The sequence below is a fragment of the Nomascus leucogenys genome, chromosome 8 (assembly GCF_006542625.1).
Source record: "Nomascus leucogenys isolate Asia chromosome 8, Asia_NLE_v1, whole genome shotgun sequence".
In the NCBI taxonomy this organism is placed as follows: Eukaryota; Metazoa; Chordata; class Mammalia; order Primates; family Hylobatidae; genus Nomascus; species Nomascus leucogenys.
In genome coordinates, this window is record NC_044388.1 from 80358141 (window position 1) to 80428734 (window position 70594).

General features: G+C 47.3%; 3 protein-coding genes and 1 long non-coding RNA gene across 4 annotated transcripts in view; 3 read left to right on the plus strand and 1 right to left on the minus strand.

The window, feature by feature from the left end:
• Window positions 1-9472: 9472 nt before the first annotated feature.
• Window positions 9473-15800, plus strand: LOC100606217 (protein FAM205A-like). The gene is made up of 4 exons (XM_012509123.2): window positions 9473-9731; window positions 10357-10402; window positions 10929-10989; window positions 12023-15800. The coding sequence occupies exons 1-4, from the start codon at window positions 9588-9590 to the stop codon at window positions 15633-15635; spliced, it is 3864 nt and encodes a 1287-aa protein (XP_012364577.2). The 5' UTR covers window positions 9473-9587; the 3' UTR covers window positions 15636-15800.
• A 13322-nt stretch (window positions 15801-29122) lies between these two features.
• On the plus strand, window positions 29123-30249 carry CCL21 (C-C motif chemokine ligand 21). The gene is made up of 4 exons (XM_003263384.2): window positions 29123-29253; window positions 29356-29476; window positions 29571-29753; window positions 29827-30249. The coding sequence occupies exons 1-4, from the start codon at window positions 29187-29189 to the stop codon at window positions 29858-29860; spliced, it is 405 nt and encodes a 134-aa protein (XP_003263432.2). The 5' UTR covers window positions 29123-29186; the 3' UTR covers window positions 29861-30249.
• Window positions 30250-46244: 15995 nt separating this feature from the next.
• On the plus strand, window positions 46245-47964 carry CCL19 (C-C motif chemokine ligand 19). Its single transcript, XM_030816462.1, has 4 exons — window positions 46245-46456; window positions 47194-47326; window positions 47500-47593; window positions 47684-47964. Exons 1-4 carry the CDS (start codon window positions 46408-46410, stop codon window positions 47702-47704), a joined length of 297 nt encoding a protein of 98 aa, XP_030672322.1. The 5' UTR covers window positions 46245-46407; the 3' UTR covers window positions 47705-47964.
• Window positions 47965-67095: 19131 nt separating this feature from the next.
• Window positions 67096-70594, minus strand: part of LOC115836368 — a 4827-nt gene continuing 1328 nt past the window's right edge. Inside the window, exons 2-3 of the long non-coding RNA XR_004031399.1 lie at window positions 67820-67914; window positions 67096-67237 (exon numbers count right to left, since the gene is read on the minus strand). This is a non-coding gene — a long non-coding RNA (uncharacterized LOC115836368). The remainder of the gene's footprint in view (window positions 67238-67819; window positions 67915-70594) is intronic.

The following is a 70594-nucleotide window of genomic DNA, read 5'->3' on the forward strand; positions in this document are numbered from 1 at the left end:
AAAAAATGTTAAGGGCAGCCAGAGAGAAAGGTCGGGTTACCCACAAAGGGAAGCCCATCAGACTAACAGCTGATCTCTCAGCAGAAACTCTACAAGCCAGAAGAGAGTGGGGGCCGATATTCAACATTCTTAAAGAAAAGAATTTTCCACCCAGAATTTCCTATCCCGCCAAACTAAGCTTCATAAGTGAAGGAGAAATAAAATACTTTACAGACAAGCAAATGCTGAGTGATTTTGTCACCACCAGGCCTGCCCTAAAAGAGCTCCTGAAGGAAGCACTAAACATGGAAAGGAACAACCGGTACCAGCCACTGCAAAAACACGCCAAATTGTAAAGACCATCGAGGCTAGGAAGAAACTATAGCAACCAACAAGCAAAATAACCAACTAACATCATAATGACAGGATCAGATTCATACATAACAATATTAACGTTTAATGTAAATGGGCTAAATGCTCCAATCAAAAGACACAGACTGGCAAACTGGATAAGCAGTCAGGACCCATCAGTGTGCTGTATTCAGGAAACCCATCTCACGTGCAGAGACACACATAGACTCAAAATAAAGGGATGGAGGAAGATCTATCAAGCAACTGGAAAACAAAAAAAGGCAGGGGTTGCAATCTTAGTCTCTGATAAAATAGACTTTAAACCAACAAAGATCAAAAGAGACAAAGAAGGCCATTACATAATGGTAAAGGGATCAATTCAACAAGAAGAGCTAACTATCCTAAATATATATGCACCCAACACAGGAGCACCCAGATTCATAAAGCAAGTCCTCAGTGACCTACAAAGGGACTTAAACTCCCACACAATAATAATGGGAGATTAACACCCCACTGTCAACATTAGACAGATCAACGAGACAGAAAGTTAACAAGGATATCCAGGAATTGAACTCAGCTCTACATAAAGTGGACCTAATAGACATCTACAGAACTCTCCACCCCAAGTCAACAGAATATACATTTTTTTCAGCACCACACCACACCTATTCCAAAATTGACCACATAGTTGGAAGTAAAGCTCTCCTCAGCAAATGTAAAAGAACAGAAATTATAACAAACTGTCTTTCAGACCACAGTGCAATCAAACTAGAACTCAGGATTAAGAAACTCACTCAAAACCGCTCAACTACATGGAAACTGAACAACCTGCTCCTGAATGACTATTGGGTACATAATGAAATGAAGGCAGAAATAAAGATGTTCTTTGAAACCAACGAGAACAAAGACACAACATACCAGAATCTCTGGGACACGTTCAAAGCAGTGTGTAGAGGGAAATTTATAGCACTAAATGCCCACAAGAGAAAGCAGGAAAGATCCAAAATTGACACCCTAACATCACAATTAAAAGAACTAGAAAAGCAAGAGCAAACACATTCAAAAGCTAGCAGAAGGCTAGAAATAACTAAAATCAGAGCAGAACTGAAGGAAATAGAGACACAAAAAACCCTTCAAAAAATTAATGAATCCAGGAGCTGGTTTTTTGAAAAGATCAACAAAATTGATGGACTGCTAGCAAGACTAATAAAGAAGAAAAGAGAGAAGAATCAAATAGATGCAATAAAAAACGAAAAAAGGGATATCACCACCGATCCCACAGAAATACAATCTACCATCAGAGAATACTACAAACACCTCTATGCAAATAAACTAGAAAATCTAGAAGAAATGGATAAATTCCTCGACAAATACACCCTCCCAAGACTAAACCAGGAAGAAGTTGAATCTCTGAATAGACCAATAACAGGTTCTGAAATTGTGGCAACAATCAATAGCTTACCAACCAAAAAGAGTCCAGGACCTGATGGATTCACAGCTGAATTCTACCAGAGGTACAAGGAGGAACTGGTACCATTCCTTCTGAAACTATTCCAATCCATAGAAAAAGAGGGAATCCTCCCTAACACATTTTACGAAGCCAGCATCGTCCTGATACCAAAGCCTGGCAGAGACATAACCGAAAAAGAGAATTTGAGACCAATATCCTTGATGAACATTGATGCAAAAACCCTCAATAAAATACTGGCAAACCGAATCCAGCAGCACATCAAAAAGCTTATCCACCATAATCAAGTGGGCTTCATCCCTGGGATGCAAGGCTTGTTCAACATACGCAAATCAATAAATGTAATCCAGCATATAAACAGAACCAAAGACAAAACCACATGATTATCTCAATAGATGCAGAAAAGGCCTTTGACAAAATTCAACAACCCTTCATGCTAAAAACTCTCAATAAATTAGGTATTGATGGGACGTATCTCAAAATAATAAGAGCTATCTATGACAAACCCACAGCCAATATCATACTGAATGGGCAAAAACTGGAAGCATTCCCTCTGAAAACTGGCACAAGACAGGGATGCCCTCTCTCACCGCTCCTATTCAACATAGTGCTGGAAGTTCTGGCCAGAGCAATCAGGCAGGAGAAGGAAATAAAGGGTATTCAATTAGGAAAAGAGGAAGTCAAATTGTCCCTGTTTGCAGATGACATGATTGTATATCTAGAAAACCCCATTGTCTCAGCCCAAAACCTCCTTAAGCTGATTAGCAACTTCAGCAAAGTCTCAGGATACAAAATTAATGTACAAAAATCACAAGCATTCTTGTACACCAATCACAGACAAACAGAGAGCCAAATCATGAGTGAACTCCCATTCACAATTGCTTCAAAGAGAATAAAATACCTAGGAATCCAACTTACAAGGGATGTGAAGGACCTCTTCAAGGAGAACTACAAACCACTGCTCAATGAAATAAAAGAGGATACAAACAAATGGAAGAACATTCCATGCTCATGGGTTGGAAGAATCAATATCGTGAAAATGGCCATACTGCCCAAGGTAATTTATAGATTCAATGCCATCCCCACCAAGCTACCAATGACTTTCTTCACAGAATTGGAAAAAACTACTTTAAAGTTCATATGGAACCAAAAAAGAGCCCGCATCGCCAAGTCAATCCTAAGCCAAAAGAACAAAGCTGGAGGCATCACGCTACCTGACTTTAAACTATACTACAAGGCTACAGTAACCAAAACAGCATGGTACTGGTACCACAACAGAGACATAGATCAATGGAACAGAACAGAGCCCTCAGAAATGATGCCACATATCTACAACTATCTGATCTTTGACAAACCTGACAAAAACAAGAAATGGGGAAAGGATTCCCTATTTAATAAATGGTGCTGGGAAAACTGGCTAGCCATATGTAGAAAGCTGAAACTGGATCCCTTCCTTACACCTTATACAAAAATTAATTCAAGATGGATTAAAGACTTATATGTTAGACCTAAAACCATTAAAATCCTACAAGAAAACCTAGGCAATACCATTCAGGACATAGGCGTGGGCAAGGACTTCATGTCTAAAACACCAAAAGCAATGGCAACAAAAGGCAAAATTGACAAATGGGATCTCATTAAACTAAAGAGCTTCTGCACAGCAAAAGAAACTACCATCAGAGTGAACAGGCAACCTACAGAATGGGAGAAAATTTTTGCAACCTACTCATCTGACAAAGGGCTAATATCCAGAATCTACAATGAACTCAAACAAATTTACAAGAAAAAAATAAACAACCCCATCAAAAAGTGGGCAAAGGACATGAACAGACACTTCTCAAAAGAAGACATTTATGCAGCCAAAAAACACATGAAGAAATGCTCATCATCACTGGCCATCAGAGAAATGCAAATCAAAACCACAGTGAGATACCATCTCACACCAGTTAGAATGGCCATCATTAAAAAATCAGGAAACAACAGGTGCTGGAGAGGATGTGGAGAAATAGGAACACTTTTACACTGTTGGTGGGACTGTAAACTAGTTCAACCATTGTGGAAGTCAGTGTGGCGATTCCTCAGGGATCTATAACTAGAAATACCATTTGACCCAGCCATCCCATTACTGGGTATATACCCAAAGGACTATAAATCATGCTGCTATAAAGACACATGCACACGTATGTTTATTGCGGCACTATTCACAATAGCAAAGAGTTGGAACCAACCCAAATGTCCAACAACAATAGACTGGATTAAGAAAATGTGGCACATATACACCATGGAATACTATGCAGCCATAAAAAATGATGAGTTCGTGTCCTTTGTAGGGACATGGATGAAACTGGAAAACATCATTCTCAGTAAACTATCGCAAGGACAAAAAACCAAACACCGCATGTTCTCACTCATAGGTGGGAATTGAACAATGAGAACTCATGGACACAGGAAGGGGAACATCACACTCCGGGGACTGTTGTGGGGTGGGGGGAGGGGGGAGGGACAGCATTAGGAGATACACCTAATGCTAAATGACGAGTTAATGGGTGCAGGAAATCAACATGGCACATGGATACATATGTAACAAACCTGCACATTGTGCACATGTACCCTAAAACCCTAAAGTATAATTAAAAAAAAAAAAAAAAAAGAAAGCTGGACATCTGGGCTGGGTGCGGTGGCTCATGCTTGTAATTCCAGCACTTTGGGAGGCCGAGGTGGGCAAATCACAAGTTCAGGAGTTCAAGACCTGCCTGGCCAATATGGTGAAACCCCATCTCTACTAAAAATACAAAAAATTAGCTGGGCATAGTGGCGGGCGCCTGTAATCCCAGCTACTTGGGAGGCTGAGGCAGGAGAATCGCTTGAACCCAGGATGTGGAGGTTGCAGTGAGCTGAGATCACACCATTGCACTCCAGCCCTGCAACAAAGTGAGACTCCGTCTTAAAAAAAAAAAAAAAGGAAAAAAGAAAGCTGGACATCTATTGTGAGAGTAAAGACTGAGTTAAATCATTTTTATGAAAATGATCACCCCTTTCCTTCTGCTAGGACTTTAGTATGGGAGATGGATTCTAGTCAGGAGCTGAGCTGTGTTTGGGTTTTGTTCTTGCTATGTTAATGTCAGTGCGTAACAGGCTCCAGGTTTCTCTAATATTACTCTGTGTTTATGGTTGAGGCTGGTTTGCCAGAGGTTTGCTCAATGTCGTCCTCCATGCTCTTGATGGTATGTCAGCAGTAGACTGCAGTTATTACTTAATGCTTATTAGCCTGGTTGGTCAGGGTGGGGAGATTCTGTTTTTCTGATTCAGCTTCAGTTTTAGACAGGCACTGTGCCCCTGAGTCTCAGGGCAGGGCCTTCTCCCTGATCCTATGCCACCCCCAGCTGGAATACTTCGGATGGTCTGGGGCCTACAAAGTTAGAGGATTTTTTTCTTTTCCCTTTTTCCAGCTGCAATGGGTCTTCACCTATATGTGACTTATGGCCTAACGACAGGACTTACTGCTTTTCATCTAGCAACTTAAGGCTTTTGTTTCCATAGGGAAGAGAAGGGAGAAGAATCTGGGAAGGGCTTGGTGCCTTTCCCCTCAGCAGCTGGTCTTCCTTTTCCCCAGGCCTGTACCATGAGTGATATTTTTTCAGGACTCTCACACTACCCCCAGTCTTTCTTGTGAATACACACTAAGGTTCGTGGAAAGGACCCTGCAAGTGAGTGTGAATTCACCCTGTACTTGTAAGTCCCAGCATTTCTGTATTCTCATGCTGGGCTACAGTTGGCCTTTAGCAGTTCATTAAAACTTTTATCTGGATTCTTACAACCTTGACGGGAGGGGAGTGGGGGAGTCGGCTCCAAATAAGCAAGTGCACCTGTGCTACATCTCCATCAAGATGTCTTTCCTTAGATTAAGGTTGAGTTGACCTAGAACTTCAGCTTGCTGACAAATTCAAGAAAAGTTGTGAATTTACAGAGTGTCTTGTGATTTCTTTTGTTGTAAGAGTGAAAGTAATGCTACTTCCAACTTTCCTTTCTCAGGAATCCAGAAGCCTGAGAAACCCTATTTTGTAGTTGAATCTCTGTTAGATGTACCTCAATGTAATTCTTAACTAATACAGGTTCTAACTTCATTCATTTATCAAAAATAATGAAACCATGAGTACCTGAAGAATTGGAACTTTTTTATAACTTTAGGAAGAGAAAAACCTTTCTAAGTGTGACTTAATACACAGAAGCCATGGCCGGACAGTGTTATTTGGTAGAACAAAAAAACTTTAAAGAAATATCCAGGGATATAGGATTGAAAATAAGTCATGTTATAGTTTTACCAAAGAAGACTGTACAAACATTAAAGAAAATTATATACAGAAGATATATTCATAATAATTAAAAGTAAAAGGGAAAACAGTATCTAGCATGTTTCCATTTATGAAGAAAATATATCAATTTATTTATGCTTCCCATGCTAAATTAATTCTGAAAGATACACGAATATTGAGGAAACTCTCCAGGAAATTGGTCTGGGGGCAAAGATTTCTTTGTGGAGCAATACCCCATAAGCACAGACAGCCAAAGCAGCAAAAGTGGACAAATGGGATCACATCAAGTTAAAAAACTTCTGCACAGCAAAGGAAACAATCAACAAAGTGAAGAGACAACCCCAGAATGGGAGAAAATATATTTACAAACTATTCATCTGGACAAGGGATTAATAACCAGAACATATAAGGAGCTCAAACAACTCATTAGAAAAAAAAATCTAATAATCCTACTGAAAAATGGACAAAAGATCTGAAAAGACATTTCTCAAAAGAAGACATACCTCAAAAGAAGACATACAAATTGCAAACAGGTCTGTGAAAAGGTGCTCAACGTCAGTGATCATCAGAGAAATGCAAATCACAACTACACTGAGATATCATCTCACCCGTTAAAATGGCTTTTATCCAAAAGACAGGCAATAATGAATGCTGGCAAGGATGTGGAGAAAAAGAGAACCCTTGTACACTGATGGTGGCAATGTAAATTAATACAGCTACTATGGAGACCAGTATGGAGGTTCCCCAAAAAAACTAAACATAGGCTCACACCTGTAATCCCAACACTTTAGGAGGCTGAGGTGGGAGGATCACCTGAGCCTACGAGTTCAAGACCAACCCAGGCAATAAAGTGAGACCTCGTCTCTACAAAAAAAAAATCCAAAAATTAGCTGAGTGCGGTGGTGCATGTCCATGGTCCCAGCTACCTGGGAAGCTGAGGCAGGAGGATTGCTTGAGTCCAGGAGGTTGAGGCTCCAGTGAGCCATGATCACGCCACTGCACCCCAGCCTGGGTAGCAGAGCAAAAACCTGTCAAAAAAAAAAAAAAAGAAAACCTAAAAATACAACTACTATATAATCCAGCAATACCACTGCTAGGCATATAACCAATAACCAAAAGAAAGGAAATCAGTATATTGAAGAGATATCTGCACTCCTATGTTTACACAATAGCCAAGATTTGGAAGCAAACTAAATGTCCATCAAGAGACGAATGGATAAAGAAAATGTGGTACATATACACAATGGAGTGCTACTCAGCCATAAAAAAGAATGAGATCCCGTCATTTGCAACAACCTGGATGGAACTGAAGAACTTTACATTAAGTGAAATAAGCCAGGCATGACAAAATAATTTTGCATGTTCTCACTCATTTGTGGGAGCTAAAAATTAAAACAATTGAACTCATAGAGATAGAAAATAGAATCATGGTTACCAGAGGCTGGGAAAGGTAGTGGGGTGAGGAGTGGGGGTTAGAGTGGGAGAAGGACAGATGGTTAATGTATACAGAAAATATAATTAGATAGAATAAATAAGACCTAGTATTTGATAGCGCAACAGGGTGGTTACAGTCAACAATAATTTATTGTACATTTTCAAATAACTGGAAGTATAATTGGAATGTTTGTAACACAAAGAAACGATAAATGCTTGAGGTGATGGATATCCCATTTACCCTGTGATTATTATGCATTGTATGCCTGTATCAAAATATCTCACGTACCCCATAAATATATACACCTACTATGTACCCATACAAAATAAAAATAAAACATTTTTTAAAAGAGAGATACATGAGGAAGAAAGATAGGAGGAGACAGGGATGAGAAAGAGACAGCTATACACCTCTTCTGCCTTTTAAATTTTGTGCCATGTATAAGTATGCTTACTTTAAAAAAAAAATAGTCTTACGGATTGAAATAAAATAGATACAAAGGCCCTCCCTCCATCAAGAGGCCTCTATCCTGATCCTCCAATCTTTCTCACAATTGCTCTCCAGTCCACCCTTCTATATTCTGCTAGAGATACACTGCATTTCTTACTGCCAAATGAACTCCATGGCCCATTCCCTAGTTTCAGCGTGAGCCGGTGAGTTTTTCTCCCACCGGGAAGAGTCATTTCACCCACAGCCTGCACTGCTAAACAACTTCAACTACCCAGGAGCCCTCTCTGATGACCATGATCCTCACTATGATTTCTCTTTTCTGAAATGGAATGTTTGTGGCCAGAGCCTTACAAATGAGTATATAAGTCTATTTGTCCTGATTGTTGGCTCTTGCTTTGGATGAATTTGTCTTGTCTTTGAAACTACATTTTTAAGTATCTTGAAAGCAGAAAGCCAATGCGGCTCAAATGTCTTTGTATCCTCAGCACTCCCCAGCTTAGGGCTGAGCACATATTGGATGCTTGCCACATCTGCTGGGTGGACTGGATACTGAGGAAGGACTGAAGCCTCTTCGGAGATCTTGAGCCCAAAGGTTTCTTGGCCTGAGACCACCATTGCCAGAGCAAGACTCTCAAGGAAATTCAGGAATACTGAGGTATTGGTGGCATATCACAATATCTACAAAAGCTAGGCAGGTAAATCAATAGTCTGGCTATGGAAGTAATGGGTCCTGAAGCTGAATTGGAAAACACATGCCCTGCCTAAAAATTTACAAAATCCAGATTTGAGAAAAATAAACAAACCAAAAAACATCCTCAGGCAAACAGCATACATCCAACCATGAACAGCAACTAGTCACTTGTGACCCACAGTCAGAAGTGGCCGCTAACCTATCTCTGCAGGCATTCATCTCCCTGAGCATGAATGTGCCTCCATGGAAGGTAGCATTTACAATCTCTCCTAACCCATCTGCAAGCTTGAGGCCACACAGACCGGATATGTACGACTACCTTGGCCTCTCCCTACCACCCTACCACATCAGCCATAGTCCCCTTCCTGCACCTCTGTTACCAATCACCCATTGCCTGAAACATCAAAGATCTCCATTTCCAAGCCATAACAAGACTCCGCCCTCCCTAAATTCATGTGTGTTTCTCAGGTATATTTCTAAAACTAGTGGGAGAGTTAGTGGAGGTTCCTCCGGCCTAACCACCCCTTCTCATGAGGTGACCCCTGTGCCAAAGCACTCAGTTTTCTGAGGACAGGTGACCATACAGTTGTGACGGAGAGAGCCGAGACATCAGGCTGGTATAGGGAGTGGAAAGTGAAGACAGACTAGGAAATAGACACTGCTTGTGGCACCTTCAGTCCCAGGCTCACAACACCCTCATCTACAGATTGAATCACCACATGAGCTTCCCTATTACATGTGCCTTATGACACAGGAGGGCTTTGTGATGCAGTCTGGTGGCCTAGTTCCATCCTCTGTGAGGTGGACATGACAAGGCCTAGCACTGGGAGTCATTAGGCACCAGAACCCTGAATGCCGAGATAGAGGGATCGCTGATCTCAGGCTAATGAGGTTTAGACCATGTTGAGCCCTACTTTTGTTCCGTGGGATGTTGGATATCCCTTATACATCTATGGCTCCATCTTCATCATTATTCTAATTATCTGGCAAGTGAAAAGGAGCCACCATAAATTGAGTCCGGAGCCTAAAAGGAGCTGCTGCCGGGTAGGGCTATGATCCTAACTGAACTAATTAAGCCTCAGATAAGAAGCTTATAAGTTCTTATCGTGCCCCCTTATAATCCCCACCCCAGAATTTTTATAGCATACCTTCAGTTCCCTTTGTGTAATACTTTTCTTCTCAGAGACTATAATTCCTTACCAGGCCCTTCCCGCAACATACTCTGATTGAAAAGCCAAGAACCTATTTGGCTTGGGTTGAGAACTAGATAATATGAAGTCTATCTTGCTGGATCTCGGGAGATCTCTGAATATGGGGGATTTTTCTGGTTGGCGGGCTTCGTAAGCAGAAGTCCTTTGGTTGTTAGAACCATTTACCCTTTTGTCTGTTCTGCTTTTCCTCCTGTATCATCCTCAGCACCCAGCAGGACTTATCTGGGAATCAGATGGGAGGTATAGAACTTGGAAAAGCCTCCAAGTGAATCCGAAATAAGCAGAGAAGGAAAATGGGGTAAAAAGGTGGAATAGGCAAAGGAAATCCAGGACAGTGTATAAAATACAGATAGATATATAGAAAGGGAGTGGAAAATGTATGTAAGTTTTGTCTCATTTTGGACATGAGAAAGAAAATGGTGTCCTAGCTTCACATTCTAATGTTTTTGTCTTCTAAGTGTCACCATAAAGTCAGGCAAAGAGCTAGAGGTGCAGCATCAACAGGTAAAGTCCCAATCTCTCCTGTGACTCCCTTCCACTGCGGGTGTTTCCCATGAATCCTGTCCCTCTGTGACCTCTGGAGCCAAAAGCCAGGTTCTCTGCCACTGAAGACTCCAGTTCCCCAGACTGAAACTTCCATGGGTGGGAAATCATAACTTGAGAATGTTCCAAAATCCTGTACCTCAATGCCCTGGAAATGAAGAATTAAGAAAGTAGAGCAGATGTTCTTAATTGTATAACTTACTAGTTTTATGACCCTGTGGAAGTCATTTCATCTCTCATTCTTATCCACAAAATGAGCAAAACACTGACAATCCTGCCTCACTCACACTGTGGTTGTAAAAATCAAGTGAAATTAGATATGGGACACTGTGTTATAGTGATGCTGTACTCAGACATGCCTTGGAGTACGGACTTTTCAGGATTGTAGTCTTTTCCTGATGAGAGTCAAAGGCCTTACTACTCAGCTTCCTACAGGATGCCTATGAAATTATCCCATGCCATATAACACTGTCTCCCCGTTCCTCAGCTAGGAGATGTTCCCGGAAAGAAGCTGAGAAGGCACAGAAGCTGCTCTCCATCATTAAAAGGTGATCTATCCCTCTTTGCACTCTTTCAGCAACCAGACTGGCCTATGATGATTTCTTGGCTTGGCCTGGGGCAGGACTAAGGAGAAAGATAATGGCTGGGAGGGAGACATACACAGTGGAAGCAGGGACACTGGTTGAGAGGGTTGCCAGGGAAGAGTGGGGTTCACATGTCTCAGGAGAGATGAGCCACCCAGTTCAGCTCTGTGCTAGGATAACAGCAGTTCTACGATTCAGGATTTTACTAGTGCATAATTCATAAAACATATTACATGGAGCTGCACTCAGCCATGAGATAAGTTACCCAGTTAAGAGAATGGGTTTTGAATAAAGAAGTCATCCTTGTCTTATTCTCTTCATACTCTTTCAAGGGAATAAAGCCATAGCTTTTCAAGGGAAAATACCTGACTCTGGCTAGACTCTGCTGACATGGCCTCCTCCGGTTCTGTCTTCAGTGAGGCCAGTACTTGGGACACTCCTTAGACAGGAGTCTATTATATTATCCTCTCCTTAAGAGCTCTAGAGAACAGGACTGGTTCCCGAGAGATGCTGGGTATAATATTAGGGGTACCAAATACTCCAGAATGCAGAAGTCCCACAAGGACCTCATTTTCTACAGCTTGGAAGTACTGAATACAGGCTTTGGATTTCTTAGCCTCAAATGAGACTGGTCTGGGTTCTAACTGGTGATGTTCCTGGTGATGCCCCATCAGCTAACCACCTGGCTCCGTTCTCCTAGTTCAGCTTTTCAACAAGGTCAACAGAGAACTGACCCCAGCTCCCAGCCCTCTCTGAGGGCCATGCCCTCCCATGGGTTGTCTGAAGCCTTGCCCAACAAGCTCCAGACCATCAGCCCAGCCCACCACACCTTGCCAAATGGCATTTTCTTAGCAAGGAAGGCAGACAGGTAGACAACAAGATGGTATAGGCCCCAGGGTTTTCAGGACTGGGAAAGGAGAGTGCCAACTCCAGCCCACACTCTTCCAAGAAGGCAGATGTCACTCCATCATTAATTTTGCCATGTTTCCCTTCCCAGCCAGGGCTGGCTTCCTCCAGAGGGAAGTGTGCGGCGAATCCTGTGTGCAGATCCCTGCTGCCAAATCTGCAATTCTGTGGCTCTGGAGATTCAGCAATTGCTGGCGGGTGAGAACAACCAGATCTCCCTGACTTTATCGGGGCCATTGCAGGGCTCCTCTTGCCTAGAGACGCTGTCTATGTCCAGTATGTCTTTAGATCAGAGTGTGGAATTTCATTCCTGGCACACCAGAGAGCTTTCACCGGCATCTGTAACCCCAACACCGTCACAATTAATGGATCAGAAATCTTTAACCCAGTCAACTGCCCAGTCAACATATACACACGGCATACGAGATCACTGGGCTGATCACCTCCGCCTAGGGCCGGAATTTCAAGTGCCAGATATGCTCACGGGCCCAAACACAATGGCTTCTTCAAGGCTTGAGAAGCTAAGGGCTCCACTGAACCAGGAGGAGATGATGCAGAGCAACCCCAGCTCTGTCCAGGGAAACCAAGGCCAGCATCACTTGAATTCCCAGGTCTCCTTGCTGTCCCTGAACCCAGAAACCCTGAACCTGATGCATCCGATGGCCTCGCATATGGTCCTCCCTGCCCACCTGCCATTTCACTGTCCTGAAGTGATGAGGCTTCTTGACGTACATGTTAAAAAATGGATGCATTTCCAGAGGTGGGGGCTGCCCAGACGTGTGGAGGAGTCCCTGAGGCAGCTTATGCCAAACCCACCATTGTACCACCAACCTGGAAATGACCAGCCAGTTTCTTTCAAACTGAATAATACTTCTCAGGTCTCTCTTCATAGATTTGAGACCATTTCCCTCCAGACCTGGTGTTCATGTGTGGCTGGCCAGCCCACCCAGACCTTCTGGGTTTCTGAATGGTCCATTATGAACCCAGAACAAAGACACCACTGTCAGCAAAGTCCAAACCCTATGGCTCTAGCCTTGCGCTCTCCAGCCCTTAAAGCCCTAAGTGGCCCCCATCCACTGTCTGGGGGACAAGATAATGAGTCAGGGAGTGATCTCCAGCAGAAATACAGCCAGCAATTCTGTGGGCTCCCTTCTCTGCACAGTGAGTCCCTGGTTGCCACTTTCATGAGATCTCAAGGCCGCCCCAAGAAAGAAAAAGTGCCCAAGCCCTCCTTGAAGGATCCTTTTCTCTTCAATGAGCTCTCCTTCCCCCAGCTGCTCCCTGAAACTTCACTCCAGTCAGCCCCACCCTCTTCCCCACTTTCCCCAAATTGGGTGTCTCCATCTGAACATCAACGAGCTCAGATCAATGTCCCATTTCTGACTCTGGCCGAGTATGAAGCCTTGGAGTGGCACCTGCTACAGAGGCAACTCCAGCTTCAGTGGGGCTGGCCAGCTGCCCTCCAGAGGTCTCAGCACACCCAGTGCCTCATGCAGCATGAGCCCTGTGGCAAAGCTCAGCCTCCTGAGACCATGACAGCTTCCCAGCCAGGGAAGTCCATCTCAGTGCTTACCAGGGAACCACTCTTCTTCCCGGAGCATGCCCGGAAGCTGCTGGAATTCCACATCCAGAAACAGTTGATTCACCATCGCTGGGGCCTGCCTCAGAAGATCCAGCAGTCCATCCAGTTGCTCCTTACCTCCACTGACCAGCAGACTGTGTCCTGCAGCAGCACAGCCCTAGCCAATGTGAGCATCCCCCAGACTGTAGCCCTAGAGGCCAACGGGGCTTGCGATGTGCTGTCACCCACTGTGGCCCCAGTGTCCATCCCCATGCGACACTTGTTAACCCAGGCCAAGGCAATACTGCAGAACCACATCGACTCCAAATGTGAACAGATCCACCAGGGCAAGATCCCTGCCTGTGTACATAGGTCCTGGGACTGCAGAATTTCTGGGGGCCTGGCAGTGGCTCCTTTAACCTGCATTCCAGAAAGCCAGTTCCTGGTACTGCAGAGAGCAAGTGACCCAGACCTACATCACAAAGTTATGCCTTGGATGCCAACGGCCCTTAATCAGCAGCAACAGGCTTTACCAGGTGCTATCACTGAACACCCTAAGCTGCTCCGAGTCTTGTCTATGGAAGCCATTGAGAAACTGGAGACAACTTTACGGCACAAGCATCTGGCCTTCCTGTCGGGGCTGCCTGCTCTGTACTGTGTGGCGCTCCCCAGGGCCCTGGCCCCGGCAGTCACTAGCCAATCTGTCATCACAGAGATGGTGCCTAGGCCTGTGGAGACGCTGCCTCTAGAAAGCCAGACACATCCTGCTAGCCCCTACTCACTCCAGACACATACCTTGACAAAACTAAACTTCCACCTGAGAAAAAAGGTCCTAGAGATACAATGGGGAATTCCCATTAGGGCAAGGAAGTCCAGGGAACAAACTGCTGCAACACCAGAGAACAAATCCACACAGAAGTCTCTTGAAAGTCTAAACCACCAAGGGGAGACATTGCTCCAGGAACTGCCCATCCCACCAGACACCCTTCCTGCCCCTAATCCAGAAGGGGTTCACCTTAAAGAACAGCTGGACAAAGACTTGAAGGCAGTGCAGCAGAACCAAAAGCAATCTACTTCCAAAGCTGTACCCCAGGGTTCTGCCCACTCGGTCTCCAAGATCTCACAACGCAGTGGGGACATGACAAAGGCCCACATGCTTTGTGTTCGGGTGGACGCCAATGTGAACAACCCCAGCCTCGAGGAACCCTGGGGCCCTGAGCCCCAAAGCCCTGGCAAGAGCAAGGACCCAGCTCATGTCCCCAGGCTAGCAGGAAAGAGAGAGGACCCAGAGGAAACCAAAGCAGCCAGGGACCACAGAGAAGGGGATGCGGGGTTTGGGCGCTCCTCAACCAGAGAAGAGAGATGCCCTGCTGAAGACCAGAGGCCAGCAGGGATGCTTCCAAACAAGACACCCCGAGGGTCCTGGCGATGGAGCCTTAGCTTTCATCTTGCTGATCCCTGTCAACACAGCCCCCAGCACCACCCTCAGCTTAAGCTCCCACAGCTACCTCCACGAGTCCCTGGGGAGAAAGAATCTGACAGTGACCTGCAAGACAGTCAAGCCGAGCTAACTGTCATCCTTGGACCAGCAACAATTCCTAAGAATGCCCAGACTGTGGTGCCCCAGGCTTCACAGGGTCAGCCTTTCCTGAGCCAACCAACTCAGGGTAAGCCTTTGCAGGGCCAAACTTTGCAAGGCCAGGTTTTGCATGGGCTGGTGATGCCAGCCCATACTCAAAAGAAGCCCAGCCTTCCAGAATCTAGCTTGACAAATAAAATTAAGTGTTTTCTGCAGCATATCATCCCCAGGACAAAAGGCAGAGGGCATGAGGACTCCATGTTCTCAGCTGCTGCGAAGATGGCCAAAACCAGAAAAGAAAATGCTGCAAAGGTCCTGGCTCCAGCCAAGAGCCCTGTGGGGAGAAGTAAGACAGAGAAGCCGACAGGGTGCTCCAAGGCCCAATCTCGTCCTGCTCAGAAGCTGGTGGGCCCAGCCTTCTTGGATGGTCCCCAGTCCCTAGACAATAAGCTCCGGCTACACTCCAGACAACCTGGCTCTGCCTCAGCCCTGGGCTACCCCCACCACTGCCCTCGTCACTGTCCTCGAGAGGCTTGTGCCACCAAACCAGGGCACCCAACCTAGTTCCTGACCCTCACCTCAGATACAAACTAAATTAGTCTGCTCAAGGGGAACACGCAGACTTTGGATTCAACTAATATAAGGTCTTACTATGCATTAGCCACTCTCCTAGGCCCTGGAGTTACGGGACAGTGGAAAATATTCTGGTGGGATGGATGGTAAATGTTCAGAAATCAAACATGACCTTTAACTTCAGTGCACTCTAGATAAGGGCTTTTCTTCTTTGATGTGGAATGGTGACCCATCTGAAAGGTAAGTCAAAGCTCCTTCCCTAGAGAGGAAGGACTTTTTAGTCTCCCTCACACCTTCCCTTAACACAATAAAGCAGAGACAAGGAGCAGACAGACAATGTATTACTGAGAAATATAGAGTGTATTTCTAGTAGCACCTGCCCCACCTGCACATTTATGGAAATGACAATACTGGTCCAAATGACAATACTGGTCCATAAATGTGCAGGTGGGGCAGGTGCCACTAGAAATACAGGTGGCTCCCCACCTGCTGCAGCCCTCCAGAGGACCAGTACTGTCATTTCCATAAATGTGCAGGTGGGGCAGGTGCCACTAGAAATACACTATATTTCTCAGCAATACATTGTCTGCTCCTTGTCTCTGCTGTATTGTGTTAAGGGAAGGTGTGAGGGAGACTAAAAAGTCCTTCCTCTCTAGGGAAGGAGCTTTGACTTACCTTTCAGATGGGTCACCATTCCACATCAAAGAAGAAAAGCCCTTATCTAGAGTGCACTGAAATTAAAGGTCATGCTTGATTTCTGAACATTTACCATCCATCCCACCAGAATATTTTCCACTGTCCCGTAACTCCAGGTCCTAGGAGAGTGGCTAATGCATAGTAAGACCTTATATTAGTTGAATCCAAAGTCAGGGCTGTGGAGACAGACAAAGCATTGATCATTGTAATGGGGCTATGAGGTGTGTGGTAGTGCCACAGGAGGAAGTAATCAGCTGGTGAGGAGCTGTAATCAAATTACTCTCAAAGTAATAAAATTTTATTACTCTCAAAATAATAAAAATTACTTTGAAAGCATCTTGTTTTCAACAATTAAATATTTGACTGTTTATTATGTGCCAAGAACTACGCAAAACACATCAATGAACATGACACAGGCCTTGACCCAGTGGAGCTCATGATCCCATGGGGTCGACAGTCTATTACTCCCAAACTGTCCAGTCAGATTATAAACTTGGAAGTCCAATATTCATCTCAAACCATACAAAAATAAATGAACTAGTTTTCTACCCTTCACCACCACTCAATCACACATACCAAACCCACTCTATTCACGATATTTCTCACTTCAGTGAATGGCAGCTCCATCTTTCCAGTTACTTAGGACAAAAACAATGGTGTTATCCTTGCTTTGTTTCCTAACCCACAGTAAATCCTGTTATCTCTACCTTCAAGCATGCATCGAGAAAATGCCCACTTCTCACCCTCTCTACTGCTACCATCACTCCAGTAGCATCATAACTAATCTCCCCATTTCATCCTGAGACCATTGGACCAACAGTTTATCTTCAACACAGAAGCCTGATGGTCCTCAGGGAGGGTCCTGGCTTCAGATAATACAGAGAGAGAGAGAGATAGAGAAAACCATGCAACTGGATAACACACCAAACAACTAAGTGTAAATGGAGACATCTAAGGAGTGGGCCCTGAGACTCTTCTACGTTAAGAAACTGGAAAGTAAAGGAGGGACTAGTAAACAGAGGAAACTGACAAGCAGTAGCCAGTGAGATGGAAGGAAAACAAGATGAGTGTGGAATACTAGAAGCCAAACAAGAAAGTTTTCCAAGGAGAGATCAACCGCATGAAAAGTTGCCAGTCAGCCAACTAAGATGAGGAGTGTTAGATTTAGCCACACAGAGATCATTCATGACCTTAAGAGGTGCAACCTCAGGTGAATGATGGAGATGAAGGTGTGACTGGAGTGGATTCAAGAGAGAGTGGACAGCTGGGCACAGTGGCTCACACCTGTAACCCTGGCACTTTGGGAGGCTGAAGCGGGTGGATCACCTGAGGTCAGAAGTTCGAGATCAGCCTGGCCAACATGGTGAAACTCTGTCTCTAGTAAAAATACGAAAATTATCTGGGCGTGGTGGTGCGCACCTGTAATCCCAGCTACTCAGGAGGCTGAGGAGAATCACTTGAACCCAGGAGGCGGAGGTTGCAGTGAGCCCAGATTGTGCCATTGCATTCCAGCCTGGGCGACAAGAGCAAAACTCCGAGAGAGAGAGAGAGAGACAGAGAGAATGGAAAGACAGCAATTAGTGTTAGAAAGGGTAATATAGGCTGGGCGCGGTGGCTCACGCTTGTAATCCCAGCACTTTGGGAGGCCGAAGCAGGCGGATCACGAGGTCAGGAGATCGAGACCACGGTGAAACCCCGTCTCTACTAAAAATACAAAAAATTAGCTGGGCATGGTGGCAGGCGCCTGTAGTCCCAGCTACTCGGAGAGGCTGAGGCAGGAGAATGGCTTGAACCCGGGAGGCGGAGCTTGCAGTGAGCCCAGATTGTGCCACTGCACTCCAGCCTGGGCGACAGAGCGAGACTCCGTCTCAAAAAAAAAAAAAAAGAAAGGGTAATATAAATTCCTCAAGGAGGTCTGTTCAAATAAAGATACAGAAATATGAGGCATTAGAACCCAAAATGGCTTTTCAAAAAAGACTGGAGACATAGCATGGTGGATGTTAATGGAAAAAATCCAGTTGAGATGGATAAATTAACGACGCAGGAGCTCAAGGGGAGAACTGCTGGAACAATGTTGTGGTGCAGAAGTGAAGGAATGGGAGCAAGTCCCCAAGTTGACAGGCTGGCTTTGGCTAAAAATACAGAACTTCACTGGTGGTAGAGAGAAGGTAGAGTTAATGAGGGAGGACTTCATGGATTAGAAGAAAGGATTCCTCCACATATAAGGGAGTGTGGGCAAAGACCCAGAGGGATGAGTGAGGACCTGGGAAGGGACCATGTCTGTGGGAAGGGGGAACCGTATGGAGAACCAAAGCTGGAAAGCTGGAGGTGAAGAAAGATTCTGGAAGTTACCATGGAAAGTTTCTGTTAGGTCCCAAGCAGTTGGTTGTGAGTACATAGGTGGGTGAAAAGGTGATCAAAGTTGCTGCTGATATCTGTGCAGCAGGTGCTCTTGGAAGACTGTACCAGCAGAAGAGATCACAGAAAAAGCTCTAAATGCATGGAGCCTGCATAAGAGCATGAGGCTGGAGATGGAGAAACAGGGCAGAGATGGCATCCTAGTGCTCAGTGAGGTAAGGGACCAGGGAGGCTACCTGGGTGGGAGGAGTGGACTGGGAAGCAGGAAGACAGAGGCTGCCCTGAGCAGATGGGAGGGACATCGATTTTGGACAGCTATTATCCCTCAGGAGGTGGCACCTCTGCATTCCCCTTCTGACCTTCCACAGAGGAGCCAAGAGCTGGAAAAAGGGCAGGAAGTGCTGTGACTTCTTTATGACATGTTTTGAGGGACAGTGGGATGCCCCTGGTTCCTAAGGAAACCCAGGATCACTCGCCATCCCATCATCAGGAGGAGGTGATGGCAGGACTTGCTTCCTCTGATAGGACCCCAGCATTTAGCACAATGTGTCCACTGCTTGGATACAGAAGAGCCAGGATGGGAAGAAGCATGGATGTGTCCCTGCTCTCAATGCTGATTCTGTGCCTAAGGGATGGGGGCCCAGCCCATACGTGGTCCCCAGGGCAGAGAGGCACAAGGCCCAAACCTGCTGAACCAACATTCAACAGATGTTTTCCTAAAGCATCCCCAAAGATCAAAGGAGGTCTTGTGACAGGCACATCCTCCCTGCCTGGTGGGAGCGGGGCAGGCAGCCACACAGCTAGAATAGAGGGAGGCCCAGAATGAAGGGAATTGACTCAGGAGGGTCACAGCAGCGTCAGGTAGGGAGCCAGGGGTTAGCGTGCATACATCCTGGTTTAGGGTGGAGCAGGTCCCTCCCATGGTTCCCTACAGGCTCCCACCTGCCTGAGGCCAGCATGGGCTCATGCCGCTAACTAAAGTCCCATGACACAGAACTGGGGGCAAAGATGAGCTGGAACTGATACCTTCAGGATTCTGAGTTCTCTGCAAAGTCGAGAGCTAAGCAAAGTCAGGGTCACAGCCTATGATTCATGCAGGATGCTGATGGCGGATGAAGCTTTGCTCATCCCATCCCATAACCCCAGCACAACCCCACCTTCCATCTTCCCCAGGGTGAAGAGAGGCAAGAAGCAAAATTCACATGTAGAGTACAAACTCAAGAATTTACTACTTCGGCCAGGCGCGGTGGTTCGCGCCTGTAATCCCAACACTTTGGGAGGCCGAGGCGGGTGGATCACTTGAGGTCAGAAGTTCAAGACCAATCTGGCCAACGTAGTGAAACCCCTGTCTCTATGAAAAATACAAAAATTAGCCAGGCATGGTAGTGTGCGCCTGTAATCCCAGCTACTCAGGAGGCTGAAGGAGGAAAATCACTTGAATCCAGGAGGCAGAAGTTGCAGTGACCCAAGATCAAGATCGTGCCAGTGCACTCCAGCCTGGGCGACAGAGGCAGACTCCATCTCAAAAAAGAAAAAAGAAAATTTACTACTTCAGGTTTGAGGGTAGATGCTAGGAATACATCAGTGCTTGCTTGGGGTCTTTGGTGAATGGTGAATGGTGAATGGCCCTGACCTTCCAGAGCTCTTCTCTTGGGCACTCCAGAAGGGCACTTCAGAATTGGCTAGAGGGAATTTCAGGAAACCGACCACCAGCAGTGGGAGGAGAGTGGCTTCTCCACAACATCACTTGTGTTCAACGCTGAGTTGTTGAGGGCAGGGACCGTGGCTGCTTCACTTCTGTACCTGCTCACTGCAGCCCAGGCAGGGAGGGCAAGGAACACAGGATGAACACAGGAATAGACTCCATGGAGACACTGCTTCCTGCACCATGTGGGAGGTGGCTGGGCCTCTGCTGCTTAACCAGCCAACCAGGGCCGAATACTCTACCTGGCCTCTGGAGCCCATGGTCTAGGCCAGGCCTGCCATAGATGGAAGGGCCAGAATAGCCCCTGTGTCCTCTGCAGGGACAGAAGAGAAGGAAGGAATTCCTTGAGCTCAGGTGGGATATGAGAGGTAAGCACAATCCAGGCATGTAAAGTGCTTGGGGACACAAAGGACCAGATGCCTCACAGGGCTGACCAGGCTTGCAGAGGTCTGTGCATTCTCATGCCCGGAGACAGTGAGGCCAGGACCCTGAGAGAGCATGGGGAGGGGGAGGGGGGCCTGGGAAGGGGCCAGTGAGATCCAGTTTCCAGAAGGAGGGGTGGGTGCTGCCAACTGCCCCCCTTTCCTGCCTTATCCCTCTCCTCCACTATAAACACTCAGCTAGTGGCCAGGCAAGTAGCATATTAGGGGATTTCCAGAATGTGTCACTTCCAAGGTCAGGCCTACTACAAAGGCCACAGGGGCAGGTCCCTGGGCAGGCGGACTGACCCATGGGAATCCAGACGGCGGGAAGGGAAGCCCTCTTTGCGGTAAATAGTGCTAGCAGCTGGGGTATGTCAGGGTAGGTGGAAGATACAGTGAGGGGCCAGGAAATAATCATACACACAGTCAAAGACACATGGACACAGACATCCCACCACACAGGTACATACAGAAAAAGACACAAGTCAACCGTGCCACTCAGAAACTAGTTCAGAGTAAGGACAAACACGTCAAGGAAGACAAACTCACATGGACCCATGAACACCCTGCATCAGACATGCCCGAGCAGACACGGGCACAAACACACATGCAGACACAAAGACAGGTTTGCACACAGAACCCATCTCACAGACCCACAGACACAAATGCAGTCCAAATCCATCCTGCAAAGCCCCTCTCCTCCATAAATCCTCTAGGCCACCTCAGACCAGGCTCATCTCTCCCTTAAACTCTGGTTTGTCGTTTCTGTCCTATTGCTTGTCCTTTAATAGGATAGCTTTGGATTCACGTGCATACCCCTGGTCTCAACAATGTGGCTGTGTGCTCTTAAAGAATGCAGGGTCAGGAAGAGAGTCCACTGCCCTCTTCAGCAGCCTCATCCTTCACCTACACACGCATCTCCCCAAGGGCCCCCAATTTACTACTGGCTCCATCCTTGAAGGGTCCTGACTCTCAGACTCTTTGACATAGCAGACACAAGGGAAGAACAAACCACGTAGACACACTTAGTCCGCATTATCCTCAGGAAACCATGAAGAACCAGGTCCCGGTTCCCCAGTTAGAAAACCCTTACACAAGACATGATCTCATATGTAGCTCTAGCCTAAACTTCATGTTAACCACAATCCCACCCCTATCGACCATACCTCTAAACCCAACTCCAACCCCATTCCCAAAGAAAACTCTAAACCATAGTTTTTCAAATAAGACTCTGGGAACAACTGTACGCAGACAGATAATGCTGGTGGGTGTGATCCAAAAATGTTTACATGGCCAAATAAGTTTGAGATAGAAAACTGATCTGCCCTCTCCCCGGGAGCTGAATGCCTCCCTCCCCTAGTTGGATCATAGCTGCAGGGGCCACTCTGTACCCCTCAACTGTGGAGGTCCTGGAAAACAGCCAACAACTTGTCATCTATATCAGGTCAATACCACACATTATGCAGAAGCGTTAAGTCCCTCTCCACACTAGCTCGAAAGCTTAAAACCAGGCCGGGTGCAGTGGCTCACACCTGTAATCCCAGTACTTTGGAAGGCTGAGGTGGGCAGATCGCTTTGAGCTCAAGAGTTCGAGACCAGCCTGGGCAATATGGTGAAACCCGCTTTCTACAAAAAAAAAAGTACAAAAATAAAATAAAATAAAACAGCTGGGCATGGTGGGTCACATCAGTAGTCCCAGCTACTCAAGAGGCTGAGGCTGGAGAATAGCTTGAGTCTGGGAAGTGGAGGTTGCTGTGAACTGAGATTGCACCACTGCACTCCAGCCTGGGTGACAGAGTGAGACCCTGTCTCAACAAAACTAAACAAAGCAAAACAAAACAAAACAAAACACAACAAACAAAAAAGGAGAGACAGAAAACTTAAAAGCAACCTCCAACACAAAATTTATCTCCGTGGATTAAGATCATTTAGGATTTAGGTTAAGATCTCCTCACTCTTAACCCAAATCCTAAATGCAAGCAGTGCCCTACTCCAACCCTAACACAATCCTCATCTAAGATATGCCTATTTCTATCAACAGGAACCACAAACCCAATTCCAAATCCTGCTTTAACATCACCATGATTCCAGCCCTATCCAATTTGGAACCACAACATCAATGCTGTTCTAAGCATAATCCTAACTCTAACCCTAACCCTTGGTAGAGCCACACATTGATGAATGCATGCAACTACACTAGACACACACATTTTGCACACTTATGACTCCCAGAAACTGAGTAGCTCCTTCAGTAACAGCTGCACAGTCCACAGGTCATCTTATTTCTAGAGGGCTCAATGCTCCACTGAGAACCCAGGAGCAGCAACGCACCCAGGCCCTTTGACCCTTGTTGGATATACAGGCCCATGGGCCCCAGCCCACCCCAATCCTATTCCAGGACTTGCCTAGCCCTTGAGCTGAAATTCCCGCCATACCCCTCCCTGGCTCTTGCCTGCCAAGCTGGGAGCATCTGCTGCCCTGGAAACCCCACCAGGCAAGAGCAAACGGGCCTGAGACTGAAGGGAATGGGGCCCTTTCCAATGAGGGGATTTCCAGACTCTTGCAACACCCACACCTAGGATGTCTACTCCAGGTGCCTGTCCTAGAGAGGTAGTGGGCCTGCTGAGGTAGGTGTGAATAAGCACAGTTCCTCTCCCCCTCCCAGGATCTCAGTCTGGTGATAGAGTGTGTTAGAGCTGAATTCATCATCACGGGTAGGGCCGAAGTCAGCCATGTGTACCTCCTTTATCCTTCACCCCGGGTACCAGTGAAACACTCCTCTGCACCTAGGCCATCCCAGAGGTTGTCACAAAATAGCCAGGTTCTCTCAGGAGCTCACCAAGCCAACACCTTCACCCAGAGGACTGGAACTGTAGGTGGAGACCCATATCTCGGATGTGCAGCCATCTGAGTCTTTGTGTCCCCTTCCCCAAGCACTGCATCCAGCCTGGTCTGAGGACTGAGAGGAGCTTGGGTCAAAGCTGCAGGCTCCAAATCCCCAAACCCAGCTTAGAGTTCAAGTGGGGCTGTGGGGTACAATGAGCCCAGGCCAGCAGCTGAGGGCAGAGGAATGGCTCAGAAGACGGGGTCCCAGAAAAGGGTAATGGCTCTCTCATCATCCGAGCTCCTCACTCTCTTCTACCCTGCTTCAGTGCCTCCCTCTCACCACCCCCGCCAGCAGGTCCACTCACAGACTGGAGACAGGGTAGGGACTCACTATCCCATCCTCACTCTCAGGGCAGCTGTTTTCTGCCCTGGATTTTGTCCGGCCAGGTTTCCACCTCCAGAAAAGCCCCTACTGCTTCCTTCATTTCCCTTAGGGCTCCTAACCTTGATTCTAAGCTCCAGGACCAAGCAGACACACCTCAATATCTCCAGGATGGAACATCTGCCTGAGACTGCTCTACCACTGCAGGCTCAAGTTCACAGGTAGGGGCTTAGGCTTGACGCCTAATCAACCTAGATTCCTGCTTCTAGGAAGACCAGGCAGGGATGGGACCTAGGGGGCTGTGCACACCATCTGACACAACAAGCAGCTTCTTTGATGGCATGAATAAGGGTAAGGGAGACAGGCAGGTGTCTTGGAGAGACAGCAAGCCTGAGCTTTTAGGAAAGAAAAAGGTACAGCCCCCTCCTCTTCCCTGCCATCTCCCCTTTTTTTCTACAATCTGTGCCAGGCCAGAAAGTCTCCTCCTCCAGGGGAGGTAGGGGGGGCATCACTCCAGCTTTCCTTTCCCCAGACCAACTTTGTTCCCTTTCACTGGCTCTGTGTCAATCTAGAGTGTGGGACGGGGAGCAGAATAGGCCCAAGTGGCTCTCCCAGCCCCACCCCACCAAATGCTTAGAATTACCTGCAGAACTTGGTAAAAATACACATTCGTTGGCTCTATTCTGAGATTCTATTTAAGGCGGTCTGGCGTGTTGCTTCTAATTCTGTGTTTTTAACAAGTCACCCAGGTGATTCTGAAATGCAGCCAAGTTTGGAAGCAAACTAATATAATATGACTTCGGAATTATCTGCATGCCCCCCTCCCAAGCCCATGCTATTCTATCTGTCTGAGAATTCTTCAGAGACATGCTGCTCACTGCTTTCTTAGTCACTTCCATGTAGGCAGGTGGGGAAACAAGGGAGCTGGGAATTTAAAACTTTCTGGTGCCAGGATCTGCCTCCAGACCAGGTGAAAGATCCAAGAAATCTTATCTCCTTGTTTTTGCCTAGTCTTGTTCCAGGAACGCCAGCTTCTTGCCAACAGAGTCACTCCCTGCCCTGCTTAAGGTCTCAGCCTTAAGGTCTCTTGAGTCTGAAAACCTCAGACTCAAGAGCTCAATTATTTCTCCTCTAGGCCACCAAATTCCAGCCCCTCTACTCTGTGGACCTTGGAATGAAACACCACCTCTTTATCCCCCTCCCAACAGTACCTCCATCTTCAACCCCATGCCCTCTGCATCCCATCCTTCCCCAAGAGCAACCCAATATTTCTGTCTCTGGCCATCGCTGTACTGACTACATGTCTTCTGACACTCGTTTCCTCCTCTTCCTATGGTTTCCCTATCCTGTCATAAGCCATCCTTCAAAAAACAAGCTGTAAGGAGCTTGCTGCTGGGTTTAGCGCTCTGGAAACCAGATGGATTCTCCAGCTCTGACGTGAGGATTACAACTCTAAGGTCCCAATACAGTTTTAAACATAGATTCTAAGTTATGACCCAATAATCCTCATACATCATATACCACAATAAACTCCAAATGGATAAAAGATTTTAAAATGTTAAAAATTAAACTACAGAAACAACATCATACAAAATGGCAGAGTAAGAAGTTATAGGGGTTGGTCCCTCCACCAAAGCAACTACTGAGGTGGAAAGAGCAATTGGAATCGACTCTTTCAGAAGTCTGGAGCCTGATTGGACACTTATAACAAGCAGGGGGGGTGGTACTTGATGAAGGGAGAGGTTGCTGGTCTTTCAAAAGAGAGCATAATGCATGCACTAGCTACCAACCAACAGAGTTGGGATAGTAGCCCACATTCCTGAAGTGGCTGGGTGGTCACCGAGTGGGCAGGGGGAACCCTGTCCCCCAAAAATGAGGGGTTTGCATTTGGGACTGTCTTCTGCTTCCCTAAGGGACAGGCTTGCTTGGTTCCGGCCCTCTTGGGCTGCAGCATCTTTCTGAGCCACATATATCAGATTTAAAGGGACAGAACCTTTTTGGGGGGAAGGAAGAGAACCCTTTGTCAGGTCATAAACAGAAGCTTCAGTAACCCCACAAAACAAAGAATACACACTTTGCAAAAAACAGTTTGAAAAACTCACCACATATTGATGGCACAGTTCTCAACAAGTGTATATCAGCAACCCCTAAGGAGTGAAAAAATTGAATTTCTAGAGATACCACGCTGTAATATTCAGAATGCCCAGTTATCAACAAAAAATTACTAATACAAAGAAACAGGAAAGTATGGCCCATTCACAGGAAGAAAGGAATTTGACAGGGACTATCCCTGAGGAAGCCCAGATATTGGACATAGTAGATGAAGACTTTAACTGTCTTACTGTAAATGCTCAATAAATATTGATGATGGGAGGTTTGATGATAAGGGTGAGAAGCTGAAATCTCAAGTACTATTTTGTTGCTTGTTTTATTATGACCTCAAATTAAATTGGGAAATAATGGCCCTTTTGGAAAAAAAAATAACTGTCTTAAATATGCTCAAAGAGCTGAAGGAAACCATGGGCAAAGAGTTAAGGGAAATCTGAAAAATGGTGTATGAACAAAATGAAACTATCAAGAAAGAGATGGAAATTAGTAAAAAGAAAAAAGGACTCAAGCGGAAATTCTGGAGGTAAAAATACAATAACTGAAATGTACAATTCACTAGGGGCAATCAACAACTGATTTAAGCAGAAAAAAAAGGATCAGTATTATTGATAAGATAATTAAAATTATCAAGTATGAGAAGAAAAATAAACAAGTCTCAGGGATACCATCAAATGTACCTCATCACAGGAGTCTCAGGAGGAGAATAGAGGGAACAAGGCACTAAAAAAATTGAAGAAATAATGATAAAACATCTGAAATCTGATGAAAAGCATGAATATACATACCTAAGAAGTTCACAAACTCTAAGAAGGATAAACTCAGAGATACACACCAAGACAAATTATAGTCAAATTGTTGAAACCCAAAGACAAAAGGATGATTTTAAAAGCAGCAAGAGAGAAGTAATTCATTATGTACAAGAGATTCTCAATAAGATTACCAGCTGATTTCAGAAACCATGGGAGGCCAAAAGACAATGGGGGATATATTTAAAGACTGAAGAAAAAAAAAAGTCAAACAAGAATTCTATATATCCAGCAAAACTATGCTGCAAGAATCAAGCAGAAATAAGACATTTCCAGATAAACAAAACTTAGGAAGTTCATTAATAGTAGACCTGCCCACAAGAAAAGCTAAAGGGAGAAAGAAAAAACAAAAAAAACAAACAAAGAAATGCTAAAGGAAGACCTTCAGAATGAAACAAAAGGACAAAAAATAATAACTCACAGCCACACAAAGAAACAAAGATCTCTGATAAACATAACAACATAGCAGGCCGGGCACAGTGGCTCATGTCTGTAATCCCAGCACTTTGGGAGGCCAAGGTGAGCGGATCATTTGAGGTCAGGAGTTTGAGACCAGCCTGGCCAACATGGTGAAACCGCCCCCATCTCTACAAAAAACAGAAAAATTAGCTGGATGTGGTGGCAGGTGCTCATAATCCCAGTTACTCGGGAGGCTGAGGCAGGAGAATGGCTTGAACCCGGAGGGTGGAGGTTGCAGTGAGCCAAGATCGTGCCACTGCACTCCAGCCTGGGCGAAAGAGTGAGACTCTGTCTCAAAAAAAAAAAAAAAAAAAAGTAACAACATTACCAGGTATGGTGGTTCACACTTGTAATCCCATTACTTTGGGAGGCCAAGGCGGGTGAATTGCTTGAGGTCAGGCATTCGCGACTAGCCTGGGCAACATAATGAGACCTCGTGTCTACAAAAAATACAAAAATTAGCCAGGCATGGTGGCCCTACTACTTGGGAGACTGAGGTGGAAGGATCACTTGAGCCCAGGAGGTCGAGGCTGCTGTGAGCTAAGATTGTGCCACAGCACTCCAGCCTGGGTGACAAAGCAAGAGCCTGTGTCAAAAAAAAAAAAAAAGATAAAAGCTAGTATTGTATTTTTAGTTTGTAGCTCCATTTTTCTCTATATAATTTTAAAGGAAAATGCATTAAACAATAATTATAAATCTATGTCAATGGGAACACAATGTATAAAGATGTAATCTGTGACAATAACAATATAAAGAAGGGACTAAAATGTATAGAAGCAAAATGTTTATATACTATTGAAACTAAGTTGGTATTATTCAAACTGGGTTGTTATCAGTTTAGAATGTTAATTATAATCACCAAGGTATCCGTTAGGAAAATAACTACAAAATATATAGAAAAGGAAAGCAAAGGGGAATCAAAATGGTTATGCTACAGACCAGGAGCAGTCGCTCATACCTGTAATTCCAGCACTTTGGGAGGCCAAGGCAGGAGGATCACTTGAGCCCGGGAGTTCAAGACCAGACTGGGCAACACAGCAAGACCTCATCTCTAGAAAAAATAAAAATTAAAAATTAAAACAGTAGCCAGACGTGGTGGCATGTGCCTGTGGTCCCAGCTCCTCAAGAGGCTGACGCAGGCAGATCATTTGAGCCCAGGAGCTCAAGACTAGCCTGGGCTAGACATGGTGAAACCTCGTCTCTACAAAAAATAGAAAAATCAGCCTGGCGCAGTGGTGCTTGCCTGTAGTCCCAGCTCCTGGGGAGGTTGAGGTGGGAGGATCACTCGAGGCCAGGAGGCGGAGATTTCAGTGAGCCAAGATCAACCACTGCACTCCAGCCTGGGTGACAGAATTAGACCCTGTCTCAAAAAAAAAAAAGAACTCTTACAATTTAATAATCAAATTTGCTGGAAGGAGGGGAAGGGTATGGATCCTGGAGCGTAGTGAGGAGACAGTCATGGTGTACCAGGGGAGAGGCAGTGAGGCCTGCATGAAAGCAGTAGCTGGGAATAGAAGGAAGGCTCAGGCCCAGACATATTCAACTAATGAGGACATAAAATTTGGCAGCTGAGGACTGTCCATTTAGTTTGAGATAAGTGGGGCTGGGTGCCAGCAGATCCAGCTTTCAGGAAGGAAAAGGAGTGGGGATACATTAAGGGAAGTGAAAGTGTCTAGCTACATAAATAGCAGGCCAATCCCAGCCCACGCACAGACCCCCAACTTGCAGCTGCCCACCTCACCCTCAGCTCTGGCCTCTTACTCACCCTCTACCACAGACATGGCTCAGTCACTGGCTCTGAGCCTCCTTATCCTGGTTCTGGCCTTTGGCATCCCCGGGACCCAAGGTACCAAGGCAGGGAGGGGCCTTGGATGGGGCTAAGGGGAACAAGAGGCCTGGGTAGGAGCTTGCCAGCAGCGCCTGGCTCCCTGTGAATCCCACCCTGCAGGCAGTGATGGAGGGGCTCAGGACTGTTGCCTCAAGTACAGCCAAAGGAAGATTCCCGCCAAGGTTGTTCGCAGCTACCGGAAGCAGGAAGCAAGCTTAGGCTGCTCCATCCCAGCTATCCTGTGAGTGGACACAAAGGGGTGGGCACAGGCTGGTGATGGGGTGGGGAGGGCATGGTGGGCAAGACTAAGAAGGCTTACTAGCCCCCACCCGCAGGTTCTTGCCCCGCAAGCGCTCTCAGGCAGAGCTGTGTGCAGACCCAAAGGAGCTCTGGGTGCAGCAGCTGATGCAGCATCTGGACAAAACACCGTCCCCACAGAAACCAGCCCAGGGCTGCAGGAAGGACAGGGGGGCCTCCAAGACTGGCAAGAAGGGAAAGGGCTCCAAAGGCTGCAAGAGGTGAGGAATCTGAAAGGATGTGGGTAAAGGGGAGCCTCAGTCAGCCCCTCACACCCCTCTTCTGCCCTCATAGGACTGAGCGGTCACAGACCCCTAAAGGGCCATAGGCCAGTGAGCAGCCTGGAGCCCTAGAGACCCCACCAGCCTCACCAGGGCTTGAAGCCTGAACCCAAGATGCAAGAAGGAGGCTATGCTCAGGGGCCCTGGAGCAGCCACCCCATGCTGGCCTTGCCACACTCTTTCTCCTGCTTTAACCACCCCATCTGCATTCCCAGCTCTACCCTGCATGGCTGAGCTGCCCACAGCAGGCCAGGCCCAGAGAGACCGAGGAGGGAGAGTCTCCCAGGGAGCATGAGAGGAGGCAGCAGGACTGTCCCCTCGAAGGAGAATCATCAGGACCCTGGACCTGATACGGCTCCCCAGTGCACCCCACCTCTTCCTTGTAAATATGATTTATACCTAACTGAATAAAAAGCTGTTCTGTCTTCCCACCCAAGTACCTGTTCCCATGTGTTTATGTCCACCGAGATGCCAAAGTTCCTACAGGGTGGGGTCACACACTCTGAACCGAGAGCTCAGGCTGACAAACGCTATGTTCCCATCTACCCCAAGAGTCTCCTTGCCTCTCAGGTGCCTGCACCCCTGAGCAGTTAAAGGGAGGTTGATGGACTGGGTAGGACCCAGTCTTCTGAGGAATCCTGCCAATGGAGAGATGGTGGACATGGAGCACACGCCCCAACAGCTCTGCAGACCTCTGAGACCCTGATTCTGTCCTGCACTAACTCCAGGAGTGACCTTCGGATCTTTTCCATGACCTTCAGACCTTTCCCCAGATATCCCAGAGGCTTCCTCTCCTTTCCCTGGGAACTATTCAACGAGACCCTCTAAGTAGTTCTTTGGAAGGGTCCCTAGGAGGGAAGCTGTGGCTTGGGCCCATCTATAACACAGACAAACACAAGTTATATTGAAACCTGCCCTAGCACAGTTCCAGCCCTGAGAGAGCCCCTGGGAGGCAAAGACCCAAGGGGACTTGCTTCAGCCCTATTCAGTGAAGCTCGGGCCTCGACCTCTCCTCTTTGTTTAATGGGGCTGTTGTGCTCTCCTTCTATTCCTATCTGGGCCCCTGGACTCACTCAGCCTCCTTCCAGATGGAAAAACCTCCTCCCTTTTTTTTTCCTCCTTTCTTTCCTGGCTGGGATCCAGACTACTTTAGCCCCTTAAACCCTTTGAAGTCAAGGAATATGTCTCCTGGGGCAGGTTTTCAGAACCCCAGGATTCAGGTATGAATCAGTCTCCTCTCCTGGAAGGCCTCAGATGGCTCTCCTCTACCTCTTCCTCCCCAGAGTGAAGACCCTTCCATTCCCCCACTCACCTCCAGGCAGGGAGAGAAGAGGCCATCAGATTGGGCCAGGCAATGTGAGAAAGAAGGGAACAGATCCTGGGGAGGGGCAAGAAAGGTAGGAACCTCAAGGCCGGGCACGGTGGCTCACACCTGTAATCCCAGCACTTTGGGAGGCCAAGGCAGGTGGACCATGAGGTCAGGAGTTCGAGACCAGCCTGGCCAACATGGTGAAACCCCGTTTCTACTACAAAAATTAGCCGGGCATTGTGGCAGGCGCCTGTAATCCCGGCTACTTGGGAGGCTGAGGCAGGAAAATCGCTTGAACCTGGGAGGCAGAGGTTGCAGTGAGGTGAGATCGATCATGCCATTGCACTCCAGTCTGGGCGACAAGAGCAAGACTCCATCTCAGGAAAAGAAAAAAAAAGAAGAAGAAGAAAGGTAGGAACCTCAGAAGCTAGAAGTGGCTGCTCCATCACCTTTTCCTTCTGTAGGAGCCTGAGTATGCCACAGCACTTACCACCTATCATAACATCCTCAAGTATTGGCTTGTCTGCTCCTCTTGCAGCAGGTGAAGACAGGGCCTCTCCCCTACCTGTTCTAGGGCAGCAGGCATGAAATTAATCTATAAACTCAGATATGCAAGAAATACTACTTTTGAAATGTTCCTTAAAGGAACTTAATTCCTACTCCAAGCTACTGCACCAGAGTGCTGATGAGAAATTCAACATCAGGCACTCTTGGGGGATCCCATCTGCCAAGGGTTATGCAAAGGTCACAGAAACTTCAAGTCCCAAGGGAGGCCTCCTACCTGCCTCCTACACCATCCCATCATTGGACATCAGTCTCACCAGTGAGCGTTCTGACCCCTGTGGTTCCAGCAGGTATATCTCTTCAAGTCCTAGACTCCACATTTGAGACATAAGAATTCAGATATGACAGCCTCTGGGCTTGGACTTGACCTCCCCAGATACTCCCTGAAGCCATCTACTCAACAGTCCTGTCACTTGCCCCATCACGGACAGAAATTAGAGCCCAGTGCCCACTCTGGCTGGATGTACACACTAATCCCTTCGCAGTCATAAAGAATTCTCTCCCTCTCCTCAGCCCCTCCAGGGCATAACCTCTTCCCCAAGTTTACAAGTTTACTTTTTTTTTTTTAAGACTTTTTTTTTTTAAGGCTTGCTTTGTGGTCCAGGCTGGAGTGCAAAGGTAGGATCATAGCTCACTGTAACCTCAAACTCCTGGGCTCAAGGGATCCTCCTGCCTCAGGCTCCAAGTTGCTGAGATTACAGGTGTGAGCCTCTATGCCTGGCATTTTCCCCTGGTTTAAGACATTTACAAAAGGCCTTTGACATCAGGCTCACTTTGACATCAGGACATCACTCCCAGCCCTGCCAAAACTCTTGCCTACTCTATAGTGAAAAGAAAAACATAGCCAGAAAAAACAAAACTCTCTATTTCACTAAATTCTCCTGCCACACCCGCATGCCTGGTATCTGCCTCAAGCCCTGCTCTGAGTAAGCATGCAATATATTATTTATTCCATCAGATCATGAGTGGCCACTCTCCTTGTCTGCCTTCATCTTTGACAACATTGTCCTGTTCTTTCTCTTTTCTCTCTTATTCTCTTGATGCATAATTCAAAAAATATCACATAATACACACTCACAGTTAAAAAATATATCCAAAAGTACCAAAAGGTTTATTCTGAATAACATCATTTCCTACAACTTTAACTCTTATGCTATTTCTTAGTGCCATATGTCTAAGTACTTTGCCTATACCTCTGTTTCTTGATTTACCTATTTTAAACATTACCAGATGACTTTCTACTATAAAAAGTGAAGATTTAACTCTCTTGCCAACTCTCCTCTCCTGTCACTGCATCCTCTAAATACAGTCATACCATGATATTTAGATCATGATTATATTATCATATTTAGATCATAATTACAGTTTATATTATTGTGGATTACTATTACATAATATGTATTATCACATATTACATTATTTTGACTATATAAATGTTCTCTGCAGCCAAAAGCAGCTCATTTTCCTTTGTCATTCATCTTTTTGTTTTTCTTAAAGGTTCTAATGCCCTTCGCTTTTTAAAATACCTCTATCTTGAGATTGCCTTTCAAATTCTTCATCATATGAGATGGATTCAAAACATAATGTTTAAGATATACGTAGAAGAAAACATAGGTGAATGTGTTTATAACTTCGAAGTATAAAATAACTTTTTTTTTTTTTTTTAATAAAACGGAGACCAGGTCTCACTATGTTGCCCAAGCTGGTCTTGAACTCCTGGGCTCAAGCGCTCCACCCGCCTCAGCCTTCCAAAGTGCTGGGATTACAGGCATGAGCTACTCAGCTTGGCCAAAAAGAGTTTCTTAAACAAGTCATAAAATCATAAAACATAAATCATTAAAGATCAACACCATTAAATTTTAAAACAAATGGGAGTTCAGGGTAGGGATGGAAAATTAATTACATGCCTTTATTTTCACTTCTCACCGAGCCCCGACTAAAACTACAGTAAATTTTTTTGGTGCATGTATGCGTGTAAAGGCATAAACCAAGGCCAGGTGCAGTGGCTTACGCCTGTAATCCCAACACTTTGGGAGGCCAAGACGCTCACTCCAGGTCAGGAGTTTGAGACCAACATGGGCAACACAATGAGACCTCGTCTGTACAAAAAATCAAAAAAGTAGCCGGTCTGGTGGTGTGTACCTGTGGTCCCAGCTACTCAGGAGGCTGAGGTGGGAGGACCACTTGAGCCTGGGAGCCATATAGCCTGGGCTAAAAAGTGAGAGACCCTGTCTCAAAGTAAATAAATTAATTTTAAAAATAAAATAAAGGAATAAACCCACAAGAGCCCAAATGGGAGAGGAGATAAAGGTAACTTTCCAAAAGCCTACTGCTGAGACACGTAAATATTTCAATAAAAATAGATACAAAGTATAAAATAAAATTATAAATATGAAGGATTTCTAATGTCTTATTCATGAATACAGTAAAAATTCATATTTACTGAATATTCATATGCCAGTATCCAACAGGGAAACAATTAATGACTTCTACTAGAAATGTAAAAAGAAAAAAAAATCCTAAAGATGAATTATCTCTAAAATCTACAAAATCTTCATTCCTTAAGCAAAATCTCTAAAATCTACAAAACCTTCATTCCTTGGGAGGCCAAGGCAGGTGGATCATGAGGTCAGGAGTTCGAGACCAGCCTGGCCAACATGGTGAAACCCCGTCTCTACTACAAAAATTAGCCGGGCATTGTGGCAGGGGCCCATAATCCCAGCTACTCGGGAGGCTGAGGCAGGAGAATCACTTGAACCCGGGAGGCGGATGAAAACTCACTGTAATCCCTGTAATCCTGACTGTTCTTTATCACAGAACCACAGAAGCACTTTATTGCTTTAAAAGTGAGTTATCACTATTTTCTAACAATGAGTCCTCCTCAGTGTCATCCAGAAAATTATTAATACCATGTATTTTTGTTGTTTTTATTTGCTCCTTTTTTGAGATAGGGTCTTGCTCTGTCACCCAGGCTGAAGTGAGTGGCGCAATCTCAGCTCACTGCAGCCTCAACCTCCTGGGCTCAAGCAATCCTCCCACCTCAGCCTCCTGAGTAGGTAGGACTACAGGCACACACCACCACGCCCGGCTAATTTTGTTCATTTTTTGTAGAGACGAGGTCTCACTATGTTGCCCAGGCTGGTCTTAAAACTCCTGAGCTCAAGGGATCCTCCCACCTTGGCCTCCCGAAGTGCTGGGATTACAGGCGTGAGCCACTGTGCCAGGCCTATATTTGTAATTCTTCTAGTACTGCCTACTTTAAGGGGAATTGTGTGACCTTAAGACCTTGGTGACCTACGTCTATTGCTATGTCAAGAGGCTGAAAGCTCTGTTTTCTTCAAGACAACCATTTCTCAGTTGGCAGCAAACTAAAACACCCCAGAGAAACTCTATTACCATATTCTTTGAGACTTTTGCTTTAGAATCATGGGTTGTGGTAATAATAAATTTCAATCCACTATTAAGAGAATAACTGAACAGCACTTGTGAAGGCCTAAGCTGCCAGCGCCAGCTTCTGCTCGGAGTATCCCCTGCGCTTTGTGAGCCTCCGCCTGCTGGGAGGCGCTCACTGCCCTGCTCGGCCACCAGGAGGCAGCAGTCCTCTGTCTGCTAAAGGAAAACAGGCGTGGGGGTTGAATTTTCTATTGTCATTTCCTTCATCTTTCTAGGACCAATTTGTTTTCAATTATTTTTACGATTTGTTCTCACATGTGTCTCATTCTAGGCCAAAGGTTGGGCGTTTCCCTGTGTCCACTTATGAGCAAGACAAGTTCCTTTTCCGCCCACGTCAGGCTATAGCCCTTCATCCTCCAGCCCCAGCCTCGCGCCTCGCACACGGTTAGCCTCTCAATACATTTCCGTGGAATAAGGAAACCTTTCTTAGCGTTGGCCCCGTAATGAGTGCTGTAAGATATCTATCGGGTGTGAGGGAAGTGCCAGAGGTGATGTGAAGCCTCCTTCAGCCTTTAAGCCAAACAGTAATTATTTCAAGACTTCAACATTGGGCACCTTGGGCTCTGGGTAAATCGGGAATATTTGGGGCGGGGGAAGGAAAGATAAATGCTTCATATTCGCCGACAAACACGGGCCTTCCCCCAGCCACCGGGCTGGGCCGGCCCCGCAGAGGACCCCCGGGGCTCGGGGGCCTGGGTGGCGGGGGTTTGGCGGGACGGGGGGTGCCCTGCCCCGGGGTAACTGTCGTCCCAGGTCATCGGAGGCGCGGGCACCACCCACAGCCCGAGCCTCCCCCAATACGCCCGGCCCGCGCGCGGGGACCCCAGGGACGGCGGGGCCAGGGAGCCGGGAGGGCGCCAGAGGCTGTTCTAGGCCCAGGGACTTCGGATGCCCGCGCACCGCAGCCTCTCTGAGGAGCTCGCGGGGTCACAGCCGCATGCGCCTACCCCTCTGCCGCAGCCGCGCCCCGCTCCAGAGCCTCCCTTCCCAGGCTCGGAGCGCCCCCTGCAGGCCTAGGAGGGGAGATGCATGGGCACGCTCACGGGTGCGGACACACATCCGCACACGTGCCCCAGTCGCGCACAGCCCCACAGACACAGTTCGGGATACGCACATTCATGCATGCGACATACACTAACCATCTAGTCAGAGTCCTCTCCCTACAATCATTCACCCACCCCGACCCCCATCACGGACTTGGTTGACTCCCCTGCCCCAATGGCTAGTACGCCCGCATTCAGGATCTCCTACCCCTGGGGCAGGGATTTGGCCAGACCTGGGAGCACGGAAGTTGGGCAGGCTCCTTGAAAGAGGGTAAGGCTAGGTTGGGCTGAGTGGGTTGATCTGCCCTGAGCTGGAACAAGATTCCCAGGGCTCAGGCTGAACCAAGAACCATGTATAGACGACTTGGCTGGGAAGAGGTTGAACAAGGCGAAGCACGTAGCGCTGATGCCTCTGTACCTGTGGTCAGAAACTGTTTCAAACATTTCCCTGACCTCCAGTCCCCCACCCCCACTGGATTATCTAAACCAACAGCTGTGGGTAGGTGTCTTAAACCCTTCACCCACCGGGCCTGTGCCCTTTCCCTTTTTGCCATGATAGTGGGTACCTTCGTAACACCCTGACTGCCACCTCTTTCTCTTCCTGATCTGTTCATGTTGGCGAGGTCCAGGACTTAGAACTTGGACCTCTTCTATCTACACTCACTCTCTTGGTGACCTCATTGTCTTATACCTTTAAATACCATCCATTTACTCCCACATTTGTGTCTTCAGCTAGAATCTCTTCCCTGAACTCCAGACTCATCCCAGCTACCTACTTCACATTTCCATTAATACGCCCAACATGCAGCTTCAACTTAAGTCTATACCAGGGTCCTGATCTCCCCACAAACCCACTCCTCTTCAATCATCCTCATCTTGTTAACTAAAATTATATCCAAGTTTCTTGAGTCAAAAACCTTGCAGTATTCTCTCCTCTTCTTTCTCTCATATCCTGTGCTGAACCCCTCAGCAAAGTCTATTGGCTCTACTTTGTTTCCAGAATCTGAGCACTTCTCACAAACTCCACGCACCATCATCTCCTCCCTGGATTGTTGCAACGGCCTCCACCCTGGTCTCCCTGCTTCCCTTCTTGCACCAGTTTGGTCTACTCTCCATTCAACAGCCAGAAAGAGTTTATGTCAGATCGTGTCACACTTGTTCAATACCTTCCAATATATTGCTCCCCATCTCACTCAGCAGAGCATAACAATGGCCTACAAAACCCTGTGTTATCTGGCCCCTGTTATTATCTGACTGTATATCTCCTACCACCCTCCCCTTTTGGCCTCCTTGATATTCCTCAGATATACTCTTGCCTCTTTGCCCTTGCTGTTTTCTCTACCTAGAACATCTTCCCACAGACCTCTGCATGGATTTCTCCCTCACCTTCTTCAGGTCAGCTCTCTGCTCAAATGTTATTAGTAAGGGTTTTCCTGACAGCCTTATGTAAAATAACACCCTCCCTCAATACTCCCTATCCCTCTTGCCTTCTTTATTTTTCTTCATAGCACTTATTGCCATCTGAGATAGTATAGATTTTTCTTGTTTGCTTATTGTCTGTCTCTTTCATTAGCATAACAATTCTGCAAGAGCAGGAACGTGTATCTGCTGTGCTTACTGCTGTATCTCAGTGCCAAGAACGGTGTCTGGCACATAGGAGGCCCTCAATAAATATTTATTGAATGAATGTGTAACAAATGCCTTGTTTATTATTATTTCATTATTTCACCCTTTCCTGCTGATTCTCAGGGTCCTTCCCAACAGGCACTCCAGGCAGATGGTGTTGAAATTGAATTAAAACCTCTCCGCCAGCTTTACACTATATGATTGTGTCATTTAGGATCTTGGCAGGAAACAAATGGCATGCTCAAAAAAGGTTAATGGAAAAGAATTTAGTGAAGGGACCACTTACAGAGGTGAGAGCAGGATTGTTGTAGGCAGCCCCTGCACATGAATTAGTATAGCTCCAAACCTCAGACCATCTCTTCTTCTAGGCAAAGTGTACACTAAATGTACTGCCCCAAATTCTGCTCACTGAGAGGACTTGCCTTAACCACTGTATTTCAGGACCATCCCTGGCTGGGGCTGTAGTCAGCTGTCTCTTCCAGCTAATGCCAGCATACCTTACAGACCCTCTGTTAACTGTTTGTAGAGAACCTCTCCATGAAGCTGTAAGTATGATCAGAGGAAGAAGCAGAAAACAACACAGGTAGGAGTCCGAGCCATCTGGCCATGCTTTTGTTCGTACCTTCCGAAACTTCAAGGTCTGATCTCATATATACAGTTCATTGCATAATAAATGCTGCTGTGCACATCCAACTATATCATTTGCTTAGATAGCACCCTTAGGTCACATTGTCACTGGATGAACTATAATCTGAGTTTTAGACCAGGGCCCCAAGACCTATCAAGAACTGCTTTTCAAATAGAAAAGAACTGTTAGCAGAAGAAGCATGGCCTTACTCCACTACACTAAGATTCTTTGCTTTAACTCTCCTACTAGGGCTCCTACAGCACACCCTTATCTGCCACAGACAACATGAGGTTCACTGGATTTGTGGGTCATTCAGCCAGAGCAGCAGGGCAACTTTCCCTGAAGCCTGGACCTCATTCAAAACTATCAGCTTCGGCTGGGCACGGTGGCTCACGCCTGTAATCCCAGCACTTTGGGAGGCCAAGGCAGGTGGAGCACCTGAGGTCCGGAGTTCAAGACCAGCCTAACCAACATGAACAAACCCCATCTCTACTGAAAAGACAAAATTAGCCAGGTGTGGTGATGCATGCCCATAGTCCTAGCTACTCAGGAGGCTGAGGCAGGAGAATCCCTTGAACCTGGGAGCCGAGATCGCGCGATTGCACTCCAGCCTGGGCAAACAAGAGTGAAACTCCGTCTCAAAAAAGAAAAAAAAACTGTCACCTTTATGAGCCTTTATGCAATACCCAGTCATTTTGCAGTAGTACATTTTGCAGTACATTTGGCAGTAGTACCTATAAATACAGTATATATTGCCTCTAAAACCCAAAATGCTCTTTAACGTTATGCCCTAGGTGACTATTTTTCAGCTTGTCCCCATCTCCATAGCCTGGAAATTTCACCACATCTTGAAAAACACCGACTAGGAGAAAGATTTATGGAATCCGCCTGTGAAAGAGATCCAGGATCTCCCAGCCCCCCACCCAATCAAGAGGATTCAGTTCTGGGAAATTGGCTTGAGTCTAGGAACTGGGTAAGACTGTAAATCCTTAATATAACCTGAAAATCAAGTTTCTGTTTATAAGGTCTAGAATTTTTCCACTTGTATGGGTCAAGTAGAACACCAGTAAGCGGTCCATCTATTTCATTACCAGGAACACCATGATTAATTAGCTACCACCACATATTCCTATGGGGCAAAGCACATGATTACCACTCATCCCTACAGATTTCATAGTAATTTCACTCACCTTATCACTCATGGTTAGGTGGTAACACCTGTCCTCTACCGTGCAAGAATTCCATCATTCACCTTGAAATAAGGCTGCCCAGTCCCAAGAGAGCATCTCACAACCTCATTTCTAGCCTATTAAAGAAGTCACACAGTGCTTTTCAAAGAGTTGGCATTCCCCTCACTGATGTGTTCTTGCTGCCTTGAAGAAGAAAGTATCTTTCTGGACCCTTTGGAGGTGTACAAAATAGGTAATTTCAACATTCATTTCTAACCTTTGAACTTCTTCCTCTACTTTACTATTCAAGGTATAGTCCAAGGACCACAGCATCAGCATCATTTAAAAGTTTGTGAAACATGAAGGCTGGGCACGGTGGCTCAGGCCTGCAATCCTAGCACTTTGGGAGGCCGAGGCGGGTGGATCATCTGAGGTCAGGAGTTCAAGACCAGCCTGGCCAACATGATGAAACCCCGTCTCTACTAAAAATACAAAAGTTAGCCGGGCGTGATGGCGTGTGCCTGTAATCCCAGCTACTTGGGAGGCTGAGGCAAGAGAATCGCTTGAACCCAGGAGGTGGAGATTGCAGTGAGCAGAGATCATGCCATTGCACTCCAGCCTGGGCGACAGAGCAAGACTCCACCTCAAAAAAAAAAAAAAAATTTGTGAATGTGAAACATGAAACATTCTGGGCTTCACTACAGACCTACTGAATAGAATCTAGTTTAATAAGATTCTCCCAGGTGAATCATGCACACATTAAAGTTTGAGGAGCAGTGTTCTACAACAGGCCAGCGAGGTTCTAGCACCTCAACCTCACTGATCACAGGCCACCGTCCAATCCAGACTTCCAGGAATCAACCCAACAGAATATTAGCACAACTCCCAGGTGCTCAGCTAATATTAACACAATGATACCCAAATCCTACATGAGAACACCTATAGCAATAAATTTGTCCTCACTGGTTCCTGGGATTCTCCCAGGACAAGTTGACAAGTTCCTGCAAATTTCCCAGCACCTACACTCTTGCTCTTGGAGCACATCCTGTACTTTCCTGTCTAGACAATGTTAGGATTAAACTTGTAGTACGGGCCTGGAGACTCTGAGGGCTGGTCAGGGTGGGTCCTGAGGAGAAAAGGCATGCCCTTTGCCAGAGAGTTATTATCTAATGGAAGGGAAGGTTGGATCCTTCATGGTTTACAGGGGAAGGGAGAATTATCTTCTACCACCAAGGAAGATTCAGGGGGATCTGAAGGTCCAAAGTTCTCAGCTTTGTTCATCTCTGCTCAAATGTCACCATTCCGAGTTTCAGAGTCCTATGCCTTCCCAACAGTGCCCTTATTCTAGGATAAGCGCATCATCACTCAGACATGAATCCAAGACACTTGGGTCTTGGATCTGATCCTCAGCCATATCTGTCATGTGGCCACATACAATAAACATTCCTTAAGACTTCCATTTGAGTTAGAAGTTCATGGTCTAACCTTTTTTTTTTTTTTTTTTTTTTTTTTTTGAGATGGAGTCTCGCTCTGTCGCCAGTCTGGAGTGCAATGGCATGATCTCTGCACACCACAACTTCTATCTCCCGGGTTAAAGCAATTCTCCTGCCTCAGCCCCCTGAGTAGCTGGGATTACAGGTGCCCGCCAGCGTGCCTGGCTAATTTTTGTATTTTTAGTAGAGACAGGGTTTCGCCATGTTGGTCAAGCTGGTCTCAAACTCCTGACCTCAAGTGATCTGCTCCGCTCAGCCTCCCAAAATGTTGGGATTACAGGCGTGAGCCACTGTGCCTGGCCTAACCTTATCTTTTTTATTGGAATTTTACTAAAATCAGAAATGGCCAGTGAGGTTCTGGCCTCAATGTAGTACTATAGTAACCATATAGTAATCACCATTTGCAATCATCATTTGTAGCCATAGTAAGTAACTGCCTCAGGTACTTTATCTCCTAATGTCTTGACTTCCAACATTTCATCCATGCCTCACGAGTGATAGTCTAAGTGACCGTGATGCTTCTACGTGCTCCAGATTACTTGTGTCCTCTTTTCCCAAGCACAGAGACCATCCATGCCCTCATCAAGGGCAAGCCAATCCTAGAATCCCATTTTGGGAATCTATGTCCTGGTACTACCAATTATATCAGTGAGGACCCTGGCAGGAAACAGCACACTCCAAGGATACAGGGAAAACCATGTTTCCCTACTCTCTACTCCCTCTCACCACTCAATACTTTTGTGACCTCTGGTTACCCATAAGTGTGGGGGGATTTCTCCCCACCAAGAAATTCTCTGGCAGACAGTTCCTCAGTGGACATCAGACGGGTGTCCCCTAATTCAATTCAATTCTGACATCATTTACCTGGAGGTAGCATCAGATCCCACAAGTTGAGGGTTCAGTTCCACAAGACTGCCCCCTTACTTCAGATACCAATTGCAAGCACAGAGTGTGGCCTATGCTTCTGACTGACCAGCTATAAATAAGGTTTCCACAACCCACCTGGGGTTCAATTAATTTGCTAAAGCAGCTCACAAAAGTCAGGGAAACACTTGCTTATGCTTACCCATTTATTATAAAGGATATTACAAAGGACAGATAAACAGCCAATGAAAGGGATGCACAGAGTGAGGTATGGGGAAAAAAAGGTGTGGAGCTTCCATGCCTTCTCTGGGCACCCTCCTCCAGAACCTCCATGTTTTCAGCTATCCAGAAGCCCCCACCCCAACTTAGTACTTTTGGGTTTTTAATGGAAGTATCAGTACCTAGATATAATTGATTACATCATCAGCCATTGGTTTATCAACTCAAGCTTCAACCCCTCTTCCCCTACCCAGAGGTGGGGAGTGGGTGGGACTCCCCACCACTAGAGAATGTTAGAGAATGTTCCAACTCTCTAACCATGTGGCTGGTTCTTCTGCTGACTGGCTCCCATCCAGAGGCTGTCTAGAGGCCCCCAGCCACCAGTTATCGCATCAGCATAGAAAAGACACAATCTCTCCCAAGATTCCAAGGAAGATGAAGACCAGGTATATATTTCACAGTATCACATACACTCAAAAAAATTTAACTGGAAAGATTTTAATAAAGGGACAATTTAAGAGATTGGGTCAGGATTAAGGAACCAATATGGGATGATAGGCAGTTGGGGTATAGCAATGGTGAGAAGCCATTGAAGGGGCAAGAGGAAGGAACAGTGTTTCCAAAGCCTGTCATCCCAGCACTTTGGGAGGCCAAGGTGGGTGGATCACCTGAGGTCAGGAATTTGAGACCAGACTGTCCAACATGGTGAAATCTCGTCTCTATTAAAAATACAAAAATTAGGCCAGGCACGATGGCTCACACCTGTAATCCCTGCACTTTGGGAGGCCAAGGCGGGTGGATCACCTGAGGTCAGGAGTTCAAGACCAGCCTGGCCAACATGATGAAACCCCATCTCTACTAAAAATACAAAAAAATTAGCTGGACGTGTTGGTGGGTCCCTGTAATCCCAGCTACTCAGGAGGCTGAGGCAGGAGAATCGTTTGAACCCAGGAGGCGGAGGTTGCAGTGAGCTGAGATTGTGCCATTGCACTCCAGCCTGGGTGACAAGGGTGAAACTCCATCTCAAAAAAAAAAATTCAGCCAGGCATGGTGGCGCGTGCCTCTAATCCCAGCTACTCAGGTGGCTGAGGCAGGAGAATTACTTGAACGTGGGAGGCAGAGGCTGCAGTTAGCTGAGATTGTGCCACTGCACTCCAGCCTGGGTGACATATTGAGACTCTGTATCAAAAAAAAAAAAAAAAAAAGAATAGAGATAGACCTATGGAAGGGAGGCAACCCAAAAGGATCACTGTAGACCAGTGGGCCTCAATCTGTAGACCACTTTGGGAGGCCAAGGTGAGCCTTGGGATTCTCCTGCCTCAGCTTCCTGAGTAGCTGAGGAGTCAGGAGTTGAGATGGGGTTTCACCATGTTGGCCAGGCTGGTCTCAAACTCCTGTTCCAGATAAACAAAACTTAGGAAGTTCATTAATAGTACACCTGCCCATAAGAAAAGCTAAAGGGAGAAAGAAAAAACAAACAAACAAAGAAATGCTAAAGGGAGACCTTCAGAATGAAACAAAAGGACAAAAAGTAATAACTTACAGCCACACAAAGAAACAAAGATCTCTGATAAACATAACGACATAGCAGGCCGGGCACAGTGAACTTCTTGGATATGTATATTCATACTTTTCATCAGATTTCAGATGTTTTGTCATTATTTCTTCAATTTTTTTAATGCCCTGTTCTCTCTATTCTCCTCCTGAGACTCCTGTGATGAGGTACATTTGATGGTATCCCTGAGGCTCATTTGGATCTCAAACTTTAGCACACATCAGAGTCACCTGGAGAGTGTGTGAAAATGCAGTTTGCTGGACCCCATCCTTAGAGTCTCAGATGTGGTAAGTGAGAAGTAAAATCTAAGAATTTGTGTTTCTAACAAGCTCCCAAGTTATGCTGCTGCTGCTGCCCAAAGGCTACTCTTTGAGAACAACTGCCACAGGGGAAATTATTCACTGCCAGAACTGCAGCAAGATGAAGGATTTGGGGAATTAATACCCCAGCCTCTCTCCTTCCACCACTGATCTCCTGTTGCTGCTTCCCATGGGCCAGCCCCAAACAGAAGCCAGAGAGCAGGCGACCCTGAATAATGCTATCTGCAGAGGTCAGCCTTCCAGGGAGCAGAGCAGGGCCGTGAAGAGTGGAGAATGGATAGGTTGGGGCAAACAGAATAACCAGAACCACCACGGACAGAAGAATGGATAGATCAATGGAAAGAGGGGTGGATGGATGAATTAATGAACGGATACCTGAATAAAAGGATAGAAGGCCAGGCATGGTGGTTCACGCCTGTAATCCCAACACTTTGGGAAGCGGGGCCGAGCAGATCATTTGAGGTCAGGAGTTCGAAACCAGCCTAGCCAACAAGGTGAAACCTCACCTCTACTAAAAATACAAAAATTAGCCGGGCATGATGGTGGGTGCCTGTAATCCCACCTATTCAGGAGGCTGAGGCAGGAGAATCCCTTGAGCCCGGGAGATAGAGGTTGCTCTGAGCCAAGATCGCGCAATTGTACTCCAGCCTGGGTGACAGAGTGAGACTGTGTCTCAAAAAAAAAAAAAAAAAAAAGGACAAAAGAAGAACAATGGCTAACAGAGCTTATTGTGCATCAGGCTCTAAGCTAAGGGCTTTACTCAGGGTACCTCATTTAATCCTAAGAAGTAGATCTTCTGCCATTCCCATTTTACAAATAAGGACACTAAGATACAGAGACTGGAGAATTTTCACCTTGTCGCAGTTAGTAAGTGGTGGAATCTGAATCCCAAGCTGGGCAGTCTGTCTGCAGAGTCTCCCTCCTCTGCACCGTGTACTACCCGCGCTGTGCCATGACCAAGTGGCAGACAGGCGGTGTGGGGTGGAGGTAAAGACTGCAAACCCTAGAGCACACCTGGGTCCAAATCATGCTCCAGTACTTACTAGCTGTGTGGCTTTGTGCTCTGAGCCTCATGTTCCTTATGTGTAAAATAAGAATAATAATGTGAAAATAAGAAAAACTACATCAATGGTATTGTTTTGGGAAAGTTAAGCAAGGTAATAGTGGTAAAGTCCTTGATATAGAGCCTAGCACATAGTAAACAATCAAAAATACCATTACTATTATTATGATTAATGAATGGAAAGAAGCTAAGTCAGAAATTTCAGAGGGAAATGCTCCCCCTCCCTCTCTGCATCCAAAAGAGGGTCTAGGGCTTGGGTGACGACGGGTGAATGGGCGTTTCATATTTAGTTTCTCTTTCGAGGCCTTCTCTTCTGACCTTTCTCATAGGGATGGGAAGTCACTTGTCCCCTCCCCCATCGGCCGATTCCTTGAAATTTTAAGATTTGTCTGAATATGAGCTGGCCAGCCCCTCTCCTTAGAAATCCCCTCTTGGTTCCCAGGACTGAGAAAAGCGGGAAAATGAAGGGGGCTATTCCAAGCCAGGCTCCCTCCAGCTGTTCCTTTGACCCAGGTGTTGGACATAGGAAAACGGTAAATAGAGGAAGGGGAGGGTTTGCTGAGCCCCAGAGGCCTGAGATGTGGGATGGGGGTCCTGGGCCTCCTCCCAAGGTACCTGGTCTTTCAGCTCTGCTTGCCCCAAGGGAAGGACTGTTCCCACATGGTGGGTGGGCAGGCACTGTGATGACTTGGAGGCCACCCCAGGCTCTCATGGTTGTCCTGAGGGTGCCAGGGAGCCTTCTTCACCACCAGCCTCCCAAGAAAGAAGCACCAGTAAGGACAAGGGATAAACCTAAAGAAGGGAGCACAGTTCCTCACTGTGGCCCCCACCTTTGACCATCACTTCTGAACCCCAGCTTCATGGTTGATGATGCAAATGCCACCAGTGGGATGACAGGGCAATCCCTCTCTCTGGAGAAACAGTGCACAGCCGCCTTTACTGGGCCAGACTGCAGACTTAAGTTCTCAGAGCAGGAGCCAAGGAAAGCAGAAGGAAAGGGCAACCGCAGGGGGAAGAAGGGGGGGCAGGGTGAGATTCTGCCAGAAAGAGGGGGGTAACAGGGGAATCACAGAATGGGACATGAAGGGGAATTTCAGGCAGAGAAAGTGAAATGGCGCTGGCCATAAATAGGAGTCAGCTGCAGGGCTCACATTCCCAGCCTCGCATCACTCACACCTTGCATTTCACCCCTGCATCCCAGTCGCCCTGCAGCCTCACACAGATCCTGCACCCACCCAGACAGCTGGCGCTCACACATTCACCATTGGCCTCCCTCTGTTCACCCTCCATGGCCCTGCTACTGGCCCTCAGCCTGATGGTTCTCTGGACTTCCCCAGGTAAGGCTGAAGGGAGAGTCAGGGTCAGGGGCAGTGGGGGGCTGGCAGTGGGTAATGTCTAGATCTCAGATTGCTTGGCACTGGACGTAAGGGACATGGGGAGTTCAAGCGAATGCTTAGGTCTGCATGTTTTGGTGAGCCTGGCGGGTCCCTGCATGTGTGCCTGTAAGTGTAGGTGTCCCTGTGCCCCTGAATCCCAACGCAGGTGTGTCTCTTAGCACATCCTGGGGCCTATGGCTGTGGCTGTCTCTGCAAGCTCTATTTCCTGCTGCCTCTGTTTCCCAGGCAGAAGGAGATTTGCTTAAGGTAGGGAGAATGGCAGACACTAAGCCAAAGCTGATATTAAAAAATTTTAGCAATTAATAAGGCTCCTAACACCAGCCTACCCCACTCCACGCCCCTCACACACTGTGACCTGCATTAACTCTTTACTTGCTGGATTGTCCTGGGAGAGAGGTTGGGGTGATCAGGGCAGCAGGAAGTCATTTGTGGGGCTCAGGGCAGTGGTTATTTACAAAACAGTTTAGAAGTATGACAATATATTTAGCAACCAGTAGAGCCAGAGCCGTATTGGTGCATAATGGCTGAATACCAGGTCTAACTCTCCCCCACCCCACCAGACACACACACACACACACACACACACACACACACAGGTGTTCTCAATCCGAGCTAGGGCCATGGCCATGCCACCCTCAAGGGTCCGTGTGTCCTGTCACCTTCTTTCCCTATCCCAGCCCCAACTCTGAGTGGCACCAATGATGCTGAAGACTGCTGCCTGTCTGTGACCCAGAAACCCATCCCGGGGTACATCGTGAGGAACTTCCACTACCTTCTCATCAAGGATGGCTGCAGGGTGCCTGCTGTAGTGTGAGTTGTGGGGAGGGTGTCTAGCCTCATCTCCCGTTTTAGCCCCTGTTGAGACCCCCACCTTCTTATTCCCCTTCTCCATGCCAAGCCCAACCCCTTCAAGGAAATCCCTGAAACAGGTTCCCAGACATGCTGGATTCTGGGGCTCCATTCTCTCTGGCCTCTCACCCCAGGTTCACCACACTGAGGGGCCGCCAGCTCTGTGCACCCCCAGACCAGCCCTGGGTAGAACGCATCATCCAGAGACTGCAGAGGACCTCAGCCAAGGCAAGCCTGGCCCTCCCTGGCACTGTCTCCTCCCTCTGAGCTCCTGTCTAAGATTCCAGCCCATGACCCTTCCACTCCTTCCTCCTCTAGATGAAGCGCCGCAGCAGTTAACCCATGACAGCGCCAGAGGGAGCCCGGAGTCCGAGTGAAGTATTGTGAATTATTACCTAACCTGGGGAACCAAAGACCAGAAGGAAGGACCAGGCCTCCAGCTCCTCTGCACCAGACCTGACCAGCCAGGACAGGGCCTGGGGTGTGTGTGAGTGTGAGTGTGAGCGAGAGGGTGAGTGTGGTCAGAGTAAAGCTGCTCCACCCCCAGACTGCAATGCTACCAATAAAGCCACCTGGTGTTTACAATTAATTGATCACAACCCGTTACAGATTTCTTTGTTCTTTCTCCACTCCCACTGCTTGACTAGCCTTAAAAAAAAAAAAAAAAAAAAAAGCCACGTGGCACCCATAGATCTGTCTGCTGTCTGTTTGCTGTCTAGCCAGGTGGACAGGAATAGGAAGGGAGAGGTGGAATGGCAGGATCTATTTTCTCTTCTGTGGCCTAGGGGGTCTCCTCGCTCACCTCCACTTAACAATCTGATGCTCTCAGGATCAGCCTCATTGCTTTCCATAGTTCAGCGACACTAAGCTTGGGTCAGTTCCCTGAATAAGCCAGCGTCTCATGCCTCCCAGTCTTTGCTCTCCAAGGCAGGTGTTCAAGCATCCAGGTGTCTGAGGGGTCCAGTGTCACTGGGGGGAAGGGAGTTGTGGGGAACCAGCTCTCACGGCTGGGGGAGGTGGAGTGGGGCAAAGGGCCCAGCTCTACTGCCTGGGGGGAAAATACCCATCCACCCATGCCCTTCCCTTGGTCTGGCACACTCTTCTCTCTCCTCTGCCCACCTGGCTTCCTATCTGGGTCCAGACGCCTCTTCCTCCAGGAAGCCTTCCCTGACCCCAGGCTGGGTTAGGTAGCCTCCTGCAGTGGCCCCTCACAGCATTCATCACACTGACTTATATTTGCTGGTTTGTCCAAATTTGTGCATGTTCTTGGACTGGGATCACATCTGTTTTGGGTTCCACTGTTTTTCTGGTGTCTAGCATGCTGCTTGGCACAAGGCAGTCCCTCAATAAATATTTGTTTAGAGAATGAATACATATGTGAGGAAAGGCTCAGCAGCCAGGGCTGAGGGTCCATCTGTTCATCCTGTCCATACAGAATCTGACCTCCAGGCCAGCCTTCCTCTCTCAGCCAAACTGAGCAAGGTCCAGCCCCATCTTTGCAATCCTGGGGCCATGCCTCTCAGGGACACTGACAGACAGACCTGGGAGTCAGAGGTCAGAGACAGGAGAGAGGCCCACGGGGTGGAAGAAGGAGTAGCCAGGGAAGCACAGGAGATTCCACATAGAGCAGCCCTACCACCACCCCTACAGTCTACATGGGCTCCAGGGCTCAAAGGCAACACTGAGACCAGAGACATCTCCCCAGATGAGACCAGAAAGGAATCTCAGCTCTAGGAGATGAGAGCCGTGTGACTCTTGGAGCATCCCACAGGGCTTCTCTGTACAGAGTGAGCACCTCGTACTTGAGAAGTCCCCTGGGGAAGCAGACTAGCCTCCAGATGGTGTTCTCTAAGGGCCTCTCCAGCTGGGAGTGACAAGTCTGTGCCACTGGGGTCAGACGACAGCAAGGAGGCCAGATTGAGCACCCTTGCCTGGGAAGAGAGCTGTCATTATATCAGGTATACCTCAGCCAGCAACAAAACCAGGCCTGGGCAGGCCTTGAAAAGGGAGAAATGGTGAGGGAGTTGTGGCAGCCTCTCCTCACCGAGAGCATGACATCCTCTTCCTCTCCTCTGCTCCCAGATGCAGCTGTTCAAAACCTTGGGTATCCCAGGTCTCAGAATCACCTGGGATACCAGGTGGGTGGGAGGGATAGGGATAGTTTTCAAGAACAGCTGCAATAACCCATCCATTCATGCATCAATGCATCCATTCATTCAGCTGTTTCTGCATTCATCAGACCTCCATCCATCCAACTGTCCACTCACCCACTTCCCACCCAGCCATTCTTTCATCCATCCACCAAGCCAGCCAGCCATGGCATTCTAGGTCTCCCAGCTGTGGACCCCGTGCCCTGCATCCCAGCAGGCTGGTGTCTCAGAGGACAAACGCACATGGGAGGGGACACATCGCCTGAAATCCTTCTCAGTGCCAGTGACATTTAGAGGAAGTCAGCCTGCCACAGAAGCAACAAAAGTGATCTTTCTGGACTATGGGAGGAACACACAGAGTAGGGCAGGTGAGAGTGGGAGCCTTGAAGAAGATGCTACCAGGACAGGGGCCCCTGGACGCTACCTCCATGACACTGCCGCCAGGAGGTACAGAGCAAATCCTGAATTCACTGCCTGGGCCAGAGTCCCATGATCCTGTCTCTGCCCCACTCATTGTGTGACTCTGGGCAAGTTCCTTTTCCACTCTGCACCCCGAGACCCAGTTTCCCCATTTGTCAGATGGGAGAGAGGCCCTTGATTTTTGAGACTCCTTCCAAACAAAGACTTGGCTACTGAATCTTTGGTTCTCATGCTAAACCCCCAGCATTTGCACAGATACCCCACAAAGTCTTGCACATCCAGAAAACTCTCCCTGGGGCCACCCTCTGAGATCAAAGGAGATGCTGAGGCTCATAAAAAGAGAAAATAATCTAGGAGCTAGTGAAGTGCCTTGGATTCAATTGACCCTGGAAGCCTGGGAAATGAAGAATTTGGAGGAAATCTGAGGGCGTGGACACCAGAGTCCCAGGGGAGCTGGCATGCAACCCTCCCCACCCCTTCTACAGCCAATGCTTTCCATCTTAGCTTTCTGCCTTCCTCTTTTTCCCACCCCCCAACCACACCAACCCATCCTGGGCACTGAGTCTTAACCCCTTATCTCCCCGCCAGGTACAACTGCCCAGCAATCTGAGCAATTGGAGCAACGGAGCATCCTGCCCCACTCTTAACATTCTCAGCACTGTGACTCCATTTAATCAACATCTGCTTCCTGTTTCACGGTGAGTCACTGACAATTGTTGCATTTTCATTTATCCAGAGTTCTGCTGGGCCAGGAGCCCATCAGAGATTGTCAGCTCTCGGAGGAGTGGTGTGGACTCCTAGCTTCCCAGTTAGGATGTGGAGGCCTTGTTGACTGCCTCTAGATAGGCACCTTCTTCTCTAGGGCACATGGCATCTGTTACAGGTTCAAGGCCTGCAGCTGGGTGATACTTCCCATCCTAAAGGCCAATATCTCAGCAGCCAATATCTCCCTAAAATTATCTGACATCCCTGCTCAGGTTGCTCTTAGCCTTTGGGGGATGAAAAGTTCCCTTTCCTATTTGTTGAGAGAGCTCCCGAGGGAGAGGTTGGGCCTCATCCAACTCCATTGCTAACATTGCTCTGCCAGGGTCTGGCATGAAATAAGCCCCAATACACATATGATTAACCAAAATGGAACTGAACATGGTCTTTTCCCACCATGCCCTGCCCCCCACCAGGAGCATATCCAGTTCTCAAGACAGCTGGGGCTATATCTGTTGTGGATTAAGCGTTTGTTCAGAGCCAGCTTCATAGGGTTTTGATCATGTTTTGATCATCTCATATTCAACTTCTCAGCAGGCAAGCTCCATGTCACCCCCTCCTTCAAGGCTACGGGAAACTCAGAAACCACCAGAAAACCTTAGAAATAACAGTTTCATGAAGGCTCAGGACTCCTAATTGGGAAATTTCCTCCAAGTGCCCCTCTGTAGGAATCAGCAGGCATTTCTCCAGTCAGATAACTTCCTAGGTGATCCCTGAGACTTTGTCCACATGGAAGGACATGGCTCTGAGTATCAGCTAATTCACCACTAATGCTTACCAGGTACTGGGCACTGCTTTAAGTGCTATTACCATTCTTATGCTGCAGCTGAGAAAACTGAGGTACAGAGGTCAAGTCACCTGCCCAGGATGGACAACTAGAAAAAAGGCAGAGCTGGGGTTCCTGTCTGGGCAGTTTGGCTCCAGAATATCTACTCTGAACTATTACACATGCCACTTCTCTGAGTTGACCTATCTCCTAATTACAAATGGAGAACAGTACAGCAAGGCCAGATGTGGAGAAGCGGCCCATGGAAATAGGGAAAGCCACTCCTTTTGGGTGCTGGCCATGTGCGAGTCTCCAAGCTGAGTCCTTTCTTGGCACTACATCGCTGCATCCTCAAACAATCCCATGAGGTATCATTAGTACCATTCTATGTATAAGGAATTTGAAGCACAGAGGAGAATGACCTCCCAAGTCAACTCAACTGGTGAGTGGCAAAGCTGGGATTGCAGTCTAAGCCTGACTGATGGGCAGCACTTGGACTGAGGGCTGGGGGCTGGGAAGTCTAGTTGGGGTAGAAAAGCTCAGCTTGCTAGAAAGAGCTTGGGAAAAAACAAGAGAGGAAGCTGGTGGCCACAGGTGGGGTCCTAACACTTGAACCCAGACACAAAGACACACCCTAGAGGGCTTCCAGCGTCTTGGGCCTCTGCAGTAGAAGAGGCATCAGCTTCCCCAGAGCCTCAAAGAGGGAGTTTACTCAGACCTCAGTTTTCCCAACAACAGAGGAGTAGAGAAGGGGATTGGGCCACAGCAATGCCCACCCTACTCCTATTCCCAGGGGAGTATCAGATGCCAGGATCTGGTAATATTGAAAGGAAATGAGGAATGTAGGAACAGTGCTGGGGATCTGGAGGGTAGGGGGAGAGGCAGGACAAGGAACCTTGTGACAGGCAGGGCTCCTGGAAAGGAGTGGGGCCAGGCGTCTGATCAGCAGGTGGCAGAGGACCTCTGAAGAGCAAAGCATCTGAGGGCAGCAAGGCAGCATCAACTCTCAAAAGGCCCATTTCTGAGGGACACTTCCATCTCCCAAGGGGCCAGGGGCAGGCAGGGCAGGGTTGGAGGAAAAGAGCAAGGACCTCTAAGGATCAGGGTAGATGAGGGAATCAGGCCTCCCCATCCTACTTCTAGGGCCTTTGGGTCTTCCCCGTGGCTCCAGGTGGATGCAGAAGATGTGAGCCGCCCTCGGCTCCAACCTGGCAGAGGTGGGAAAGCTTTCGCCCCAGCCACAGGAACACTACCATTCTGGGACAACCAGATCTCCTAGGGCTTTTGACCTCAGAATCCCAGTCCCTGGAAATCTGAGCCTAACACCATCCAAACCCCAATCACCACGTCGATCTCATTCCTGTCAAACCATCATTTCAAGGGTCCTCTCCCAAGAGGAGGCCAGCCCTTCTGTCAGGGCCTCAACACTGTAAAGTGCTCATCAGTTGAGGAACCCCCATCCCTGACAGGATGTCCCAATACCTATTATGTCCTCATTGCTGACGGGACACCCATTAAGGTCAAGGTCCCCCCATTATTATCAAGCCACCATTCCTCTCAGGAAACCCTACCACTGTCAGGAACACTTAAACCTGTCAGGCAGGACAGCAGCACTGCACAACTCCAGGGGGCACCATCCTCTCTGTAGCCTACATAAATGGCTCCTGGTATGGCAGCACTGAGTGCCAGAGTATCACTCTGCAGGGCCCCCAGGAGTCTCAGCGCTGCCATCACATAGGGTTCCAGCCCTGGGAAAACCCCTCATGTCTAAAGTGATGCCTCATCACTGTCTGCAACCCAGAACACTGATTCATTCCAGGCACTATTCTAGGTGCTGATAGTGAACAAGATAGATATGGTCTTGGTCTTCATGAAGCTTCCTCCTCTCCTCCAAAAACAAAAGGCAAATAAACAAAAGTGTTGATCAGGATTCTTACTTGCACCATTGAAACTCACTGGCTGATTCCAACAGAAAAGGAGTTTATTAAAAAGACCCTGGGAAGATGCAGAAAATAGCAAGAATAAGTGAGCCTAGGCAGCCAGAACCACTCCCAGAGCATACACTACATACAGATGGTCCAGACAGGCCTCTAAGACAGCATGGTGGCACCACCAAAAGGGGATGCCAAGTGGCCAGGACGACACTTATGTCCAGACAACTGGGGCCCTTGCCCTGCATCCCATGTTTTAGATGACCCTGATCTGGCCCTCCTCTAATCATATCTCTGGACACAGGAAAAAAAAGTCCACAGGACCAAGGGAGCACCCACCCAGAACTCATTCTTTTCTTCTAGACCACATTTCAGGAATTGAAAAACAGAGAATTTCCTGCCCAAATGCCCCCAAGTAGCTTCCAATATCATTATGGGCCTCTTCCTCAGATTTGTTCTTCCTAGGATAGACTATGTTACTGATATACACACTACCAGGTCCAGAGGGTAGCCAAGAAGTAGCTATTTGCAGGGAATGTAGAAGGAGCTTGTATGTATGGGGCTGGAATATTTACACCCAGACACATGAGACCCTTCATGGTGCAGGATAGAACTGTGGATAGGAAGAGGAGAGGGACAAGTGGAGGGCTAGTGATGGGCTCTCCCCTTACCACCTCATTCCATCATGGATCTCCAAGGAGTTCAAGAATTCTCAACTTAGGCCGGGCGCGGTGGCTCACGCCTGTAATCCCAGCACTTTGGGAGGCCGAGGTGGGCGGATCACGAGGTCAGGAGATCGAGACCACGGTGAAACCCCGTCTCTACTAAAAATACAAAAAAAATTAGCCGGGCGTGGTGGCGGGCGCCTGTAGTCCCAGCTACTCGGAGAGGCTGAGGCAGGAGAATGGCGTGAACCCGGGAGGCGGAGCTTGCAGTGAGCCGAGATCGAGCCACTGCACTCCAGCCTGGGCGACAGAGCAAGACTCCGTCTCAAAAAAAAAAAAAAAAAAAAAAAAAAAGAAAAAAAAGAATTCTCAACTTGAACCTAGCCTCCAAGTTGTTTTGAAAGTATATTTTTTGGCCGGACATGGTGGTTCATGCCTTTAATCCCAGCACTTTGGGAGGCCAAGGCAGGTGGATCACCTGAGGTCAGGAGTTCGAGACCAGCTTGGCCAACATGGCAAAACCCTTTCTCTACTAAAAATACAAAAATTAGCCAGGTATGGTGGCGCATGCCTGTAATCCCAGGTACTTGGGAGGCTGAGGCAGGAGAATCTCTTGAACCCAGGAGGCAAAGGTTGCAGTAAGCTGAGATCGTGCCATTGCACTCCAGCCTGGACAACAGAGCAAAACTCCGTCTCAAAAAAAAAAAAAAGTATATTTTTCAAGGTAAGGAAGACAGACATATTTTTTATTTGACAACTTGTTAGCTTGATTTTTACCTTTTAAATATTTAGATAGTGGGCCCCCATTTGTACTATTGCCCCAAGCCTTACCAGTGTTAGGTGGTCAGCCTGCCAGATGCCACCTCTGGAATCATAGCTACAGCTGCCCCTGTAAAATAGACATCACTTTCACCACCACTGCTACCACCACCAACAATGGATTCTCTAATAACCCCATTCATTCGCATCACTACTAGTTTCCTATTCACAGTCCTATGATTAGCAAAGCCTAGGTCATGTGTCCAAGTCCTAGTGCAGAGGGGGCTGGGAAAATTAGTATGTCACCTTTGGGGATTCTATGATGGAACGCAAAGTCTACTGGTAACCAAGAGTAATATAATAGGAAATTTCTCAAACACAGAAAGGGGCTAACTTTGTGGGCAATGAAAATAATAATAATAAATATCTCTATAGTCCACACTATGGCTATCCAAGATCAACATACATCCTTCTTCCCAAATCCTAGACTTCTTAGAAAATTAAGAGTATCACCTAACATAATATCACCTTTGTTTATGCAGCCAAAAAAAATTCATCCCTCCCCAAAGACAGACAACTCAGAGCCTTAGAAATTACCACATTCATCTTAGTCTGTTCAGGTTGTCATAACAAAATACCACAGAGTGTGTAGCTTAAACAACAGAAATTTATTTTCTCACAGTTCTGAAGGTAAGAAGTCCACGATCAAAAGTGCCAAGATGGGCCAGGCGCAGTGGCTCATGACTGTAATCCCTGCACTTTGGGAGGCCAAAGCAGGAGGATCATTTCAGCCCAGGAATTTGATACCAGTCTGGGCAATGGCTCTACACAGACACACACAAAAAAAATAGAAATAATTAGACGGGTGTGTTGGCAGGTGCCTGTAGTCCCAGTTACTTGGGAAGCTGAGCTGGGAGGAACTCTCAAGCCTGGGAGGTTGAGGCTGCAGTGAGACGTGATCATGACACTGTACTCCATCCTGGGTAACAGCAAGACACTGCCTCAAAAAAAAGTGCCAAGATAGTCACTTTCTGGTGAGGGCTTTTTTTGTGGCTTGCAACCAGCCAGCCACCTTCTTACTATGTGACAGAGAGAGACAAAGAGAGGTCCCTTCCTCTTCTTCTAAGTCTATACACCTATCGAATTATGACCTCATTTAACCTTTTTTTCTTCTTCTTCTTTTCTGAGATGGAGTCTCACTCTGTCACCCAGGCTGGAGTACAGTGGCACGATCTTGGCTCAATGCAATCTCCACCTCCTGGGTTCAAGCAATTCTTCCTGCCTCAGCCTCCCAAGTAGCTGGGACTACAGGCACACACCACCACACCCCGCTAATTTTTGTATTTTTAGTAGAGACAGGGCTTCACCATGTTGGCCAAGCTGGTCTCGAACTCCTGATCTCAGGTGATTCACCCACCTCGGTCTCCCAAAGGGTTGGGATTACAGGTGTGAGCCACCACACCCGGCCTCATTTAACCTTAATTACCTTCTAAAGACCCCATCTTCAGATACAGTCACATTTAGGGTTAAGACTTAACATACGAATTTGCGGGGGACACAATTCATTCCATAGCAACATCCGATTCTAAATCCAAGATATTGGGGTGACATGTTTTCCCCCTGCAGTTTTATTGTAATCTTACGTCTCTATTTTCTAACACCTGGTAACCACCACCAACACACCTGATTGGTCAGAATAGGCTAGGTAATGCTGTAATAACAAATGACATCCAAATCTGAGGAGCATAATGCAACAAAATTCTATTCCCCATGCATACCAAGCCTGCTGTGGGTCCAGGCAAGTCTCCAGCACAGCTGTAGTCCATGTGGCTGCTCAAGTTTTCAAGTGTTTTGATCTGTTGGCATGCTTCTTCATCTCAACACAGGCTTCCATGGTCGCTCCAGTCAAGGAAGACAGCCAGAGAAATTATTGCTTAAATGTTTTTGTCCACAAGTGACATATGCCATTTCTGTTCACATTTCATTGGCCAAAGTGGGTCACACAGCCATACCTAACGTCAAGGTGGTAACTCCCAAGATGAGACGTAAAATCAGAATCTTGCTGAGTAGTAGTAATACCACCACAACAACCTATATTCAAGAATGCAATAAAGGAGGATAAAAGAAAGGAGGAGTCAGTTAAAGAAAAGAAAAATAGACACATTTCACAAGGAAGGGAATATGGATAAAAGTTACAGTCAGTAGTTCTGCAACTGGTTCTGGGACTTAGCTGACATTTATTATTCTCTTCTTGTATTGGTTTTCTTATTTTTTTATTTTTTGAGACACGGTCTCCCTTGGTCACCCAGGCTGGAGTGCAGTGGCGCGACCTCAGCTCACTGCAACCTCTGCCTCCCACATTCAAGCGATTCTCCTGCCTCAGCCTCCCGAGTAGCTGGGACTACAGGCACCCCCCACCATGCTTGGCTAATTTTTGTATTTTTAGTACAGACGGGGTTTTACCATGTTGGCCAGGCTGGTCTCAAACTCCTGACCTCAGGTGATCTGCCCACCTTGTCTTCCAAAGTGCTGAGATTACAGGCATGAGCCACTGCACCCAGCCTTGTATTGGTTTTCTATTGCTATAAAATAAATCAACACAAATTTAGCAGCTTAAAATAACTCAAATTTATTATCTCACAGCTTCTGTGAGCCAGAAGTGTAGGTCTAGGTTGACTGAGTCCTCTGATCTTGGCCTCACTAGGCTGAACTCAAGGTGTCATACAAACATATTCAGACTGTCAGGCAAAAATAAAAATTAAAAATATAAAAGAAATGAACTCAAGGTGTCATCCAGCACTGCAATCTCATCTGAGGCTCAGAGCCCTCTTCCAAACTCACTGCTATTTTTGGTAGTTGTGCTTTTAGGACTGAAGCTCCCAGCTCCTAGAACTGCCTGCCGTTCACTGACACATCGTCCTCTCCACAATATGGAAGTTTTTTGAGAAGGAGTCTCGCTCTGTCACCAGGCTAAGTGCAGTGCCGCGATCTCAGCTCACTGCAACCTCCGCCTCCTGGGTTCAAGCGATTCTCATGCCTCAGCCTCCTGAGTATAACAGCTGGAATACCTGAGTATTGAGCTGGAATTACAGGCACGTGCCACCACACCCAGCTAATTTTTGTATTTTTAGTAGAGACGGGGTTTCACCATGTTGGCCAGGATGGTCTCGATCACCTGACTTCGTGATCCGCCCACCACTATCTTTCAGGATCACCCTGAATGGGGCCTTAATGCTATAGTGATCCACTCTAAACTAGTTCCAGAAAATTGTGCAGAATCATATATACGCAGCTGAAAAATTGGCTTATGAGTCAATGGTCATCAAGAACTCTCCATGAGGCTGCAGGTGCAGACTAAGGGAAAGGTGACAATGACCCAGGAGCAAACATGCTGGAAATGTGAGCAACCTGCTCTTGGGCTTCATACTGCATGGCAATTGGCCATAGACACCTCAAACACCACTGGATCTGCTGAGTCAAAGGACCAAGTGAGAGACAATGGCACTGCCACCAATTCTACTGCCACCACCAAAATGGATTCCCCATGGTCCTTGCTTCTTTGCATCACTAGCACTTGATTCACAGCCCTGAGAAGGTACATCCAGATTGGCTGGACCTTCTTAGATGCAAGGGAGGCTGGGAATGTGAGTATCTGGCCTGTTGGGCTTTTATGCAGGAAGGGGGTTCAAATGCTGGTGGGTCAAAAATAACAAAGGTCTGTTACAATATAGAAATAAAATAATTTCAAATAGGGTGCGTATATGAAGACACAATAAAAGGGGTTAAGAAAGATAAAAACAGGATGAGATGGCACTGACATGTTTTAAATAGGGTGCCTAGGGAAGGCCTCTTTGAGGAGACAATATTTAAGCTAACACCTGACAGGTGTTAGCTTAAACTCTAAAGGGACACAGCTAATGGAATAGACATATCTAAAGGGGCCGGGTGTGATGGCTCAGGCCTGTAATCCCAGCACTTTGGGAGGCCAAGGCGGACAGATCACCTGAGGTCAGGAGTTCAAGACCAGCTGGCCAACATGGTGAAACCCCATCTCTACTAAAAATACAAAAATTAGCCAGGCATGGTAGCCCACGCCTCTAGTCCCAGAGACTCAGGAGGCTGAGGTGGAAGAATTGCCTAAACCCGGGAGGCGGAGGTTACAGCGAGCCGAGATCATATCACTGCACTCCAGCCTGGGTGACACAGCAAGACTCCGTCTCAAAAAAAAAAAAGAAAGAAAGAAAGAGCTGGGCGTGGTGGCTCACGCCTGTAATCCCAGCACTTTGGGAGGCCGAGGTGGGCAGATCACCTGAGGTCAGAAGTTCAAGACTAGCCTGGTCAACATGGTGAAACCCCATCTCTACTAAATATATAAAAATTAGCTGGGTGTGGTGGCAGGCGCCTGTAATCCCAGCTACTCAGGAGGCTGAGGCAGGAGAATCGCTTGAACCCAGGAGGCAGAGGTTGCAGAGTGAGCCGAGATTGCGCCATTGTGCAATGAAAGAAAGAAATATATAAAGGGGGGGAGTTTATTAAGTATTAACTCACATGATCACAAGGTCCCACAATAGGCCGTGTGCAGGCTGAGGAGCAAGGAGAGCCAGTCTGAGTTCCAAAACTGAAGAGCTTGGAGTCCAACGTTCGAGGGCAGGAAACATCCAGCACGGGAGAAAGATGTAGGCTGGGAGGCTAGGCCAGTCTCTCTTTTCACATTTTTCTGCCTGCATATATTGCCGGCAGCAATTAGATTGTGCCCACTCACATTAAGGGTGGGTCTGCCTTTCCCAACCCGCTGACTCAAATGTTAATCTCCTTTGGCAACACCCTCACAGACACACCCAGGATCAATACTTTGTATCCTTCAATCCAATCAAATTGACACTCAGTATTAACCACCAGGACACCTAAAAGAGAAGAAGCCAGCCATTCAAGGAGGAATGACCAGTGTGGCCAGAGGACAATGGATGAGGAGGAGATGGCATAAGAAGAGGTAGGACACGGAGGCTGGAATCATAGGATCCAAGTCTTTGCAGGCCACAGGAAGGAGTGAGGATTTTGTTCTATAAGTGCTGTGAAAGATTTAATCTGAGGAGTAACATGATCTCAGTAACAGTTTACAAAGACCCTATCAGCAGTCTGGAAAAATGAATTGTACAAAGAATGGGGAAGTCAGAGGGCTTTTCCAGTAGTCTAGGAAAGAGATGATGCTGGCCTAACCTAGGTGGTGGCAGTTGGAATAGAGAAGAGGAATCCAATACGGACTTATAAGTAGAACAAGAGACTGAGCTGATGGATTATATTTGAAGCATAAGGGCAAGGGAAAAACCAGGGATGACAGCAGGCTTCAGGTCTGAGCCCCTGGAGGGATGGTGGCTTCCTTTTCTGAGATGGATAACTGGGGAGAAGACAAGCTAGGAGGGAGGCATTGAGAATCAGGAATTTGGTTGTGGAATAAGGTATCTGATACAGTTTGGAAATGTGTCCCTGCCCAAATCTCATGTTGAATCGTCATCTCCAGTATTGGAAATGGGGCCTGGCGGGAGGTGATTGGATCACGGGAATGGGTTTCTCATGGATGGCTTAGCACCACCCCCTTGGTGCTGTCCTCCCAAAAATGAGTGAGTTCTCATGTGATCTAGCTGTTTAAGAGCATATGGCATCTCCTTCTGTTTCTTTCTTGCTCCTGCCCCTGCCATATGAGACGCCTGCTCCCCCTTCACCTTCTGCCATGATTGTAAGCTTCCTGAGGCCTCCTCAGAAGCAAATGCCAGTGTTACGCTTCCTGTATTGCTTGCAGAACTGTGAGCCAACTAAACCTTTTTTCTTATAAATTACCCAGTTTCAGGTATTTCTTTATAACAATGCAAAAACAGCCCAATACAGTATCTGTAAGAAAGCCAAGGAAATCCCAAATAGGCAGTTGGCTCTGTAGCCTGGAACCCAGAAGTAGATCTGTACACCACCCCTGGCTCTTCCAGGGTCTCACTCTCTTGCCCAGACTGGAGTGCAGTGGCATAATCATGGCTCATTTCAGCCTCAACTTCCCAGGCTCAAGAGATCCTCCACTTCAGCCTCCTGAGAAGCTGGGACTACAGGTGCCCGCCACCATGCCCAGCAAAGTTTTGTATTTTTTGTAGAGATGTGGTTTCCCCATTGTGCCTAGGCTGGTCTTGAACTCCTGGGCTCAAGTGATGCACCTGCCTTGGCCTTCCAAAGTGCTGGGATTACAGGCGTGAGCCACCATGCCCAGCCCAACTTCTACCTCTTTAATGTCTCTGGTATCTGCCCCACTTCTTCAGCCCTGCTACTACAGCCCAGCTACTACAGCCCAGCCCTGACTTCAGCCTCCTTCCTAAGGGCAGTTGCAACATCTGGGCTAGGCCATCCCCATGGCTACTTCCTCAGGAATTTTTCAAAATTATATATGACCAGAAATAACTCCCCCACTCCACCTCCCACACACATGTAGCCTCTCCCACCACTAGCCCTTTCCCCGCCCCACCTACATTGGGATTAATCACAAACTCTTATGTCCCTCCTCTGAGCCTTTGTGCTTGCTGTTCATTCTATCTGGAATGTCCTTTCTCCATTCCCACCCATCCTTGAAGTTCTTTTTGCAAAGCTCTCTCCTTCAGGCAGCCTCCCCTCCCTTCTTCCCTCTGACACCCCAGGGCTCCCCATCTCCAACCACATAGCAGAGGTCACCCTCAGCTTTGCATCCAGGGGCCCTTGTTTCCTGAGCTTCTCCCAAGCAAATTCAGCCCAGGCCCAGGCACCCTGAGGTTCAGAGTGGCCCAAATTGTAGGGAATAGAGGAGAGAACTATTGAGGAAACCCTGGCAGTGGCGTTACTTCAAGCTCCAGGGGATAGTAGGAGGCAGGGAAGGGGTGTATGCTATTGCTCAAGACTTCCCCCTATCCTGATATCCCATCACCTCCAGAAGTTCTGTGCCATGTTCCACCCACAATCTGGGACTGCAGAGCCAAGCTCTGCCCCTCCAGCTGGACTGAGACCCTCCAGACATGAATAGAGGATTTGCAAAAGGATAGGAAGTGAAGCAGACCCCTTCCCAGGATCAGGGACTTTCAGAAGTTGAGTAATTTGGATTCTTGCTCATTTCCAGCCCCTTTCTGGAACAAGACACGACAGCCCACTTAGGCCAGATCCCCACTTCCACAGGCCAGGAACCACACACTCCATTTTCCCCGTATGCTAGACGCCCTCTGCAGGCCCCATGAGGTTGAGAGTCCAGGCCAGGAGCCCCTATTCCCTAGGCACTGGACTCCCCCTGCAGGCCCTGCAGATTGAGAACCACAAAGAGATGGATTGAAAAAGCCAGAAAACAAACCCGCCCAGCGCAGTGGCTCACACCTGTACTCCTAGTACTGCAGGAGGCCAAGGCAGGCGGATCACTTGAGCCCAGGAGTTTGAGACCAGCCTGGGCAACATGGTGAAACCCCATCTCTACTAAAAATACAAAAAATTAGTGGGGTGTGGTGGCGCGCACCTGTAGTCCCAGCTACTTGGGTGGTGGGAGGATAGCTTGAGCCCAGTGGTGGTTACAGTGAGCCGAGATCACGCCACTGCATTCCAGCCTGAGTGACAGAGCAAGACCGTCTCAAAAAACAACAACAACAACAAAAACACCATACACAAACACATAATTGCCGACACCCTTACCCACCTATGCGTCTCTACCCACACACATACATACACAGACACATAATCAATCACACAGCCAATCACTCACATACACCAAGGACACACTACAATCATTTAAGCATATAATCACAGTACAAACACAAGGGCACTCCCTGTTCATGTTCCCAATAATAGAACATAATATGTCTTCCCCATTGATCCAGACTAGGATTGGCAAACTATGGCCCATGGGCCAAATGCAGCCCGCCACCTGTTTCTGTAAATAGAGTTTTATTGGAATACAGCCATGCTTATTCATTTAAATATATCTATGGCTGCTTTTGTGCTACAACAGCAAAGCTGAGTAGTTACTACAAAGACTGTATGGCCCACAGAATCTTAAATATTTACTATCTGGACATTTACAGAAAGTTTACCAATCCCTGATCCAGACTCAGCTTCAGAATTGAAGTTGGCAAGTGAAACAAGACTAATTGCCTTCAGTGTCTTGGCATTGAAAGATGGTCAGAGAAATAAATGGATGGGATGGATGGATGGATAGATGGGCAGATGGACACATACAGGTAATAAAGCAGAGTTTTGCTCCAAATACCAGTGTTCTGCTGGATATAAACTGGGAAATCTTGGGAAAATTAACCTTTCTGGGTCTTAGTTTCCCCATCTGTATAATAGGGATAATACAGTCATTTTTACTGAGGGCATTTTCGGTTGCAAATGGCAAAAACCCAATTCAAAGCAGCTTAAGCAAAAAGTTAAATTTGTTATATCAAAACTAGGTATGAGGCCAGGTGCAGTGGCTCACGCCTGTAATCCCAGCACTTTGGGAGGGTGAGGCAGGTGGCTTGCTTAACCTCAGGACTTTGAGACCTGCCTGGGCAACATGGCGAAATTCTGTCTCTACAAAAATTAGCCAGGCTGGCCGGGTGCGGTGGCTCACGCCTGTAATCCCAGCACTTTGGGAGGCCGAGGCAGGCAGATCACAAGGTCAGGAGATCGAGACCATCCTGGCTAACATGGTGAAACCCTGTCTCTACTAAAAATACAAAAAATTAGCCAGATGTGGCGGTGGATGCCTGTAGTCCCAGCTACTCGGGAGGCTGAGGCAGAAGAATGGCCTGAACCCGGGAGGTGGAGCTTGAAGTGAGCTGAGATCGCGCCACTGCACTCCAGCCTGGGCGACAGAGAGAGACTTTGTTTCAAAAAAAAAAAATTAGCCAGGCTGTGGCACCCACCTACTCAGGAGGCTGAGGTGGGAGAATCACTTGAGCCCAAGAAGTGGAGGTTGCAGTGAGCCGAGATCGCACCACTGCACTCCAGACTAGGCAACAGAGCGGGGCTCCATCTTAAAAAAACAAACAAACAACGATGCCAAAAATCTTCTCATTAAGGAGAAGATTATCTGCAACCCTGGTTGGATCCAGGGGTTGAAATGTTGTTATCTCCCTCTCTTACCTTAATTCCTCTCTCTTTTTTTTTTGAAATAGAGTCTCGCTCTGTCGCCCGGACCAGAGTGCAGTGGCATGATCTCGGCTCTCTGCAACCTCCCGCTGCCAGGTTAGAGAATTCTCCTCCCTCATCCTCTCGAGTAGCTGGGACTGCAGGTGCATGCCACCACAACTAGCTAATTTTTGTATTTTTAGTAGAGACAGGATTTCACTAGGTTGGCTAGGCTGGTGTCAAACTTCTGACCTCAGGTGATCTGCCCACCTTGGCCTCCCAAAGTGCTGGGATTACGGGCATGAGCCACCGTGCCCTGCCTAATCTTTTTGTGTAGGGATCTCATTCCTGTCATAGACAGGTTGCTATGGTTTGAATATTTGTCCCCTCCAAAACTCATGCTGAAATTTAATCCCTGGCTGGGCATGGTGGTGCACATCTGTAGCTGTAGTCTCAGCTACTTGGGAAGCTGAGGCAGGAGAACTGGCTGAGACCAGGAGTTCAAGGCTGCAGTGAGCCATGATCATGCCACTGCATACCAGCCTGGGCAACACAGTGAGACTTCATCTCTTAAAAAATATATAACAAATTAAAAATAAATAAAAGAAATTTAATTCCAAATGTGGCAATATTGAAAGGTGGGGCCTTTAAGTAGTGATTGGCTCATGATGGCTCTGCCTTGATGAATGGATGAATCCATCCATGGATTAATGGGTTATTATGGGTGTGGGACTAGGGGCTTCCTAAGAAGAGACACGGGCTAGGACACTCAGCCCCCTCACCATGTAATGCCCTGTGCCACACTTCAGGACCCTGCAGAGTCCCCATCAGCAAGAAGGATCTCACCAGGTATGGCCCCTCAATCTTGGACTTCTCAGCCTCCTTAACTGTAAGAAATAAATTCTTTTTCTTTATAAATTACCCAGATTTAGGTATTCTGTTTTAAGCAACAGAAAATGGTCTAAGATACAGGTGCTCTTCTAGTAGCAAGAAATATGGCCACTAGAAGCCTCAAGCCTAAATTTTCATATTGATTGATCTAAAAGAGACCCTCTTTCTCCTAGCATCCAAACATCCAATCTCATAAAGCTCTGGTTAACTGTACTTGTGATACATACTCAGTTCTTCAGTCTATCACAGTGGCCAGGAAAAGGGGTACTCTGATCAGAGCACTGTAGCTGACAGCCCCACCAAGACCATGTTAAGTGGGAAAGGAGTTTCCTTACAGGAACCACAAAAAGGGGTATAGAAAAGTAGAAAAGTGGTCTGCATGAACAAAAACAGCCCACAGCAATCTACTTCATGGATTTGTCATGAGACAATGAATTTAAAGCACTTAGCATGGTGCCTGGCACTTAAGTATCAATAAATGTTAATTATTACCATAACTGAGAGACAAATAAATGAAGGGAAACAATAAATGAATAACGGTTGAACATACAGATGAACAGGTCACAACGAATATATGAAAAAATAAATGAAAGATGAAAGAAGGAAGAATGGGCTGATGAAGAGACAAAGATGAGTGGACATATAGACATGGGCTGATGAAGAGACAAAGATGAGTGGACATATAGACACATGGATGGATAGATGGGGCAGAAAAATACAGGCAATTAAATCTGCTCCATTATATACTCTAGATCTGGAATGGGAAACAGAATAGCACTCCACAATAGTGTCTTCTGAGAGGTCTATCTCTTGGGTCTGGCAGAACAGTTCTCTGGGTGACCGTACACTGACCCAGGTCTCCTCCCTTTCTCATTTGGAATGCAAAATCTTGAGATAAGGAAGAAGTGACAGAAACAGATAAGGAACAGGCTCTGTTCTAGTCCCACCCCAGAAACAGAATATCCTTCAATGTTTTAGCCCAGGAATTCACACTGCCCTGGGGTATAAAACCCAAGGCAGGCTGCTTTCTGGAGTCCTTGGCTCCAGCAAGTGCAGCATAGGCAGATGAAACCATCTGCCCTGGACAGCTTTCCTGAGCCTCGGGGGCTGCCTCACAATTAATCCTGGGATTCTGTTTCCCTTGCTGCCTACCTGAAAGTAATAAATTCATTTCATATAACTTGTTGGATGTGTTCTCCCGCTGGACCCAGACAAATTGGCAACCAGTACACAGTAAGCCTGCTTCACAGGACTCCCTCATTCCTTTCTTTCCCTGTTACTCTGTGAGCTGACCAAACCCTCTCCTCAAAAATCCCTCTCAATTCCCAGGATAGGGAGGCCACGGTAGAGAATGGGCATGTTCTAGGCCAAGTTCTCCTCCAGTTATTCTAACTCAGCTCTGGGGCATAGGAAAATGGGTCAATAAGGGAGAGGGACAGTGCTGGCTGGGCCAGGAAGGTGAAGTCCTAGAGTCCAGAGATGAGAGATAGGGGAGCTGAACCTGCTTCCAAAGAATGTTCCCTTTAGCTTCACTTTCCAAGGGAGGAATGGATCTCAGATGGTGGATATATAGGCACTATGATGAGCCCAGGGAGGTCTGGAGAATCTGGGAGGGGACCTTCTCATCCTTACCCTGCTCCTGTGATTGTCCCTCAGGGAATCTAGGGGGTGGCTATGTCCCATCTTTCCCACTCCTCCTACTCCCAGGTGTCAGTACTACAGAGAAGAGCTGGCAGTGAGGAACCTAGGGAAGAGACACATTCCTACCTCTGACCCTAATCTTGAACCAAACCCCGACTCCCAGCCTTGAGACTGATGGCTCAAATGCCTCCAAAGGAGCAACATCACAAACCTTGCAAATCTTCCCCTAATGGTAATAGTGCAAACTCTCCTCCTTTGTCCAAACTGCTTATTGCTGAGATTCTCAGAGCTGAAGCCAAAAAGTGAAAAACAGGTACAGTCTACTGCAGAGAGTTGTGAAAGAGAAAAGAGTTTCCTCCACAAAAAGGGAGAGAGAGGTGATGGGAAGCTATCCAGTGGGAAGGTATTCTGCTACCAACTCACAGAATGCAATTCACTTCTGACACTAGTCACGTACAGTTAGCACCAGATTCCACAGGTTTAAGGGAAAGGTCCCCAACAAGACTGTCCCCAGTTTAGATACCAGCCACAAGTAGGGTCTCCACGCCACCCACATTTCTGGCCAACTGGCTACAAGTCCGGGAGGTTCCCAAAACCCCTGTCAGTTTTGATAATTTGCTAGAGTGACTCACAGAACTCAGGACAGTGCTGTGTTTAATTAGTTTATTAAGGGTATAAATCAGAAACAGCCAAATGAAAAGACACACAGGATGAAGTCTAGGAGGGTCTCAAATGCAGAGCTTCTCTCAGTGGTTTCTCCTTGTGGAGACATAAGTTGCATCAGCCTCCTGGGACATCAATGTGTTCATCAACCAGAAAGTTTTATGAGCTTTGGTGTCCAGAGTTTTTATTGAGATTTCCTTACATCAGCATAATTGAATTACTGGCCACATACCCAAATTTAATCTCCAGCGCCCCCTTCCTCCCCAGAGGTCAGCCTGGCCCAAAGTCCCAACTCTCTAATCACATGGTTGGTCTTTAGGGTGACCAACCTCTAACCTGAGTCATCTCATCTCTTAGCATAAACCCAGGTGTGTTCCAAGGGGCTCATGAGTAATAAAGACATTCCTATTACTTGGGAAATTCCAAAGGTTTAGCCTCTCCCTCAGGAGCCAGGGACAAAGGCCAGTCAAATTCTTTATTACACACCAGAAGGGGAGGAAGTTTCTGAACGTAGAAAATGAAAGTTTTAGGGGGCCATAAATAGGAGACAGCCACAGCCTCCTACAGATCCACATACACTCATGGACCCTCAGTCTTTCAAGGACTCCCTCACCCTCATGATCATGATCCCTCTCCTGCTTGCTCTCCCCATCCAACCTCACACACAGTCTCACAGACTCCACACAAGCAGAAGGCCTCCTGCATACCTGCTGCTCCCAGGGACTCTCCTCATTTGTCCATCTCTGCTCATCCTCCATGGCCTCTTGTATGGCACCACTCCTCTTCTCAGCATACTGGTTTTCTTGCCAGGAGTGAGTAAAATGGGGCAGAGGTTAAACGGTAAGGTGAGGGGCATGGCAGGGATCAACGCGCAGGTCTCAGGGAGTCTGTAAAGGAAGCTGAGTTCATGTTGTGAATCCAAAAGTATCTGAGATGGGTCTCAATCAATTTAGAAAGTTTATTTTGCCAAGGTTGAACACACACTCATGACATGATACAGCCTCAGGAGGTTCTGACAACACGTGCTAAAGGTGGTTGGGGCACAGCTTGGTTTTATACATTTTGGGGAGACATGAGACATCAATCAATACATGTAAGGTGTACACTGGTTCAGTCTAGAAAGGCGGGACGACTCGAAGTGGAGGCTTCCGGGTCATAGGTAGATAAGAGACAAAAGGCTGCACTCTTTTGGGGCTTTGATCAGCCTTTCACTGAATACACAATTTACATGGAGTGGGGAGTAAAGGAATAGTCACACTCATGCCTTAGTCTGGCTCAGTGGATCTGCATTTTTGCATAAACAATAGGGCAGAAGAAGCAATCATTTGTCTCAGGTGAGCAGAGGGATGACTTTGAGTTCTGTCTATTGTCCTGCACCTGTGAAGATAAGCTATCAGTTTACATTGCCAGGGTGAAATTCAACACAACTGTTTTAAAGTAAAGATCTTGAGGCCCACAAGGAATTTCCCTGTGGACAAATTGTGAGGGAGGTATGTAGCTTTTTCTTTGTAGCTATCTCTCTTAGGAGTAAAATGAGAGGCAGGTTTGCCTGACACAATTCCCAGCTTGACTTTCCCCTTGGCTTAATGATTTGGGGGTCCTGAGATTTATTCTCCTTTCACAATGTCAACCTCCAGGTCCAAGTATGAACCCGAGACTGTACATATGCCCAATGGGTGTACCCTTGTGATGACTGTACGGCCTGTGTGACATGGGTATACCTGTGCATTGTGTGTATTCCTTTGCAGTCTATGTGTGTGCCTGTGTGGTGTGGGTATGCCTATGCCCTTTGTGTGCACCTGTGTGATGTAGATGTGCCTGTACCCCAGCTGTTCCTGTATGTATCAGTGCCCGGATGGGTTCTGGAGCCTCTGGCTGCTCTTCTCTTTATAGGCTCTGTCTCTCTAGCCTGGACTTCCCAGAGGAAGAATAGAACAGTGCATGTGGGTGGAGTAGAGAGCAACACTAAAGCTCTGGACACAGATATCCCAAGTTCCAGTCAGGGCTGTGGCCTTCCCATCTTAAGCCCTAAAGCTAATACTCACTCCCTAGCTCTGGGTGATACCAACAACTCTGAGGACTCTGCCTCTTAGTAAATCAACACCCAATTCCTGGGAACATTTTTGGTGCCTTCTGCTACCTCCTCTTCAGGGATGGCTGCAGGGCACTTTGTCCTATGAGTCGGGGTGGAGAATGTCCAGTCTCCTCCCCTCCCAATCACTTCCTCCATCATCCAGGCCTCCATTCACCATCTTACTTCCTTCACTTCTCCTTGCCCAATCCCTCCCACAAGGAAGCCCCTAAAACAGGTTCCCAGATCTGGTCCCCAGCATCTGCCCCTCACACCAGGGCCTTTAGGGAAGATGAGTTCTACGGCTCCATTCTCTCTTTTTTTTTTTTTTTTTTTTTTTTTGAGACGGAGTCTTGCTCTTTCACCCAGGCTGGAGTGCAGTGGCGCGATCTCGGCTTACTGCAAGCTCCGCCTCCCGGGTTCACGCCATTCTCCTGCCTCAGCCTCTCCGAGTAGCTGGGACTACAGGCGCCCGCCACCACGCCCGGCTAATTTTTTGTATTTTTAGTAGAGACGGGGTTTCACCGTGGTCTCGATCTCCTGACCTCGTGATCCACCCGCCTCGGCCTCCCAAAGTGCTGGGATTACAAGCGTGAGCCACCGCGCCCGGCCGGCTCCATTCTCTCTGACTCCAGATTCACCACACTGAAAGGCAGCCTCTAGACCAGCCCTGGATAGATTGCACCATCTGTAGACTGCAGAAGACCTCTGCCAAGGACAGCCTGGCCCTCCCCAGTCTTGTCTGCCCCCTCTGAGCCCCATCTAAGATTACAGCCCATGGCCCTTCCTCTCCTTCCTTTCCCAGAGCAAGAGCCACAGCAGTTAGCCCATGAGAGTGCCAGAGAGAGCCCTGGCCTGGTGAACCAAAGATCAGAAGGGAAGACAAGGCCTCTAGTTCCTCAGCACCAGACCTGACCCAGCCAGGCCTGGAGTGTCAACATGAGTGTGAATGTGAGTGAAAGTGTGAACGTGGTGAAAGCATAGCTTCCCAACTCCCAGACTGCAGTGCTTCCAATAAAACCACCTAGCACCCATGGATCTCTCTGTCTGCTATCTGTATGTGGCTCAGGCAAGGGAAGACAAGAATGAGAGGGAGAAAGAGGGTGGGATGGGGGAGAGAAGAGGGGTATCCATTCCTCACATTTCACCCAGAGGAAACTTTCACCCCACTTATTTCTGGTCACTCCCTCCTATACAGTCAGCCCAGCCCCAAGACTGTCTTTCCCCTTACTCGAACCAACTACAGCTCAGTATTGGGCCTTGGCTGGGATGTCAGAGGTCTGGGGCAGCTATTTCCAACCTCCCACACTGGGTTAATTGCCCTTTCTTGGCACCTTCTACTTCTTCCAACTAGCCTGCTCCATTTATAGTAAGAATCTCACTATTCTCTTTTGATCCTCCCAGCTCTACC

Bases quoted from the DNA above. Each gene is read 5' to 3' on its own strand.
- CCL21 (XM_003263384.2), top strand. From the start codon at position 29,187: ATGGCTCAGTCACTGGCTCTGAGCCTCCTTATCCTGGTTCTGGCCTTT. The intron at 29,477-29,570 runs GTGAGTGGACAC...CCCCACCCGCAG, and splicing joins TGCTCCATCCCAGCTATCCT to GTTCTTGCCCCGCAAGCGCT. The intron at 29,754-29,826 runs GTGAGGAATCTG...CTGCCCTCATAG, and splicing joins GGCTCCAAAGGCTGCAAGAG to GACTGAGCGGTCACAGACCC.
- CCL19 (XM_030816462.1), top strand. From the start codon at position 46,408: ATGGCCCTGCTACTGGCCCTCAGCCTGATGGTTCTCTGGACTTCCCCA. The intron at 46,457-47,193 runs GTAAGGCTGAAG...TCCCTATCCCAG, and splicing joins GGTTCTCTGGACTTCCCCAG to CCCCAACTCTGAGTGGCACC. The intron at 47,327-47,499 runs GTGAGTTGTGGG...CTCTCACCCCAG, and splicing joins TGCAGGGTGCCTGCTGTAGT to GTTCACCACACTGAGGGGCC.
- LOC100606217 (XM_012509123.2), top strand. From the start codon at position 9,588: ATGTTGAGCCCTACTTTTGTTCCGTGGGATGTTGGATATCCCTTATAC. The intron at 9,732-10,356 runs GTAGGGCTATGA...TTGTCTTCTAAG, and splicing joins CTAAAAGGAGCTGCTGCCGG to TGTCACCATAAAGTCAGGCA. The intron at 10,990-12,022 runs GTGATCTATCCC...TTCCCTTCCCAG, and splicing joins CTGCTCTCCATCATTAAAAG to CCAGGGCTGGCTTCCTCCAG.